We start from the raw sequence: 70,174 nt of genomic DNA, 5'->3' as shown, positions 1-70,174 counted from the left end.
ATCCGAATCCTGGTGAAAATAACGAAAAATTCGCGAAACGGCGCCCATTTTTTTACGCCGGCGTCCGTTTTTTCGAAAAATAAATTGACACCGGCGAATTTTTGCCGCGAATTTTCGCAAATTTATTCGCTGGTGGCGAATTGCGTAAATTCGCCGCGAATTCGCGCCTGGTCGAATAAATTCGCCCATCACTAGGAAATAGCTCAGTTGGGACACAGCAATTGGGCTGCTGCAAGTCTTCCATGCAATTCCATAAAGATGCCATCAAATATAAACCTGTTTTACCTTCAATATGCTCTGTCATTTTGGGATGTTTGCACTGCTTTTCATTTGATAATCCGATAAAAAAGAATAAGGAACAGCGGAATTCCTCTGTATTGGTTACCCAAAAATAGAGAACCATGTCCAAGCTCATATGCCAGATTTGCATGACTTCCAAGCCAGTCTGATTAATACCTGTCTGAATCCCCTAGAGCAGGGATCCCCAACCTTTCAAACCCATGAGCAACATTCAGAAGTAAAATGAGTTGGGGAGCAACACTAGCATGAAGAATGTTCTTGAGGTGCCAAATAAGTGCTGTGATTGGCCATTTAGTAGCCCCTATGTGGATTGTCAACCTACATTGAGGCTCTGTTTGGCATTACACCTAGTTTTTATACCACCAAAACTTGCCTCCAAGCCTGGAATTCAAAAATAAACTCCTGCTTTGAGTCCACTGCGAGCAACATCCAAGGGGTTGGAGAGCAACATGTTGCTCACGAGCTACTGGTTGGGGATCACTGCCCTAGAGCTTCCCCGAAAGCTGTCTCCATAGGCAGGTGCCTATACAGGAAACATGGCCATGGTAGTGACGTACAGTAACTGCTGGAGTGCAATCGCACCGGGCCCCCCACCCCCTTGGGGCCCACCAGAGATGTATGTTTTCCCTGGTCTTTAAATTTGATGATGTTACCCTAGGGCTTCATAACCTTACAGAACTCGGTGACTTTGTCATAAATAGGGGGTATATTATTCTTTATATAATACAGAAGGGTCATGAATATCCTGTAAAATATATCCTTATAATGCACAAAAGCCATGAATATCTTGTAAATTATATCCTTATAAACGGTGAGTTCTGATGTCATCAGTTATAAACGGTGAGTTCTGATGTCATTTCTGTCACATGGCTCACTGAAATTTGTGTATTATAATAAATAAAGTACCCCCAGTTGCAAAAATATGAGGCTATTAGAAGTTACCTCGGAGTTCCAGGACCTGTATAGCTTATATGGTCATGAAACTCCTCGGTAACTTATAATATCCTTATAATTTACAAGAGGAGGTACTTTATTCACTATATAAATGGTGCTTGTTGATGTCATTGGTTCTACTCGGTACTTAGTGATGTAATCTGTGTCATGTGACTGAAATTTGTGTATTATCATTATTATAAAAATAATTTATGCCCTGTTGTAATATATAAATATAAGTAAAAAGTCACTTAAAAGTTTATTAACCAGTACAAAAATACTCAGCCTTCAACCTTGTGCTGTTATATGGTCATGGAACTCCTCTGCGACTTTTTGTATCCTTACAGGACTGATAAAGAAACATATTTCTCCATCGATATGAATATAAAAAAAAAATAGCAGTTTTTTTAGTGTTAAGAAAATCTGGTTTGTAATTTTAGTTCAGTTAGCCAATGTAAAGTTTAAGCTGGGCCTTATAGAAACCCCATGCAATAGACTTGTCCTGTATAATTTCTCCAGTGCTGCAGTCTGTATTTGCTTTGTATATACTGACCCCTTGTGAGCACAGCTGCTCAGTACACTTTACAACAGGTTTCTTTAGGCACCGTCAGGACCAGTTTGTACTGTAAAATAACTAGCGACCGAGCTTTGACATAGGACTTTGCAAGTCTAATTCAGCTACAGTCACCAATAATTTATGAATCAAATGGAGATGTAAACATTAAAAAAAAGTAATGTTAGGTGCACATGTTAGCAATTAGAATCAATGTTGGGACACCCCCTCCCATACAGAACGCATATTAGGAAAACCATCTCCTGTATGCGATCTCCTATGCTAGAGGAATGCAACGTCACCTGCTTTTCCACTCACCCCCTCCTCAAAGCAGAAGTAACACCTCGCTCCTCCCTTCTCAGCTGTCAGGTCCTGCTCCTCACTCCTCCCTCCTCAGCCATCTGACCTGGGTCCTCGCTCCTCACTACTCAGCCATCCGTGTGGCATTCCTCTTGCTTAGGACAGCGCATGCAGGACAACAATTTCCCTGACAATGTCCTAAAATGCATTCCGTACTCCCACAGTGAATTTGGCTTTTGTTGCAATTAGAGTCAGCAGAATAAAACACAGGTTTTCTAGCCCAGAACAACAGCTTTATATATTGTTAATGTTTAGTAACAGCATAAAGGATGTCAGATTTGCATAGCCCCAGTATCTCAATATGATCATTCAATCCAGGTAAATGGGTAATGAAACCAATCAGAGCAGGAGTACTGCTTTTATTGACAACACGACATGTTTCGAGCTTAAAAGCTCTTTATCAAGTGAGAAAAATGTATTTGTGGTACAAAAATAAATACAAGTACAAACCCCACCCCTTAAGTCACATTGGATAACAAGCCACTGCTGGGAGGGATTTGCAGCCTAGCCAGCCAATAAAATTCAAGTCCAAGTTTTCCACAACAATTCAAAGTCCTTGTAATAGTGTATTAGAATCCATCCAGTTAAAGGAACAGTAACACCAAAAAATGCAAGTGTTTTAAAGTAATGAAAATATCATCTACTGTTGCCATGCACTGGTAAAACTGATCTGTTTGCTTCAGAAACACTATTATAGTTCATATAAACAAGCTGCTGTGGAGCAATGGCGGAAATTGAAAAACGGCTATATGTCACAGGTTAACAAATGGATAACAGATAACACCATTAGACAGAAAGAGTTTATCTGCTATCTGCTGTGTAACCTGAGCCTTTTCTCCTTTGAATGGCTGCCGCCATTGCTACACAGCAGCTTATTTATATAAACAATAGTAGTGTTTCTTAAGCAAACACAGTGTTTTACCAGTGCAGGGCAACACTGCATTATATTTTTATTACTTTAAAACACTTTTATTTTTTGACGTTACTGTTCCTTTAAACTCCATTGTGCGCTGTGAAAGTCCTTTCCCTTTAAAACCAAGTGGTTAAAATGTTACAAAAAAATAGACAAACTACACATGAACCTCAGCACTAACAAAAAGGTCTGCTCAAGAGATAGTTACTCGAAACATTGTTTCTACTCTCTTTCCCTAGAGAGATACATTAATTCTAGCTTAATTGCGACATATAATTCAGGCTACCTATTTAGTAAATTGTAACATTATATATTGCTATCAAAGCTTCTTACCATACTGTAAGTTTCAAATTCATATTCAGGTAGCGCTATCTGTCAAAGAAAGAAAATAATTTCATACATCGTTCTACAGGAAACAGGCTATACTCCATTTGTCATTGAGACCTAATGGATCCAGCGCACACAATTTCTTTATCCACAATGCCTCCCTTTGCAAAAGTAGTTTCTTGGTATTTCCCCCCCCCCCTCCGTGGTCTCTGGATTACCTCCAACACCAGCCACTTCAATTGTGACATATTATGTCTATTCTGGTTAAAGTGTCGAGACACTGGGGTATCTGTGTATGTGTTTGCTTTAAAGTTTGTAATATTCCCTCTATGTTCTTTTATCCTTTCTTTAATTGGTCTATATGTTTGCCCAACGTAGACTTTTCCACATGGGCATTTCAACATGTACACTATGCTTTCTGTGTTACACGTCGCAAAGTGTTTTAGATTGATATTGAAACCTTTAGTTGGATGTTGTACTACTCCCCCTTTAATAATCGAATGGCAGCACATGCAATTTAAACAAGGGAAAGTCCCTCTATTTGGGGTGCTCTTAAAAATCCTATCCTTTCTTTTTACCTCCTTTGATTCTGCGGGGCACAAAATATCTTTTAGAGTAGACCCTCTTTTATAGCTGAATCTATCAACTAGGGTCACTGCTGCATTCCAATACCCTTCCTCGCTTGATGCTATCCTCTTTGTTCTTTGGTTCATATGTAGTTTGTCTATTTTTTGTAACATTTTAACCACTTGGTTTTAAAGGGAAATGACTTTCACAGTGCACAATGGAGTTTAACTGGATGGATTCTAATACACTATTACAAGGACTTTGAATTGTCGTGGAAAACTTGGACTTGAATTTTATTGGCTGGCTAGGCTGGAAATCCCTCCCAGCAGTGGCTTGTTATCCAATGTGACTTAAGGGGTGGGGTTTGTACTTGTATTTATTTTTGTACCACAAATACATTTTTCACACTTGATAAAGAGCTTTTAAGCTCGAAACATGTCGTGTTGTCAATAAAAGCAGCTTGCAGCAGTACTCCTGCGCTGATTGGTTTCATTACCCATTTATCTGGATTGAATGATTAATGGATGGAAACCATGGTTTTGGAGTTTAGAATAATACAAGAAGGGTAAATATACCAGTTTATTTGACTTTGGTATCTCAATATGATCGATACAATCATAACAATGCGTCTTTGCAGGGACTGCATGTGTACATACTTTGGAAAGATAATTTTGATAAAAAGTTAAAGACGTCTGCTTGAATAGAATTTCAAGCTATTTTTTGTGTGCTTCGACTAGGGAATAGTTCAAATTCGATTAAAATTTGAATAAAATTCAAAAATTCGAATATCGAAATTTATCATGTACTGTCTCTTTAAAAATTCGACCTAGACCATTCACTATCTAAAAACTGCCAAATTGCTGTTTTAGCCTATGGGGGACTTCCTAGAACCTATTATTTGGAGTCAATTGGTGGAAAGTTTTTTTTTATTCCTTCGATTCGTATAATTCGAATTTGGCCGAATACAGACCTATTCGATCGAAAACGGACCTATTCGACCAAAATTTAGGTTGGGTATGGAGGTCCCCTTTAGGCTAAAACAGCAATTTGGCAGGTTTTAGCTGGCAAATGGTCGACGTAGACATTTTTAAAGAGACAGTACATGATAAATTTCGATATTCTAATTTTTTTTTAATTTTCGAATTTGGACTATTCCCTAGTCGAAGTACATTCAAAAAATCACCTCAACCTTTGATAAATCTTTGGGTCGGAACCATTAGATCGAATATTAGCCATTCCAATTAAAAAAAATTCACATTAATTCGAAATTCGACCTTTGATAAATGGGCCTCCCCAAGTAGTGTATAAAGTGTATAGTGTCCCACAGCAATTTATTTTTTGAGCACCATGGGGTTGGTAACCTGCATTTTAAAGATATAATGAAATTGTGCATCACAGTTGGGATTATTTTTATTGCCCGGGGCACAAATGCTATAGTAGTAAGGGATACAGGAATGCACTTAAGAAGCACTTGTGCCTTGGGGAGTGCCACTCTCCTCAAACTGTATTCTAGGGGTGAGTGGCAGGTTCCTTTAAAGTGTTTTAAAGGTAAGACAATATAATATACTGCTGCTCTGCACTTGCAAAACTGGTGTGTTTACTTCAGAAACACAACTATCGTTTACATAAACAAGCTGTTGTGTAGCCATGGGGGCAGCCATGATAACAGATACGTTCTGAAGAATCCCATTGTATACTACAGAGCTTATCTGTTATGTATCCTGTGCATTTTCTCCCTTTTCAGCTTTGAATGGCTGCCCCCATGGCGACACAACAGCCAATGCGTAAAAATGAACACAATTGTGCTTGCACTTTGTCACAGATCAGGCACAATTGTGTAAAATATTTTCAAAGTCAGTTTGCTTTCTAATATTACACTGTAATAAAATATATTTAAGGGGTAAGTTAACTTTTAGTATGATGTAGAGAGTGATATTCTGAGACAATTTGCAAGTGTTTTTAATTTTTTTTACTATTTGTGGGATTTGAGTATTTAGCTTTTTATTCAGCAGCTCTCCAATTTGCAATGTCAGCAATCTGGTTGCTAAGGTCCAAATTACCCTAGCAACCATTCATTGATTTGAGCAAGAGACTGGTATATAAATAGGAGATGGTCTGAGTAGAAAGATGAGTAATAGTGATGGGCGAATTTGCGGCGAATTTGCGCGATTCGCCGCCAGCGAATAAATTCGCGAAACGCCCGTGAAAATTCGCGGAAAAAATTCGGCGGCGTCAATTTTTTTTTTCGAAAAACGGACGCCGGCGTCAAAAACGGGCACCGGCGTCAAAAACGGGACGCCGGCGCCGTTTCACGAATTTTTCGGCGAAGCGAAACAGCGCAAATTCGCCCATCACTAATGAGTAATACAAAATACCAATAACTATACATTTGTAGTCTTACAGAGAACGTGTTTGTAGACGGGAGTTAGTGACCCTCATTTGAAAGCTGAAAAGAGTCAGAAGAGGAAGGCACATAATTAAAAAATTAATTAATTTTATTGTTTAATGTTCCTGTCTCGTGTCTCAGTCTGTTTGCTACATTTATTAGATAATTAGTTGATACATTTCTCAGCATCTATCTGTGGAATATTAGCAACTATTGTATCAATTCTAACGGCTGCCTTTAATGAAACTCAGGGATTCAGCAGAAAAAAGCTTTTTTTTACAAAAGCAAAATGAAATACAGGTATAAGATCTATAATCCGGAAACACATTATCTAGAAAGCTCTCAAATACAGTAATACCAATTCCTATGGAAGCCAGCTTAGGCAAACAATTCACTTTTTTGTCACTGATTTTACTTATACTCTGTAATAATAAAACAGTAGCTTGTACTTGATGGTACCTAAGCTGTATGAATCCATATTGGTGGCAAAACATTCCTATTGGGTTTTTTATTCCCATTTTAAATTAAATTAGGGGTAGATCCTTTATCCAGAAAAATAAGAGATGACTTTCTAAAATCAGATCCAGAAAAACTTATCTCATGGTTTTTCTCATGAAAACCCAATTGAAGGCTATGGAGAAATCTGGAACTGAATTAGTCGAAAAGTTCTTCTCCTCAAATAGATCCAAGCTAGTGATGAGCAAATTTTTCACCAGGCATGGATAGCGGCAAAATTCCGCATGTGGCCATCTGGGAATTTTTTCACGTAACTGCGAAAAAATTTTGCAGTGACAAAAATATTGGCAAGACAAAAAAAGTCACCATAATTAAAAACAAAAATCTGACTTTAATGCATATGGAGTGAGAAAAAAAGTCCTGCATGTAAAATATTGTTGTGTGTCCAAAAAAAAAATTGTCACATATTGACTTCAATGCGCTTCACGCATTTTTTTTTTTTTAGCAGTTTTAGGCAAGTTTTCGGCAAAACAAAACAGGACAGATTTTCTCATCACTAATCCTATCCAACAGTATGTATATTATCTAACAGAGGAAATTAACTTGCGCAAAAGCCCTTTAATACTTTGCTAAGGGCAGAGACACACTCTCAGATTCAGGAACATTAGTTGCCCAGCGGCAATTCTCCTCTTCTACGGGGTGACTAATCTCTGCCTCACGAGGAAACTTCAGACGACTTTAGAAAACTAAGCGCTCCAAGTGCCATCTCGCCGGTGATTTAGATTCAAGCCAGCGGGAGGCTGTTCGGGGAGATTAGTCACCCCAAAGAAAAGGCGATTTATCGCTTGGTGACTAAATCTCCCTGAAATGTTAGGAGCACATTTACTATTGGTCGAATATCGAGGGTTAATTAACCCTCGATATTCGGCCGTCGAAGTAAAATCCTTCGACTTCGAATATCGAAGTTGAAGGATTTACCACAATTCGTTCATTCGAACGATTCGAAGGATTTTAATCCATCGATCGAATGATTTTCCTTCAATCCCAAATTGCCTAGAAAGCCTATGGGGACCTTCCCCGTAGGCTAACATTGCTGCTCGGAAGGTTTTAGGTGGCGAAGTAGGTGGTCGAAGTTTCTTTTAAAGAGACAGTACTTCAACTATCGAATGGTCGAATAGTCGAATGATTTTTAGTTCGAATTGTTCGATTCGAAGTCGAAGTCGTAGTCGAAGGTCGAAGTAGCCAATTTGATGGTTGAAGTAGCCAAAAAAAACTTCGAAATTCAAAGTATTTATTATTGTAATCCTTCACTCGAACTTAGTAAATGTGCCCCTTAGTGTGTGCCATTACCCTAAAAGATTAAAGGTAGCCATAGACGTGCAGATTAACCTTCATATCGGACGAACGATTGTTCGGCGCAATCTCCCGACCTACCACTAACCATTCAGATCAAATAAAGTAGTAAACAAACAGATCAGCCGATGTTCTGCCCCTGACAGCAATCGTATGATAGTTATGTCCGACAAAAGCTGGTGACAGTCTCACACTAATATCGTCAATAACTGCAGAGATATTATCGGTAGCCGACACAAATTTTCTAACCTGTCCGATCAACTGAACGACCGATCGCCATCTCACAAACAATTTCGGGGCACGCTACACAAGGCCCGAAAATCGTACGAAACGGAGATTCGTACGATCAAATCTTTGCGTCTATAGCCAGCTTAATTCACTGAACAGGACAGATTGGTCTTTAAGTATATTTCACTTCTGTGTGACTTTTGTCCTTTATTTGGCAAGACCCCCAAAGATAATTGCTGGTCAGATTTTTAAATGTAGGACTTGTGAGCATATAAACCATAGAACGTTAAACAAAGAATTCTCCAAACTGAAGATAGATGATTTTTTTTAAATTTGTATTTGTGCAGTAACAATCGAAACAAATGGAGTGACATGGTGGGACATGGTGGGCTGTCTGAGCTAATAGTAATGAATGAAACCTTCACCTGGAAATCTCCTTAAGGGTTACCAATGTGAGCAAATGTAATGTTTATACAATTTCTGATGAAATGTATGATGTTTATTACAAACGTGTAATTGTGGAGTTTACCCTGTAATTGTGGACAGTAATGCTTGGAAGTAAGTTCAGTGGTAAACACTTCCCTGTTATTAAAGGAAATGCTGACAAGTCTCATTATAAAGGAATAAACAACCAGCAACACTGCATTTGGCTTACTGGGGGATGGGGGTTACTCCACCAGTAACAGGTGGATTTCAGAAAGAAATGTAATTATAAACTGGCAAAGCAATCTGGTTAATTTAAAGTGAGAATTTAAAACGTTTAAATGATAGCAAATTGTCATTTTCTTTCCTACATAACAAAAAAAAGTCAGTATGTAAAGTTATTCCTCTTGCAAGACTTTCATAGGCTTGTTTAAAGGTATTAATATCTCTGCTCGCAGAATCGGCCTTACGGTAAAGAGGCATTGTTTTGTATTTTATTTTTATAAACTTACTTCACCTCTCCCAAAGCCCTTGTTTAATTACAGCCTAGTGCTTAGGAGACATTGGGGGAGTTTACTATGAATCTGGGCTGTAAACAAGGAAAACAGTGTGCAAAATAAAATAAAATAGCGGATAGTGCCAGCGTCTTTCTAATCGTAAATGATGCCTATTGTCTAACAACAACCACACCCTCCATGAGTACTAAAAACACTATAACGCAAAGGCAAATATATATATATATATATATATATATATATATATATATATATATATATATATATATATATATTTGGTTATAACCATATCTAGCAGTGGCATAAATAAATGTTACTGGGCCCCCAGCAAATTCAATTTAGGGTCCCAAGACATAAGTAAGTTGACCTTTTCTACCCAAATATATTTAAACTGAACATTATTATTAAGAGCGTTACTGACCTCCCTCCTGGGTTCCCTGGGTCTGCTCCTCTGTAGTTATGTCCCTAATATCAAGCGTATGTTTTCCTCAACTGTCTTGTTGTGGGTCTTTAGGTATAAACTGTCATTCAGTTATGGAACCTGTTATCCAGAATGCTTGGGATCTGGGTATTTCCAGGTAAAGGATCTTTCCACAAATTGAAACTCAAAACTTAAAGTCTACTTAAAGAATAATTTATAATTGTTTTGCCTCCAATAAGGATTAATTACAGTATATTTTAGTTGGGATCAAATAGAAGGAACCGTTTTATTATTACAGAGAAAAAGGTAATGCTTAGTTAGTTTATATTTTGTTTTCTGTAATAATATATATATATGGCATATACAACGAATTGAAACTACATTATTTTGAGGGAAGTTTTTGAATTATGGAGGTGTAGCAATTGATACAGTTACAAAACAAGGTTCTTTTCTTTCTTTCTTTCTTTTCCTTACAATTAACTTATACCTTGTGTGGCTGTAGAGTCTGAGTATTTATTTATTTATTGTAAGAGTTAACTTTTCCTTCTAATAAAATTTTTGAGCATTTCTTCATGTCACTAATGCAGAACGTGTTTTTTTTTTTTCATAGAAATCCTATAGTTTATTGTTCATAAGAATAATAGGTCAGTTTGTAATGCTTGTAATATGTTTGTGCCAGTTCTCATGCTGTGATATCTCCTCTCTCCTCCAGTAGGCCAGGATCCTGTTTTTGCTGCTAACAGGCTGCTGATCTCACATTGCATAGTAGCTTCTACCCCTCCCTCCGCATTGTAGGAATGGCAGTCCCACACAATCAGTGTCACTCCCAGCTGCAGCTTGCAGGGAGTGCTGTCACTTGCTGAGCATTGCTGTGTCACCGGGTGTATCACTGGGCAGCTGAAGGGAAAGAAATGATTATAACAGGCACCATTAGGAAAGCCAGGCTTATAAAGGTAAGGGCTCTAACAAATTGGCACGTCCAACCCCAAATGACCCGAATGGAAAGCAGTTGTGTTTACATCAGCCACCTGCTACTGTGGTGCTACTGCTCTGGTGTTTTCTGTCACTGGAGATTCTGAACAGATTTAATAGAATTTGTTTCTGCCTAATCATGTTCTGTGTTGCATGGGGGGAAAAAACAATTGTGTCGTTGGAGTCAGGTGTCAGAAAGGGCTTGTGTTGCACCGGGGAGGCATGAACAAAAGGAACACACTTGTTTTGTTACATGCATAAAGCCGTCACCATTTCCCAATTGGAATCGTTTAATATTCTAGGATATTAACCTAATCCAAATGATATATATTCATCTGTAAAGGAATAGCCATAGAATTTGGTGCTGCGTAGTCTGCAAATATTCTAAAATCTGAAGGCATCGGCTTGTGCTGGAGTTCTGCTTTCTCACTACTCACAATGCAGAAACTTTGCTTTGCAACCAGTTAGCGTGTATTTAAATGGGTGTTCTATTTCCTCTCCTCCTAAAACGATTAGAGGAAGGCAACTGATTAACAGGCCTGGAGGAGGACTGGCCTCAGCTACATTGTTTCAAGAGTATAAACACAAAGGGGCAGATTTACTGAAGAGCAAGTGGCTAACGCTAGCGAGAATTCACTAGCGTTGCCACCCGCAGGGATATCATCATTTCACTAGTGAACCAGACAGTCGCTAGCGCAGTTTCTGACTAGTTTCTTATTTTCGCTCTGGCGAACAGGCGTTACTCCGCAAATTGCGGATTTTACTGAACGTTACCTCTTTCAACAGAGTTGACTTTGCCACCTCAGACCAGGCAAAGTACTATAAAGCAGTTAGATCTTCCTCAATCATCACTTACATCATATCCTGTGTGCCGAAAATGCACTAAAGTTCCAAAAAAGCTGGCGACTTTTCCTGCAAAAGTTCTAACATATGGAACATTCATTTTACAGTGGGCTCATGTGTGGGGCATTATATTAATTCTCTTGTCTTTATTAAGGTTCCCTGGACATGTGTAATAAAAAGTGGTAACTTCAAGCATTTGGACCAACATTTATATTACAGACCTCCATACAACTTTAAATTACCCGTCGTATGCAAATTGACCTAAGCGCAAGTAAATTTTCGCTTGGCACAAACGAATGCTAGCTCATCTTCACTATGAAATGCTCACACTGCCAAAGTAACACTAGCGAAAAGTCGCCAGCATTCAGTGCCCAGGGCGCAACTTTGCATATTAGTGAATTAGCGTATTGGTATTGAATTTGCGCCTGGTGAAGTGGTGCAATGTGTGCGAAGCGGTCGCTGGCGACAATTCGCCCTTTCGTAAATCTGATAAACAAATACAACTTTCAATTGTAACTGCATATTCAGATATCTTTAAACCTATTGGCATGTTTCATAAAAATATATTGGAAAGTTGCTTAGAATTATATTTCTGTCATTATGCAAACCCTCCCTCCTTCCCAAAACAGTTTTTCTTGGGGGGGGGATGGCTCCTGTAATGTCTTGTTGTCCCTGCTTCCCTGTCTAGTGTCTTCTTCTGGCACCATCTGCTTTGAGTGAAATCGTGCGGTTTTGCAGAAGTGTTCCTTTTCTGTAGGGCTGCACTAAGTGGGGGAAGTAAGTAAAAGAGAGAAAATGTTAATTAGTGTCCTTAATGTTGCAGCAGGTTACTGTACATGATAATGCATACAGCAGCAATAGGCACGCTCCAAAAAAAAAAGTTGGCAGCTTTTAGTCCACATCTAAAACTTGATGCAAAGACTAATAGATATACAGTGACCTTGTGGTGGCAGATTGCTTATTTATTTATAAGGGAGTGGATATTTTTAGAACTAACTTATAACTGACAACGTGCCAGGCAGTGGCTGCAGAGCAGGTACAAATACAAATACCAGATGCTTGTTTTCATTTTATGTACTGACAGCAGAGCCCTACATATTATAGGGGTTTTAAACCCAAATATAACATTTCGCACTATGAAAGCAAATGTAATTCTCAGCATTTCTGCAGTTGCTATCATTTCAGTTATTTTTTTTTTTTGCTAATCTCTGCGCTGCCGGTTCAGACTACATGTGCCGTTGAAACTGTGCATTCCCACAATGCCTTGTGAGTTCTGTGATTAACTGGCCTATAATGAAGTATCATAGTGTGCAAGTTATTGTGGGGATTAGAGCCTTGTCTGGAGGAACTACTGCTACATTTTTCCTAACAGTTCCCAACTGGAAAATCAGGATATTTCAGGTGATAGCTTTGATCCTCCTGACCTTTGATCCTCCAGTTATGTAAACTCTGTCCATTATCTCCAAACCCAATCTGTTCAGCACGGGCTACACCAGTGTTGCTTTGAAGAGGATGAGTGTATTGTTTAAATAGGGACACTTCAGGGTATGTGGTATGAGTTACATAACTAGGTACAAGTTTGGGACCTGTTATTCAGAATGCTTGGGACCTGGGGTTTTCTGGATAATGGATCTTTCTGTAATCTGGATCTTTATACCTCAAGTCTACTAAGAAAATCATGTCCCAATAGCTTGGTTTGCTTCCAATATGAATTAATTCTTAGTTTTAAAAAATTCGATTATTTGATTATAATGGTTTATTTGATTATTATTGGATTATAATGGAGTCTTTGGGAGACTGCTTTTCTGTAATTTGGTACTTTCTGGATAACAGGTTTCCCGATTTCATTTCTTTTGAACAGGAAGTCCCTGTCCTCCAGCATTTAACTTTAATGACTACACTGTACCAACCAATCATTTGGAGCCTATTTGGACTGACATAATCCATGTCCCTTTTCTTACCCCTTGTCTTTATCAAAACAAGACTAATAGATTGGCTCGCACTAGGAAACATATTTTTCGGCTTGTTCCTAATGTATAGACTTCTGTCTTCACCCAAAAAGAGAGAAGAAACAGAAAACACTGTTTTTCACACAAGACCGGCACTTGGAAGGACAAAACCCTGTCTTGCTCCATGGGCACAATATATCATTTATCTACTGTTTTTCCTTATCTTATTGAGAGCAATGATGTTTCAGCTGCACAGTAGGAAGACAGTGGTACAAGTTACTCATAGATACAATGAATATTCATCTTATATGTGGAAACCAAGCATTGTGTGTTTTTTAATATTTATCCTATTAATTGCGGTCTCCTTCAAATCAACTACCTTATTTATAATCAACTGTTAAGCACTGCCAAGCACTTTAAACTTAATGAATTAACTTTTAAGCTGTAATGAATTCATGTTAACTGCCAGCCACAATTAATTATTAAGCACTTAAGCACCTTAAAAATATTGCAATTAATTCTTCAATCTGATTGATTGTGGGTATATTTGTAAATCATATGATAATACCCCTTATTGTAAAGGATACAAACCTGTGTTAAGTAGAATTGATTTTAGTAAGGATCATATCTATATATACTTTTAAGCTTTACTATAATTAACAGAATGAACTATATTGCACCTGCACTTTTAGTGTAATTTAATTAAGGTTTAATTTAATTGGAAGTTTTAACTGTTTAAATTATAGCACTGCACTTTATACCTTTAATTTTTCTGTGATTACTATAAGGTAATCAGAAATATTGCAACATAGATATCATCTAATAGGTAGTTGTAATAATTGAGAGACTGCTGAGCCAGTGTGAAGCAAGCGGGGTACTTTTTCTCCTTTAATATTCAATTAAGGAGAATTTGCAATTAAATTTGCTAATACTAAAAAGGAACAAGTGAAATAAAACACTAGTCTTGTTTGTCCTCATGTTTCCTACCCTAGAGATTTATTTCAGATACTGAACTTCTAAACACGACTATAAATCCAAATAAGAGGCACTGGCAAAATGGTATTTCTTCTTCATTTACTGTTGGGAGAAAAGGTGTCCCCACAGTGGAGTAACTAGATGTTACTGGGCACCAAAGCAAATAAATTTTAGGGCCTCCAACATATCCAGAGATTGTCCTGTTTTACCAATATGTGTTTAAACTGCTCATTATTTGGGCCTCATTTGGCCCCCTATACCTCTTGGGCCCCTGCAGCCGCAGGGTTTGCTTCCTCTGTAGTTCCCCAATTGATTTAATATTAGAATAAAATGCCAAGCATTTCTGACTTATGATATAGTTTGTTCTCATATCCGATTGCAAATCAAGTCACTAAGGGGCAGATTTATCAAGGGTTGAATTGAAAATTTGAATTTTTAAATTCGAATTTCGAGTTTAATTTAGGGTAATTAGACTAGGGAATAGTCCAAATTCGAGTTTAAAAAAAAACCGAAATTCGAATTTTGAAATTTATCATTTACTGTCCCTGTCGAATTCAAATATTCGCTATCTAAAACTTGCTGAATTAGTGTTTTAGCCTATGTGGGACCTCCTACAATTAGTGCCGACGAATTTGCCCGTTTCGCCGCCCGTGAATAAATTCGTGAATTTGCCGTGAAAATTGTCGCAGGCATCAAAATCACTGCTTCGAGAATTCGAGGGGACAAATTCGCCCATCACTACCTACAATCCATTTAGAGTCATTTGGTGGACTTTTGAAAGAATTTTGGTGGAAAAACTCGAATGGAATTCAATTCAAGTTTGCAGCTCGATCTTATTCACCCGTTTTTTAAAAAAAATCATTTTTTTAATAAATTTGGATTGGTTGTTTTTATTCCCAAAATTTCGAGTTTATGGAAGTTTTTATAAACTCCCATAAACTCTAAATTCGACCCTTGATAAATCTGCCCCTAAATGTACTCACTATACAGTACAGTCAATGTGATTTCATGTGGGCCATGGGCACATTATTAGGATATACAGAAACTGAAACTGTACCTATCCCCCTGGGTCAGAAAGTGTAAGTTATAAATCACTTATTTTTATAATATAGTCCTAAAGTGGAAAATGTTCTTATAACATTTTTCTTTTAAAATGCAAGTATGTTTAGTATTTAGTTTAGTTAAATGGGAAGGGGGTATGATAAAGTTTTGTTTATCTATGGAACTGTAGTTTAGCTGGAATTTCTTGTAGAACAACATGGCTTAGTTTATTATAGGGACACACTGTTGTAGTAAAGAATGTGAACAGGCAACCACCTGATTTTGGGTAAACAGCAGCGCAAGGTTTACTCTGACCCTTCTCTTACTACCTAATGTCATTTTCGCTGGTGTATCTGCTCCTTACTCTGAAGGGCCGTCATCATTTCACCATGGACTGGGTTCCTTCCTTTGTTCTGCAACCTTTGCACAGACTTGCACACACTAGTGGTAGTGGGGCTACCGATGCATTGAAGCTTCTTACACTGTGAAGTTTACAAAACCAAGATAGTATCAGATATTGCTTAAGGTCTAGTAACCCATAGTTACCAACCAAATATTTGCTTTTAAAGTGAAAACTATTATATAATATATACTGGAATGTTTTATATAATTTCAGAAGAAGAAATTCTATCATACTATAGATTTTCTATGCTCCTTTTTAACTGTTTGTGCTTATCAAGATATTTTATTGACCAGTATAGATGAATAAAAATTAAAGTTATAAATAAATGGTAACAAAGTGTCTTTGTTCTGCTCGGGCACATTCATTAGCATAAACTTTAAAAACAAACAGAGTATCAGACTCATCCCATGTAACCAAACAATTGTCCCTTGTATGTAGTTGTTGTGGGATGCTGACTCAAAGTCACAAGCTCCTTCATTTGTGGATGAGAAGGCAGAATTGCAGGCTGCATAAAAGCTCAGCAGAAACTGGAAGATCTCAATATATCCAATTGTTTAACACAGCAAATTCCCCTCCTACAGCACCGACTATCAGCCGCATCAAGATAACATTCTTGCACGCAGTTAAAGGCAAAGTAATACACAGGGCTGTTTAAATAAATGCATTTTCCACCAGCAAACATTTCATCTGGTATAACTTTTGATAGAAGCTTCATGATGAGATGCAAACCCCTTATTTTAATGAAATGGATTTTTTATCGCTTCTTATTTTCTAATGTATCTGCTCCCAGGGCTGTTGGTTCAGTAGTACAGCTGGAGATCATGTTTACTTCAAAAAGCACAGGCCATTTTTTCCACTGCGTAATACCAATACTTAACATTTATTTGAATGAGCATGAAGTTATGTGCATCATTTTCATTTGAAAATTCTTTCTAGTCCTAGTTTCAACTGCAATGTGTTCATACAACAGGTGAGGTGTGACCAGCCATCTATTATCTGCCATGTAAACAAACTAAAACCGTTTTGTTCAATAGAACGTAAAAAATATGCTTTCTGGAAATGAAAGTTCAAACTAAGTAAATGTTAAATATAAATGAAGTTCATTAGGATATTTCAATTTCCTGGTGTTACCACAAGACTTATTTATACTAATGGAAATATCATAAAGGGTAGACCTTGCACAACAGAGTGTTAATTGCAGAGTTTCTTAAAGGAATACTGTCATGGTCAAAATGCTGTTATTTTCAAAATGCATCAGTTAATAGTGCTGCTCCAGCAGAATTCTGCACTGAAATCCATTTTTTCAAAAGCGCAAACAGATTTTGTTATATTAAATTTTGAAATCTGACATGGTACTAAACATATTACCAATTTCCCAGCTGCCTCCAGTCATGTGACTTGTGCTCTGATAAACTTCAATCACTTTTTACTGCTGTACTGCAAGTTGTAGTGATATCACCCCCTCCCTTCCCCCCCCCAGCAGCCTAATAACAGAACAATGGGAAGGTAACGAGACAGCAGCTCCCTAACACAAGATAACAGCTCTGTGGAAGATCCAAGAACAACACATAATAGTAAAAGCCAAGTCCCACTGAGACTGATTCAGTTACATTAAGTAGGAGAAATAAAAGCCTGCCAGAAAGTAATTACATCCTAAAGTGCAGGCACAAGTCACATGACTGGGGCAGCTAGGAAACTGACATTATGTCTAGCCCCATGTCAGATTTCAAAATTGAATATAAAAAATTTGTTTGCTCTTTTGAGAAATGGATTTCAGTGCAGAATTCTGCTGGAGCAGCACTATTAACTGATGTGTTTTGGAAAACATGTTTTTCCATGACAGTATCCCTTTAAATACAATTAACAGTAGTTTGGGCAATACTTCATCTGTTCTATCCTATTAAGATTGCTTTCTTAACGACACTTATACAGTGATATACTTATTTAGGTAGAAACTAGGGATGCACCGAATCCAGGATTCAGTTCGGCATTCAGCCATTTTCAGCAGGATTCGGCCAAATCCTTAAAATCATGTGACTTTTCGTCACAAAACAAGGAAGCAAAAAATGTTTTCCCATCCCCTTTCTGATTTGTATATATGCAAATTAGGGTTCGGATTCAGTTCAGTATTCAGCTGAATCTTTCACAAAGAATTCGGGGGTTTGGCCGAATCCAAAATAGTGGATTTGGTGCATCCCTAGTAGAAACCCCTTCAAACGACCTCCAAATGGTTAAAGTATAGATGATAAATATATACAGTAGATATATGAATAGGTGGCCTCTTGCTCATTGTTCTTTTAATATGCAGGGCCATATTTACCTTATAGGCTTAATATAGGGGTAGAGATAGAAGCACATGCCTAGGGTGCAATGGTGGGGGTATAAGGCCTACCCTTAGTCTGGTCTTCTGCCTCCGACCCCAGTGCACTCATTAAATGTCATGTACTCATTAGGGTGCACACAATGGAGGGGGCATTGTGGCTGTTCAGTTTGTTTAAGACACCTGGACAGCTTGGGCCAATTTTAAGCAGCACAACTAAATACAGCCGGTTACTACTGCTTCTAAGTGAAATAAGTTCCCCCCACTATTCATCTTTAATGTCATCTAATGTAATTGTAAAGAAAACACGCTGGCACAGAACATGATCTGTTTGAAGTCCGTCTTGGCCTTTTATTAAGATTGATAACAAGTCGAGGCAGGCCTGAAACATAGCTTTGTGTGTGTTACAAATTTGATAAAACGAATGGTGCACCGTTCAAACTACTGTACATGAAATTATCCAATGAATAACGACCACTGAGAAACACACACCCACAAATCAGTCCCAGTGATGCACTGAAAATTAGTTACCTGGTTAGCATCATTAGCACTATGTGAGTATACATTTCCGAGTTTAATGGTTGGTACCAGTTATAACAAGTGGTGTGCCATTCTGAATGTACAGACAGATCAAGGTCTATAATTTAATCATCATCATAGAATTGAAGTTATGCGGCACAGTTACACTTCTATTTATCTGCTTTTCTTCTTTCATATATTTACAGGCCTTTTGGTAAAGAAGCTTCAGGAACACAAGATGCACATTTTTATACAACCCCTGTACCATCTAATGTAAAGCCCAACATCTTTAGGCTGCAAGAAAAATTATCTTCAAGTAACTTCTACATTGATGTCGCACATAAAGGAAGTCATGTTCGTAAAACAGAGTCTAACATGACAATGGATAGCAGGGCATTTGGTAAAAATTCAGGTCTTCATAATGGACGTAAAGAGAATTTACATCCTTCAGTGGGCAACTTACCAGCCGGGTAAGTCATAACAGCATCAAGGATTCCCTTTGCTTTTAGAGTTGTTTAGAGCTGTACAGTACAAAGAACATTGGTGGAACCATTATGCTGACCAATATTGCATGTTGAAACCATAACCACCTCCTTTTGAGTTCTTACTTCTGGGATCAGTTTTTCGGCTTCTGAAAGGAAATTATACCCACAGACAAATTGTATTGAACAGCATAAACTAAGCAATACTGTATTAAACTTATAAAAACACAATAAAAATAGATCTATGTGTGGTGCAATAACTCCCTTCATATTTTAATTAATTACCGTAAGTTATGCTTAGGAAGTTCGGCTTAGGAAGAATACGATCACAATGCAGGAATATACACATACAGCAATTGTTATCAAGAAATTGCAAGTAGTTTGATATTACTTGAAAACATGGTGCAAAATAAAATACTACAATAGCACCAAATGCATATTAGAAAACTTACAAGCACACATAATAAATAAATGAGGGAGGCTGGCTGGTACTTATAGCAATACATTTTCAACCATAAACTTGTCAATTATGTCAAGAGATTAAAGTGAAAGTAAACCATAAATACAGTAAGCAGTGGCTTTCCATTAAAGTTTTTGCACTGACCAAAAATACCACTGAAAACCTATGATGGAAACACACTCGCCTAAAGGCATGTGTTCTCTATTGCATATTGTGTGTATTCATTTTGTAACATATAAAACAGATGTTAAACGGTAACAAACTCTTCCCAAAAGGGTCCCCCTCAGCAAGGTACATTTAGTGACACAAGTAGTACAGTGATCCAGTGGTTTGTATTGTTTCCTTTCAGTTCTGGGGTCCTAGGTAAGATTCCACTAAATGTTTGAAGCAGTTTGTAGGGGTAATTTACTACAGCCGACACGTGTCCATTCATTTGATAAGGGATAATTACACAATTTAAAGAATTTTCGTCTAACATACATATATTTTCCAACAACCTATACTCTTGATGCTCATTCATTTATAGGACACAAATACTTTCAATATCTTCACAGGTCTTCAACTGAGAATGGAAATTCCACCACAACTACTAATCTAACTTCCACCCAGGATTGCTCTTACATCCATGTGCGAGAAGATCCAGAACATACGTATGAAACATTCCCATTCTATGCCAGGACTGATTGTTCTGATGAAATCTATGAGGACCCAGATTCTTTGAGAGATGAAGAAACCCCACCACCAGAATATGTATACCCAATGCAAGTAATCCAAAAATATCATACCATTTGGATATGATAAATAGTGAATAATGTACCCCTACTGTAAAATATAAGGATATTATAAGCCACCAAGGTGTATTTATGACCAAATAAAAGCACAAGAAAGAAGACAAGTGTTTTTATACAGGTCAAGGGCTCCCTTTATTATATACACAAGTGAAGTCACTGCTGATAACTGATGACACCACCAAGCATGGATGGATATAATTTGCAGGATATTCTTGATTTTTATGTATTATAACAGAATAATACTACTATTGGGCCATTATTAACTAGCTTGTGTACATTTCTCAGAGTTCATGTTTTGCAAAAATTAAACATGTCCTGTCCTGTTATAGCAACAAAGGACCAGCTTCACGTTAATACTCACACATTTGTTCACCTATGTCTCAAATGTTCTATGTATAAATGGACAGTCTTTATTTGTGCATCCAAAATGAGCCTTGGTTTAATGGAAGATAGTCAGGTTTGCGGATAGATGGGGATAGATGGTCAGCATAGCAAGGCCTAACTGAAGTATATTGGTAGGACAGGGGTGTGACTGAACATTATGGGGGAGCTTTACTAGTTTGAATCTAAAAATATTTGAATTTCGAAGTAATTTTTTGGATACTTCGACCATCGAATTGGTCAAATTCGATCGAATTCAATCGAATCGAATGATTCGAACGATTCAAAGTAAAAATCGTTCGACCATTCGATAATCGCAGTACTGTCTCTTTAAAAAATCCTTCGACTCAATACTACGCCAAATAAAAGCTACCGAATTGAATGTTAGCCTATGGGGACATTCTAGATAGGTTTTGGGCACTTTTTATGATCGAATAAAAATCATTTGATCGATCGCTTAAAAACGTTATTCGAATTCGAAGGATTTTTTTAACCCTTGAAATTCGACCCTTGATAAATCTGCCCCCAAGCGTAATAACAGGAAAAGATAAGAAGCAAATGTAAAGGACACTGTGTAGTTATTTTAACAAAAAGTTATGAAAATATCCAAAAAAGTTTGCTTTTAAAACGAAAGAAAAGATTTGCACAGCATTCATCTCGAAGGGTTATGACAAGCACATGGTTTTGATCTTTGCGATTTGATGCAGAGCATTTCACTTTGATATGTCACCTAGACTTGTGGTGACTCCTGAGTATGGGAAGCAAATCCCTTCAATGATCAAAATGCAATGTGTGGCACAGCTGATATGCATTTATTATACTGATATACAGCTTGCTTTTCAACCAATCAGCAATATTTAGTACAATTACAAGTAATTGTCTTACTCCTGATTATTATTCCCTGTTATTTTGCCAATAGAGCATTCCCCAAAGGAAACAATACCATAAATTTACCACTCGTTACATCTGAGGATTCCAATATCATTTATGATGATGCTGAGGGCCGAGGCACAACCATGCTGCCTGAACTGGATGAACTTTTAAAGTCTGAGGAACATTACGTTGAACAGTTAAACTATTTAACCTCTACCATTCGGCCAAAGCTTGAGAAGGTGAGTTAATTAAATAGATGATCAGATACAAGCAGGCTAAACTGTATTCTGGTAATTCAGTCACTAACTGTATTCCCAGTATTGTTGGAAGGGCATGCTAAATATTAATTGTATGAATTAATAGCTCCACTGATAAGTGCCTTTGACATGCACTCCTTCTGGTTCACTAAGTGTGCCAACCAAATATTTTAGGTACCTCTGCAATGGGTGATTTACTTTTAACAGCCATGTCTTCTCCATTTGCTGCCAAACTCAGCTATAATACGAAATTCTTATAGCATCTGTATATAGTATATCCTGCAATGTCATTTCTCTGCTGGAGCAGAGCATAGAGATACTGCCAATTATCTCACTAAAGAAGCAGAACGAGATAGTAATCGGCAATATATTTTTTGTTTGCTGCTTCACCTTCAGAAATGTCCCTTGAGATCTTAATGACGTTTCAGCAGTGGCTTAATCAAAGACATTACAATGCCCTCCAGTCTAGTAAACTGTGACTATTGTGCTGCGTTGTATTCTAGATAAATGGAGTGGACGTGAGGACCCTGTTTTGCAATGTCGACGACATTCTTCAGGTGGCTAAATTGTTCCTGGAAGCGTTAAAGAAGACTGAGTGCCACGGGCAGTACCAACTGAAGCAAATTGGTATGTATTGCAGGGTAATGCTGTTTATTTTGACTTTAAATTCTGATAATATTTTTAAATGTCCAGGTTAGATATTATCCTTAGTCCTGCTTTTACTATGTTGTGCTGTAATTGCTATCAGGTCTGCTTTACTCGGCCATCTTGGAAACTTAGGTACCCCATATTAACTAATATTCATGAACTTCTCCTAAAATCCCTGTTATAAAGAAGTGTGAACTAATCAATGATAACGGTCACTTTCTTTTTATTGCTAAAAGTGGTGCTACCTCAGATATCTCTCCGCTGATCTTCACTAAAATTCTATGTAAGCACTATCGCATAATCTCACAAGTCACTTTGAAGCCTATTTTGATGGCATTTTTTGAAACTACAGGTATGGTATCCGTTATGTGGAAAGTTCCAGAATACAGAAAGGCTGTCTCCCACAGACTCCACAGAGCCTTACTAAAGGCATATGGCATATAGTGGTGTAACTAAATATTACTGGGCCCCATAGCAAATTATTTTTACCCCCACAATGTCTAGAGGTTGACCTGTTTTAGCAGTATTTATTGCAATTGTATATGAATTAGGGTCTCATGGGACCCCTATATCTCCTGGGCCCCCCTGTCTGCTTCCTCTATAGTTACGCCCCTGATGGCATACAAGGTCAATTTTATTTTCCTGATCCATGCCTGATTGCCACCTTCTTTAAAGTGGCAGTAACTAGTACAACTGGTGCTTTATTAGCTGTTAGAAGTTATTGGAGTAGCTTAAGGGCAGTGAACATGGAATGAAATACTGACATACAAAGACAATGTGCTTATGTGGTTTTAGGAGAACTGTTCCTGAATTTCAGTACAGGCATGCAGAATGTATACAGCACATACTGCTGGGAATATCAACGATCCCTCTCACTTCTGGAGCAATACAAGGAGAGTGATACACACCTGCATATTCAATTGCATTCTCAATTGTAAGTTACAGGCAATATTTATTGTATAATCTTATTTAGATATATCAAATCTGAATCCAAATAAGCAATGCAGTGGTTTGCAAAGGTCTGGGTAACTATTTAAGCTAAAACTCTTTCCATAACCAGTAGGTCATTAAATATTTTCCTACTAGTAGCCATTGGGTAATATAAGCAATATGACTTAAGACACGTTTTTTTCTCTATTTTTCTTTATGTTGTTTAGATTTATTTATTTATTTTAAACCCAATCCATGCCTTGAATATAATTAAACAAATATTAATAATTAACAATGAATATTTCTTAAATAATTCTGCCATCAGAGAAAACTCTAAGGGCAGGGGCACATGGGCAGATTCTGGGAGATTTAGTCGCCTTCGACTAATCGCTTCTTCTGCGGGGCAACAATCTCCCCAAACTGCCTTCCCCCTGCCTTCTGCCTGCTATAATGAGAAAACGCCAGCGCAATGGCACTCGCGGTGCTTTGATTTCTGAAGTCACCTGAAGTTGCATCACGAGGAAACTTCGGGCGACTTTGGAAAACGAAGCGCCGCGTATGCATTCCCCCAGGCAATTTTCATTTCAGCTGGCGGAGGGCAGGTGGAAGGCAGTTCGGGGGATTGTCGCCCCAAAGAAGAGGAGATTTGTCACTGGGGCGACTAATCTCCCTGAATCTGCTTGTGTGACTTGACCCTTATACCATTTTGGGTATAGCTTAATAACATCTTATAACTGAAGAAGGCCGCGAGTGCATTGGCAAAATCTCTTTATATATGTAGTAAAATCCTTAATCCTTGTGTATTAACATGTATATACCCAGGTCTGAGTCCAAATGTAGTGATATCAGCTTCATCCTGGTTATGCCTGTGCAGCGCATCACAAAGTACCCCCTGTTACTGCTGAGTATCCTGAAGAGCTGTCCCCCGGATGACGATGCACATGTCACCATACAGAATGCATATTCTGCAATGCAGGAGGTGAATCAGAACATCAATGAATACAAGAGATGCAAGGAAGCTGGTGAGATCCGGGGGGAGCCTTTTAAAGGAGAAGGAAAGTCTTCTTCCACTTGGGGTGCCAAATGTTAGGCCCCCCCAAGTGATTGTATTTAATTACCTGAAACCCTGGGCCGATGCTCCTATCAGCAGAAAACTGCACCGGCTCCGGGTTCTTTCAGCGAGCACCATGGAGCGATCCTCTTCCGTCTTCTTCTTTCTTCAAATTTCCTGGGGCAGACGCATGCGCAGTGGAACGAAATCGCCGACTTTAGTTAAAGTTTGGCTTTTCGCTCAACTGTGCACACGCAGTCGTGAGAAGAAAGAAGAAGCCGGAAGAGGATCGATCCGTGGTGCTCACTAGAATAACCCCGGGCCACCGGCGCACCGGCCCGGGGGTTTCAGTTAAGTAAATACATCCGCTTCGGGTGCCTAACATTTGGCACCCCCAAGTGGAAGAAGACTTTCCTTCTCTGTTAAGAAGGAATACTAGTATTATGCTAAGCTTTGCAGTATTTCGGTTATGCTTACTACTTGTCTCCTTTTAAACTGAAGGCGGTTCTAAATTTCAGAAATGTGGACCAACTGAAATACAGGGGAAATGTATTAATGCACAATAGACTCTCCTATGCACTTCTAGGGGCATTAATACTATCTAATTCTTATATTATCAAAGGAGGGGGATAAGTGGGTTTATATGTGACTAATAATTGCATGCTTTAAAAGCAAGTGTCTCTTTAACAATTAGGCCATTGCGACATGTATGCCCAGGTAACACATAGTAGTATGGATCATAGATATACCTAGTAAAAATCTATAGCATTTTGCAAGGAAAAGAAACTGGGGGAAGAACATTTTTTTAAATGACCTGGCCTTGGATGCTTTCCTGCAATGTTGCCATGTTTTTCCCTCCTCTTGGGTGTCACTCACACCGCCTTGGGTAGAGCACAAGTTAATTTTAGTATTTTTTGGAAGTACACTATACTGTGCATACATCTAGCTTATAGTAAAGGGAAAACATGGAGGCACAGTGCTGTGCAGGCAAGTAGTGGTGCAAGTAGGATGCACTATGTATTTTTTCGAGTCTTCAAAGATTCTAGCCTAAGAGACTATCCTGCTGACGTATCAAGTTGAGTGCACCCCAGATAGTTCCTATACAGCAGATCACCTTCATAACTGTGTATGTACTTAAACACTGTCAGTAGATGGCACCCTCAGGCTTTCAATTTATCACAGTTTTACACACTGGCTGGGATTTGGAGGAATGCATGAAAAACCTTTGCAGGGAAATTCAAGAATAAGACTATCTATCTATCTATCTATCTATCTATCTATCTATCTATCTATCTATCTATCTATCTATCTATCTATCTATCTATCATCTATCTATCTGTTAATCAAATTTGTATTGGAAAGTAATGGCATTGCAAAGTTTACTCTGTACTTATTTGTGTAGGCAGCAAGTATCATCGCTTGAAGCAACAAAGCCTGATGGAAAAAGTCTCATCCCTGAGCACCGGTACCATCTCTAAAAAATATAAACGCCTTAGCCACAAAATCATGTATGAGGCAGGCATCATTCCAAAGGTAAGCACCACAAACACAGGCAATAACAGAACTCTGTCCTTAGCCCTCTTCAGTAGGAAAACACGATGGATGTGTTTAAAGGGGAACTCCACTTAAAAACAGCTTCTGTATAACGAAAGAATATGCTGTTCTAAGCAACCTTCCAATACACTTTCATTAAAGCAGACCTGTCAGCCACATATTAAAAAGCTGTATAATTAAAGTCCTATGGATTAAATATGAAACCTAAATTATTTTTCTCATCCATACCTGTTATAAAGGTGTTTAAATATCTGAGCTTTAAATCCGACAAACCGTGGTGGGGAAATGGCGGAGTTCACCCTGAGGAAGTGCCGAGTATATAGGGAATAAACGCGTTAGTTTTCACCCACTGCTGTTCTTTTAACATTAATAAAGCCAATTTGATATGAGCACGACAACTCTGTGTTGATCAGCGCTCAGAAGCGAGCGATACAATGTGTTGCTAAAGCCAAATATCTGAGCTGTCAATCATATAATGCCATTGCAATTGCTGTACTTTTAATTTACATTCAGCACTTATCACTGCACTCCTCACATTCCCCCTCCCTCCTCAGACTCTATAATTGTGTAGGGCATTGTGCATGGGCATTAGGTCCCCCATTCTGGTGAATACACAAGATTTTACAAGACTGGAGAAAACAAATTTTAAATAATATATATAGTGTAAGTAAAGTTTATTTTGCTCAACTAACATGATAGAAAATGATTTGGAATTCTTTCTCAGGGTGACAGGTTCCCTTTAAACATTGTAAAGGTTTTAAAGTTGCATGGTACTAATTCTGTTACCCATGCCTGAAGCAGTTAATGCAAAACAGTTGGTAAAACTAAGATTTTCTGTTTTCCTGCACACATTAGTTTTTGATGAGTTAATAGATAAAGGGGGGTAGGCTATTTAAGACAATGAAATGCAAATTGATGACTTTGTAAACTGAAAAATGGACCAGTGTTAACATAGGCTCAGTTGTATGTTTTTTTTATCACATTGGCCTAAATATTCTGTTTTAAGGCCACATTGTAGCGTATGTTTTTTTGTTTAGATTAGGATAGAGAGGGGATGAGTGCAGTGATTCAGAACCTCTTAGCACCATTGCTTTAAATGCTATAAAAAATGCCCTGTGTTACCTTTGTCATTGTGTTTACAGAGAGAAGACAAAGAATTTGATGGTTTGGTAGAGCATTTTCATATTCTTGAATCGGCTGTTAAATTACTGAAGCAGGACTTTGCCAGCTATATGAAAAACCTTGAGGTAAGATTGACAAATGAGTTAGGCTGAATTGAGGCTAATTTGATTATGCAATGGAATGCACAATCCACAGAATATATGTCATAAACTTGTGTAGCATTTTTATTCCTAAACTGCATGTTTTCCATTCCTCTATACTGTATGTAAAATTGTGATATATAATGGAGATTCTGATAGAGGTCAGGAGGAACTACAGGACATACTCTGTACTCTGCATAATCATTTGTTTTAGGAGGGTTTATCATGTCTGACATATTTCCCTTAGTGTTTGCATACTGTATGACCAGACTAGGAGCAAAGCTTCTAGAAACTGGCCAATGTAGTCCTGAAACAGGCTTAAATTAAGAGGCTGATTTGCACGGTGCCCTTATCACTTCTATCTTGCAGTGCCGAGTCTGAGTTCAATTCTGCCTTGAGCATTCTTCAAGAAGTTTGTACATTTACCCTGTGTTAACAAGAGTTTGCTCCGTGTACTCCCAAATTCCTAATTAATCTGACTTTAGTGTGTGTGAATGTGATAAGGGCCTATGGGGCAAATTCACTAACCTCCGAAAATTCGCCAGCGATGGCTTCGCTCACAAAGTGCAATACTTCATCAGGAGTAGATTTGCCAGGACAACGCTAATTCACTATAATCCGAAGTTGCGTCCAGGCGCTGAAAGCTGGCAAAGTTTCACTAGCGTTGCCTAATTTGCATACGGCGGGAAGTTAAAGTTCAATGGACGTATATGATGTTGCAGCAAATACATTACACAACACAAGCACGGGAACCTTAATAAAATAAAATACAGTTGTTATATTGCCCTATACATGAGCCCAGTGTATAGTTCTTATGCCATATGTAAGGAAATGTAGAGGGGAAGCCGGTTACCCCAAAAAAAAATTACGCTCTTTTCCTAGCCTATCACCCTGAAAAAAGGAAGACGCTAGCGTTTTTTGGGACTTAGAAAATTTTCAACTATTTTTTTGGGAACTCCTATCTACTCTATTGCACTTCACCTGGTCTGAGGTGGCCTGGCGCAAGAGGTAACAGTCAGTAAAATCCGCATCTTGGTAAATTTGCTTAGTTACGTCCATTCGCCAGAGAGCAAATTCGCCTGGCGTTAGGGAGCGAAGTACCGCTAGAGTCTATCTCCTTCGCTAGCGAAGTTACGCCAGCGACCGTTAGTAAATCGCGAAGTACGGAAATTATGTCACGCTGGGCAGCGTTAGTCACTTCGCCCTTTAGTAAATTTGCCCCTTAGACTTTAAGCTCCATTGGGGCAGGGACTCATATAAATGATGTATAATCTCTATAAAGCACAGTGGAATTGTGTCAGTGCTATAGACTGTAAATACCATGAACTAAATAAAGATAATACAAATGTCTCAATATACAGTTTGTAAATGATTTTACCGGCAAATGAAACATTGTTTTAGACTTGATCATATTGCCCTGTATGTAACATTTTGTTATTTCGGTTGTTCTCAGGAATTCAGTGCCATTCAGCTTGATTTTTATTCTTTGGAGGTCCCAGACTTTTCAGTCTTTGAGCTTCAGAATTTTTACCAGAATTTGCACCCAGAATATGTAAGTGATTGGCTATTTTGTATATCATTTATACATACAGTGTTTGGTTTTAAAGGGCATCACTGTAATGACAAAGTGCTGTCTACATCTCACAGAAAAGAAGACTGGACCTGCTCGTCTGGCAGCCTCTGATCAAGTTGTATCAATGCCTTAAAGGTCCCAAAAACCTTATTCGGAAGCGTATGGAAAACCTACTTGACTATCAGAATTTGGAAACCAAATTACTTGAGACAGGAGGAAAAATGACATACGAGGAGGAAGACATCAAGAATTCTTACTTAGGATTCCATTCGAGGCTGATGTCTGAACTGCCTCAGTGCATTGCATTCTCCTACCAGTTGCTTTATCAGCTCTTACGAACTTTCATTGGTCTTCAGAAAGAACAGGCGCAAGTAGGATGGCGAGCAGCAGAATCTTTAGCTTCTCAGGTGAATGTGTCAAGACTAGCTGTTTGGTGTATTGGAAATGATAAATAAATACCCTGCCCCCCATTTCATTCACTTTGTGTTACATTGGAGCAGTGGTCCCCAACCAGTGGCTTCTGAGCAACAGTTGCTCTTGGATGTTGCTCCCAGTAGCCTCAAAGCAGGTACTGGTATGGGACCGTTATTCAAAATAATCAGGACCGGGGGTTTTAGAGATAACAGATCTTTCTGTAATTTGGATCTTCATACCTTACTTCTGCTCAAAAAGTATGCAAACATTAAATAAATCCAACAGGCTGGTTTTGCTTCCAATAAGGATTAATTATATCTTAGATTGGATCATACATGTATGAGACCTGTTATCCAGAATGGATCGTTCTGTAATTTGGATCTTCATACCTTAAGTCTTCTAGAAAATGATGTAAACATTAAATAAACCCAATAGGCTGATTTTGCTTCCATTAAGGATTAAGTATCAAATACAATGTCCTGTTTTATTACTACAGAGAAAAAGGTTAATCTATTTAAAAAATTTGGATTATTAAATTATAATGGAGTCTATGGGAGACCGACTTTCCGTAATTCAGAGCTTTCTGGATAATGGGTTTCTGGATAATGGATCCCATACCTGTAGTGTTTTATTATTACAGAGAAAAAGGAAATCACTTAAATTTTTTTGGTGTATTTGATTATAATGGAGTCTATGGGAGACAGCCTTTCCATAATTCTGAGCTTTCTTGATAATGGGTTTCCAGATAATGGATCCCATACTTATTTTTGAATTCTTGACTTGGAGGCAAACTTTGGTTGCATAAAATCCAGTTGTACTGCCAAGCAGAGTCTCCTGTATACCACCATTACATATTGAGACATAATTATGCCTCTTTATAGGTCCCTGGTGAGGCCTCATCTGGAGTATGCAGTGCAGTTTTGGACTCCAGTCCTTAAGAGGAATATAAATGAGCTGGAGAGAGTGCAGAGACTAAGTGCAACTAAATTGGTTAGAGGGATTCTGGAAGACTTAAATTATGAGGGTAGACTGTCAAGGTTGGGGTTGTTTTCTCTGGAAAAAAGGCGCTTGCGAGGGGACATGATTACACTTTACAAGTACATTAGAGGATATTATAGACAAATAGCAGGGGACCTTTTTACCCATAAAGTGGATCACCGTACCAGAGGCCACCCCTTTAGACTAGAAGAAAAGAACTTTCATTTGAAGCAACGTAGGGGGTTCTTCACAGTCAGGACAGTGAGGTTGTGGAATGCACTGCCGGGTGATGTTGTGATGGCTGATTCAGTTAATGTCTTTAAGAATGACTTGGATGATTTTCTGGACAGACATAATATCAAAGGCTATTGTGATACTAAGCTCTATAGTTAGTATAGGTATGGGTATATAGAATTTAATTAAAAGTAGGGAGGGGTATGTGTTTGGATGCTGGGTTTTCATTTGGAGGGGTTGAACTTGATGGACTTTGTCTTTTTTCAACCCAATTTAACTATGTAACTATGTAATTATGAGACGACCAAACAGCCAATCGCAGCCCTTATTTTGCATACCACGGAACTATTTTCATGCTTTTGTTGCTTGAAATTGTCTCATGGGTAAAAAAAGGTTGGGGATCCCGGCTCTGGAGGAAAACGAATGGCAGTAATTATTACTGAAAGCCTGGATGTCCATGTAATGTCCATGTAATTTTCCCATGAATAGAGATATATAAACTCTGTTTAAACAAACCGTCCTTCCCTAAGATCCACAGAAATAAAGAGGAGCTTGTAATTTGATTTACTAGCTACTTCTCCTCTAGCAGTGCTTCAGAAAACCAGGGAGTGAGAACATTTCTTATTTACTGCAAGAAATGACATTAATGAAAACAATTTATGGAATACAACACACCAAGCTATAATGTTTTGGAAATAGAATAGAATTGTGACTTCCTTTATTACAGACCCCAAACTGCAAGCTTCTAGAGGTGGACTTCAGGAAACAGGCAGAGGACATGATCAGTAAGTCCCTTTCCCGGCTAACTGAACTCACCAAGAAATTTGAGCAGCAGATGCCATCTCCAACAGTACAGGTGAGTTTATTATTTAAGACGTTCTTGCCCAACTCAGTATTATGCATCTGAACTATGTGTTTGTTTGTAGTTATCATGTAATGATCAACATGACCTATAGGTGACTTTAAAATGTTCATTAATATTGTGAAGAGTAGTTTTTTAGTGTCAGTATGAGATAAGTCACCTGTATCTACTGTCTTGTTAGTGGGCGACATCATTTCTTCTCTTTGTAGGATCATGATCCTGCCATTGTTCTGCAAGTGCAGAAGTTGATAAAATGTCACGGGCACCAGAAGGAAATCTACCAAGTGATGAGCGATATTAATGGCAGTCGGGATATGGATCTTACGCTGCATCGATTCGAAGTTGTAGCCGTGCTACAGAAATCAGATACTAAAGGGAACACACAAAGATGGCTGGTGGACACAACGGGAGGTAAAGTACATTCACCCCAAGAGGGAATTAGAGTATTAAAGTCATGTAACTAAAAGTTGCTTTTTTTCTATCACATACAAAAGCTAATTTTGCATTGATTATACTGTATAATCTGTTTACAAATATTTAGTTCTATAGAGGGTCATCAGCACTATGCCAAATATTTGCAAGCTCCAGTGCTATGGGGCATGTTTTGCCCTTTCCTCCTTATTGAAGAATTAGAAGATTAGATTATACATTTATTGGCTGCCAGTAAGTTATCTTATTTACAATAAACTGTTTAAATTAATCTAATTAGACTGAGTTTAGCGCAGAAATCAGCTTCAGGAGTGCCCGTAGTTTTATAATGCAAGGTCTACTTTTAGTGATGTTATCCCATTGTGATCTACATCCATAAAATATCCATCCATAGAGAAGATTAGATCGCCACATGTACTGTACAGTATATTCCATTTGCATCTTTCTGGCAGGCACAAGAGGATTTGTACCCTGTAACAAACTTCAGCCCTACCAATCAGTGCACATTACAAACCCATCCCAGAACTTTCTTGTCCCAAGTGAAACAGAGGAAAAGAGGCGTCATTCGCTTACTCCAGTAGAGCTCCCACAATCCATCCACACGCAATCCCAGAATACAACTCCAATTTTACAGGTAGGTGGACTCGTGGTCAGTAAATGGTTCAAAGGGGAAAAAGAACTTTAATTCTTCTTCTATGCTGTCTCCTCAGTCTGATTGCTTGAGTTCAGTGACCCAAGTAAAGTGTTTTTTTAATATAAACATGATATCTTCATTTTTAAAAACATTTTTTTAGTTTATGGAATTTACATTGGGCATTGTAGTAATATGTACTAAAGTTTATAATAGTCAGGTGGCCTAATTCCTAGTGTATAAAAACTTGAATTATTCACTAGTGAGGACACCTCATGTGTTTGGTCCCTGGCAGCCTACCCACCACCATTAATCTATATTTGTGTAGCAGCCTTGGGAATAAACACTGTTCTGCACACTTCCCAGCAGCTGAACAATGCAGATTCCTGATTTGTGAACCAAAAATAACTGGACTATTTACTGCTTCACACTCTCTGAGAGTCAAAGAGAACAAGAGACTTGAGTGATGCTGTGGATTGTAATTGACTAGAATCTGGCTATGATAGGGACCTTAGACTGTAACTTCCATAAAGGCAAATAATTTTGTATAAACACTGCCCTGAAGAATATGCTTGTGTCATAAGACTAGACTATGATAGTAATATATAAAAGTAGTTGCATGTCCTGAATTTTTGGCTCACTCTTTATATATAGTATAGAGGAATATAAAGGAAGCAGACCCTGTGGGGGGTCCAGGAGGTTTAGGGGGTTTATGAAGCCCAAATAATGATCCATTTCTATTGGTAGAACAGGACAACCTCTGAATTAATTTGCTGTGGGCCCAGTAACATCTAGTTACACCACTGATATTTACGCACATTTTGCAGTGGGGTTAATACTGAGCCACACTGACTGTGATCTGTTAGTTCACTTTGTGAATATAAAGACTAATTTCACCCCATTCAACCCATTTTTAGTTGCTTTAATGCTATAAAGCTGTTAGTTGCTATTACCTTTATACCCCGGGATTTTGGATTTCTGGTTTCTATTACATTGTTTACATATGATATAATTTTCACATTACATGTACATTACGTTACATTTTAGTTCATTTTTACAGTTCCTTCAATAGAGGGTGTCGGGTCTGTCTATTGGAGTGCTTTCTCTCCTGTTAGTATAAGGATATTGGAATAGGAATTTGTGGAGGCTCAGGATGTTACATTGCTCTCTTCTATACCTTTCTGAACTAATAGAATTTGGTTGTTGTAGATCATCGCAGGCTATGGATTCACTGCCCGCAGCGATTATGAGGCCAATCTAATAGCAGGAGAACCTGTAACTGTGCTGGAACCTCATGACAAGAAGGGGAGCCCAGAGTGGAGCCTTGTGGAGGTTCGGGGGCAGCGGGGCTATGTGCCATCTAACTACCTGCTGAGGATGCCTGTGCAGAATACCTATGGCTTCGCTTTGCCAACATTAAGATAAGCTCTTATCATTTATAACATAATGCAAGACTTCACGAGATTATTGGGAACTGTTATACTAGTTTTCCTGGACTCCACACAAGTTTTATATTATTCTCTGTACAGCAAAATCCTCTGCCAGTGGCATTCCTGCCAAGTACACACAGGGTGGCAGCTCGATATAACAACTGTATTTTGTACTGTGACCCAAACTGTAAAATACCGCTGACTGCAAGCAAAGCAACTCCTCAATGCCATAAATCATCCTATGTCGAAATGTAATCACTGAATGTTCTGTTTAACCAATGTTAATTATCCATACGCCCCAAGTTTTGGAGGGATAGTCCTGATTCATACGCCAGATAAGGTTTACTGGAACATGGGTGTGATGCGGGGGTGGATTTAGTGCATTTCCAGCTGTTCAGAGGCATGATCTGGTTAGACTTGGGCTTTACTTTAGAATATATATATATATACAGCATCACCAAGGAGGTCATGGTTTGTCCCTTTTTTTATATTATATTAATATGGATGAAGCCTGATTGTATCTGTTTACCTGAAGCTGTCATGGTTGTGCAGAGACAGCAAGGAATATTTATGTAGCTCAGGGGTGCCCAAAAGGTAGATTGGGATCAGTAGACCTTTAGCTGGTGATCAGTAGATCTCAAGACTCAACAAACAACTTGTCTATATCACTGCCCTTTTTCATGTTTTTCATTCAGATATTTATTATGTTAAGGTTACATAAGGAATAGTTATTTGTTAAATATAGCAATATACATTTTCTCATGAATCAGTAGTTTCCATGGAACAGATTACTAACAATGCTTTTATGGATGTAGATCACAATGGGACAACATCACCTCACATTATAAAAGTATGGGCACTCCTGAAGCTGATTACTGCGCTAAACTCAGGCTTATTCTATTAATTTAAACAGTTTATTGTAAATAAGCTAACTCACTGGCAGCCAATAAACGTATAATTTTGAATTTTTCTGTTGCCGTTAAAATGTCTTTTGATGTGGTTGAAGAATGCAATTATAAACTGTGAAGTTCTTATTCTAATGCAAATTAACATTTAGCATAGCTTTCAGCAAGCAGCTGAAGGGGAAACATTATGAAAGTACCAGGTGTTTGAACCAAACTGCCTCTGGTCATATATACTATAGGTATTTAGTGGAGAATCCACATTACACTGGATTTTTGGTTTTGGTGCCAAAAGTGCTTTATTGGCTTATAGTGGCACAACATTTAGGGTAGTGCCGGGCCAAGTCCCCACTCATGTGAGAATAAGAAGGTGTGTGCAGCTCACTGCCGATGGGATGGGGAGTTATCTGATTTGTGGGCAGTGTAGGGACAAGGATCCATACTAGAAGTAGTCCACATTTGAGGTATGTACCTAGCACCCCCAAGTTTTGTGCCCTAGGCACGTGCCTCTTCTGCCTACCCCTATTTTGGTGCTTCACTGCAATCACATCTACCATAAATAAATAATAAAGATAATAAATAATAAAAAATAAAGATTTTCAAACGTTATCCTGCTGCCTCTTTGCAATCTAGTAGAGTAATCTCTGGGCCATTACAGCAGACGTAGTTATTTTAGGACCTGTTGCTTTGCGGCACAGTCATTATTTCTTTGGATGTCCGATATTTGTGATATACCTTATCCTTCATAAACAAAGGAATGAATTCACACTGAAGAACTGTCATATCCTTGGACTAGAGAGTAAACATATTTTGTGATGTCAACACATTTCATTGTAACATGCAAGACAAAAAACATAGAATCTACAATGCTGACTCGAAAAGGACCATCATGCACTGTGGATTCTATGTTTCCATGTTTCCTATTGATCTCAGCTATGCTCCTGTTTATTAGCAGGATCAAAAGAGTACCGTTTGCAAAGGGTTAAAGTGTTTAAATGGTGGGGGAAACACATAATAGAACTAATATCTGACAATTGTTCTAAAATTAAATGTGCGAACCATTAAGTAAAATGAATAATCTGTATTTGCTTTCAGATATACAGATGCCTGCTGCTGCTGTTTTAATGACAATAAACACTCCTCATGACTCACACCTACTACCACTGACTGTATTGCATTGGCTTTACATGACGGGAACATGACTGATGTGAATGATGTTTAATCTCTGTGAAATGCTGTGGACTATGTTGGCGCTATATAAATATAGGAATCATAGTTTGCATATAAGCAGAGAGAAAGTAGCCAGGAGTAAAAAGCAGGGGACGTGTAGCTATCAGGATATATTTCTGCACCAAGCGTTGTACCCCAATATCATTTGACCAATTTATTCTAAATTTAAGGGCTTATTTGGAAATGAGTGGACACTTAGGGGCAAATTCATCAAGGGTCGAATTTCGAGGGGTTAAATCCCTCGAAATTTGACTGGGGAATAGAATCCAATAGAATCGAATAGGTAATTTGGGCGAATTTACGCGCTGGCGAATAGTCGAATTGGTGAATATTTGCCAGGTGAATAGGCGCTCGATTGAATATTCGCTCGAAGGATTTTCATTCGATCGAATGCCTTTTTATTCGCTCAAAAACTTGGAAAACAAGCCTATGGGACTTTCCCATAGGCTTTTAAAGCAGTTCGGTAGGTTTTAGGTGGCGAAGTAGGCAGTCGAAGTATTTTTAAAAGAGACAGTACTTCGACTATCGAATGGGCGAATAGTCGCAGCATTTTTGCGCTCGATCCAGTACTTCGACTATCGAATGGCGAATAGTCGCAGCGTTTTTGCGCTCGATCTATTCGAATCATTCTACTCAGGCGAATTTACGCCAATTCGATAGTCGAGGAGCACAAAAATTCGAAGTTTTTTTACTTCCTTCACTCGAAGTTAGTGAATCGGCCCCTTATATTTATCCAATAATCCAAGTGGCAGAATATTAGGCAATAATTAGCATTTTTCAAAAACGTAGAATAGGTGGCCACTTAATGATTTTATATTTATATTAGTCTTACTGACGAATGAACAGTTTTCCTTTTTTATTGCCTTGGCACCCTGATGACATGGGGGTTATTTGACATAACTGATATATACCAGACAGAAAATGGTAAACAAACAAACAAGGGGGTAAAAGGAGGAAAGAGAATAAACACAAGAATAATATAATGACAAAGTAGAAGAATCGTCAATGAGCCTTTCACAATATCCAGTTAAAACTTTGATTGATGAATATTAGGGAATGGAACAAATCACACACAGGCAGATGTTCATATGGATGATGGATGAATGAATTATAAAAATGACACAAATGATACAAAAGTATCTCCAGACACTGCACTAGTGCTAAAGGGTTGCAGCCACCAAATAGAAGGACAAGGTCCAGGTCAAACATTACATTAAAAATGAAGGGGTGCAAACTCATAGTCATACTATCAATTTTTTTTATACAAGCATGGTACTGTATGTATATTGTGAATACGAAAGAATACTTATCTGCACAAAATCGCCCATCAGTAATGACACCTTCAGTTGGTATAAGGTGGTTTTTTTGCCATTAACCAGTGGTGAGATCTGACATCTCTGTGCTGGCGGATTTTAAGCACAGTGTTTTTGTTTAGTCACTTTGGTTTTAGTAAGGGATAATGCAAGTAAACGGCTGATGTGGAAATGTTTTTGTTTAATATGATGTTAATTTCCAATACTCACCACAAGCATACAACCCATATAGCATGAATACTGTACATACATACACATTTATTCACTTGATTTTTTCTTGTTTATTATAATTCCCATTGCCTCTTGAATGCCTCTTAGTGTCTTAAGTGTTACAGGTATAGGATCTGTTATCCGGAAACCCATTATCCAGAAATCTCCAAATTACGGAAAGGCTTTCTCCCATAGACTCCATTTTATCCAAATAATCCAACTTTTTAAAATTGATTTCCTTTTTCTCTGTACGGGTAAGGGATCCGTTGTCCGGAAACCTGTTATCCAGAAAGCTCAGAATTAAGGAACAACCGTCTCCCAGAGACTCCATTATCATCAAATAAACCAAATTGTTTTTTAATTATTTATTTTTTCTCTATAATTATAAAACAGTAGCTTGTACTTGATCCAAACTAAGATATAATTAATCCTTATTGGAGGCAAAACCAGCCTATTGGGTTTATTTAATGTTTAAATTATTTTCTAGTAGAGTTAAAGTCTGAAGATTCAAATTATGAAAAGATCTGTTATCCGGAAAACCCCAAGTCCCGAGCATTCTGGATAACAGGTCCCATACCTGAAATAATAAGACAGTACCTTGTACTTGATCCAAACTCAGATATAATTAATCCTTATTGGAAGCAAAACTAGCCTATTGGGTTTATTTAATGTTTAAATGATTTTATAGTAGACCTAAGGTATGAAGATCCAAATTATGGAAAGATCCATTATCCGGAAAACCCCAGGTCCTGAACTCTGGATAACAGGTCCCATACTTATATATGTTTAAGCTTGCTAACATTATCCAGTAGGTGGCACCACGGCAATGCACGAGTAGCAATTTGGGAATTGATCCAGTTTACAAAAGTGGAGAAGAGCAATCACCCCCTGCAGATAACAGATTAAGCAATACACAGCATCCTGCAGTAAGTGTTTTGAAAGGTAACTGAGCTTATGATGTGCATGTTTTTGTGGAGCAGGGCAAGCCTTTTGAAAAACAAAGGGGTTTGTGAAGATCCACCCAATAGGTTGAAGAGAAATCGATGTGAGCTCATTTATTCTCCAGGATGAGAGCCACCGTTTATGGAGCTCTGTTGCACTTGAGTATTGATCAGGACAAAAGCAATCTGCAGAGGCTCTTGAGCAGGGATCGCTTGTTATTCTCAGGGCCAGAGCTGAACAGACAACAAAAACCATGGACAGTATGACAGAAGCAAAATCATCACATTATCTTTGGAGCACTCATATTTCTGAAGGTTTCAATAAGTAAACAATAATGGACTCTCTGGAACATTGTATTTCTTGGTCCTGTGACCCTCCATCTGGTTTTCATTTACTGCCCCCAGCACACATGAACTCCAGTTCAAACTGGGAATTGAAGTCCAATAACAGCTGACTGAACAGCTCCATACATAAGAGAATCGTAAAGCACCTGACTGGTGCTCAGGGGAACCTTCCGTTGGCAGTTTTAACAGGTGCCAGTACATTGCAACTAGATGTAAGTCGGTCTGTGTAGACACAGAATGCAACTTTCCTTGACAGTGTGCACTCGCTCAATCTACATGTTTATACATTATCCTCTTATTTCCCATACTGAATATTCAGTGTCCCCAATTTGAATTCTTCTGCCACTTCATTATACCACAAGAGTAAATCACTGCTCCTTTTCTCTGCTCCATATACACATTTCCTCTTTACAAATAAATTCCATTTAATGGATTTAACCAGCTCACCTTCAGCCATTGTTGATGGTATTTCATTGGTGCATGCACATTAAAGGAAAACTTTATAATAGGTCTCTTTACAATGTAGGTCTCTATAAAAAGATATTGCATAAAACAGCTCATATGTAAAACCCTGCTTTGTGAAAAGATACCATTTTCATCACAATATACTTTATTGGTAGTATGTGCCATTGGGTAATCATAAATTGAAAATTGCCATTTTAAAAAATGAGGGCCGCCCTGGGATCCTATGATACATGGGACACACAACAAAGCAAATAAGGTTCTGTCTTTTGCTTCCGCGCCTCTTCCTGTTACAGTTAGCGCTGCACAGAGAATATGAAATGGAAGGGAAAAGATGTAAAAGGGCAATATTTACTCAAATCTATATATACCAGTTTGGTAAAATCCTTTAATATGCCACATAATATGATATAAACTATCCGTTGCTTAAGTATTCATTTTGGGGGCAGTGGTGGAACTACCGGTGGCAGCAGGGGGTGCGAGCGGGCAAGCCCGTGCGCCACTGAAAATGCGTACGGAGGGGGACGGGGCCCGGCTGCACGTCACGCACCAGGGCCCGCCTCCCTCTAGTTATGCTACTGTTTGGGGGTAAAGTTTCCCTTTAAAGAAAAAAGAAACTGGGCATGCAACACGCTGGTAACACAGATGTTCTGCAAGGGGCACCCACTCAGCTTTGTCTTTGCTTCAGATTTTGCTGTACTTGGCACCACCCCTTGAGTATCCTTATGGAACTACTCTGACATTCACTTATAAGAGAGCGATCAAAAATCGATGTTGTGTGTAGTATATATATATTCCCAGGAGTGATGGATGCTAGTTTGCCGTTCCCCCGATCCATAACCACGACAGCCTTGAACAACCTCTTCACCGGCACATCCGGCTACCGATCGCTTGTCTCTTAGAAGACGGACCTGGCAACCAGCGATAAGGTATAACGTTTCCCAGTAACTTGACTGCCGTTATACTTGATGGACAGTTTTAGACTTTGTGCAACTACCAGCACACCTTTCTTGGGTCGACACTTCCCCCTACAACTTCTAGCCTGGCGGCCAATGTGTTAACGGACTTCCATGATACTTTGTTTCTTCTCTCCAAGCGATGATTTATGTTTTGCTACATTTACCAACATAGTCAAGGGACATCCATCTCTACGAGCAGCTTATCTATGCTGCATATCTCTTACATATTGAAATGCCGACATTGTCTAACTTTATACTTGAACTTCTTTTTGACTTAGCAATAGCGCTTTATTGATATGTTCTAATTTAAACCCAAATGTGTACTTATTGTGTTACTATTGATTCCTTAGTATATACATATATTTTCACCGTTTTCTAATGGATTTATTCCCTACACGTCCCCTTTTTTGCATATTGTTTACCTACACCTGACGTCACTTTCCCTCGTTTCCCGCCACTGGGGGGTTTAAAAGGTTGGTTTTCCATTTTGTTTGTACTTTGAGAAAGGCTAGAGTGCTAGCCGAAACGTTAGTTTTTTTGTTCAATAAACACTTTTTGTTTTTCTGCTAAGACCTGTGTGTGCTCGCCTCTCTTCCGATATCCACTATTGGCTTGCTGTTAGCACCCAGGCAACAAACACCTTTATACGAGTTGTGCTGGCTTTTTCTTCCTTTATATATATATATATATATATATATATATGTTTCACAAATAGATGGCTACGTAGAAGGATCACCAGCACACAGGAGTTCAGTTAGCAGGGCAAGCCCTTAGATGGCAGCAGAGAATTTTAGTGTAAAGGGTGTAATTACAAGTCGCCAACAGAGGGAGCTAGAGAGCAGGGGGTTCCTCTGGAAAGATTTGTGGGAGGGCCAAGAAAGGTATAAAAGGGAGACAGAAACTATGGCTGGTGGGAAGCAATTGCATAGGGGTAGTTTTTGTCATTGCTCATCCTAGGGTTGTGAGTTAGAAAGGAAACAGTTAGTAAGGGCAGCACATGCCCCACCAAGGAGGCAGAAGAGGTTAGCACCTTGGCGGGTACCCTGCACGTTAGGGCCCAAGTATGTAGTTCAGGGTATAGTGAGAACCCTGGTGTGCTTCAAGCTGATGTCTGAGAGTTTGTTCGGAGGGACCCAAGAAGCACCTGGCAATGCTGGTACTATTGGGCCCTGTGATAAGGGGAGTGAGTCCCCTTTGAGGAAATATACTGGAGGTTGAAGGTAAAAAGTTTTGAATGAACAGTGGTGTGAGAACTCACCCAGGTGGTCTCGTAGGGGTCACCCATTGCACCCATGGCCCGCTGCGTCCGTCCTCATGTGTGCCGATGAAGGGCTGACCGCGCTGCTTGTTTCTGGGTTTGAGCGAGTGGCGCAAGTGACGTCATTGCACCTGGTGCAAAATTTGAATACCTAAAGGCGCAGACGCATTTCATGCATTGCCCAACGAAGGTCTATTTTGGTTGTTCCTGGGTGCTAATTCTAGTTTGTTATTCCGTTTTTGACCCTGTTCTTGATTGCTGCCTGTCCTGACTTGCCTGTATTTTGACTATTCTCCCAGATCCTGATTTAAACCCACCACTTTTGTATGACAACTTGGCCTGTAACCTTGACTACGCTCCAGCCTCTCTTATTTGGTATTCTGACTCAGCCTGTGACCTTGACTACGCTTCTGTCTCTTGATTGTGTACTGCACTGCCCAGCTTGGTATTGAATCGGCCTGTCCTTTGACTACACTACTATTCTCCGTTCCAGTTATACATACGGTTCCCTTGTTTGCCCAGAGTTCTCTCCTTGGTCCTCTCACATTAAGACCTGGCAGTATCTGAGTAGCGGAGGGCTCCACCCGAAGTTAAAGGCAGTTGTTATAAGCAGAACAGTGAGCCAGGACCTTGGGGTTTGCTCTGGGTATGAAAGACCAAACATCACAAGTGGGAAGGGAAAAGTGTGTGATTACTTGGGACTAACAGTGTTGGAGATGCATTACCCTGTGTGGTGGGATTTAATATCTGCTGCCTGTGTGTGAAGACTATGATCTGCACTGCGTATCTTGACAGCGCTATATAAATAAATGATGATGATCTACTTGACGTGAATGCCTGTACAAAGTTTTGGAACAAAAGTGTGGGTAACAGTAATTAGGAGGGAATTAATGTCTACACACTCACAGATGTCACAACACTATCTCAAACTCAACATCTCCTAAACATACAGTAAATCAAACATTTCTCCCATCAACTTCCAAATCTGCCCATTATATCTACATATTTGTATATTACATCTTCCTAGTCCTAGTGTGTTTTTCACAAACGACTTGGCAGCACCTCCTCAAACCTGTATATCAAGCATGACCCCAACCCTTAGATAAAAAAAAGGTGGACAGGGCCCTCTGACCTCATGTCTTGATTTATACTTGCCCGGCTATATATTTTGTTTCTGTGTGGCTCGCTGTTGTGTTTCCCCAATACATTGTACAACAGCTTCATAATGTGTTTTTCTTCATAAATAACCTTCTCCCCAGTTAAAGGGTTCGCCTGGTCAGTTTCATTTGCTCAAGTCAACAGCACATGTTAATAGCCATAAAGTTAGCAGGCAGCTCATGTGATCCTGCAGGAAAGTGATGATTGGCACTAACAGAACATACCAGAGGCAGGGCAAGGTTAATATCTGACCTCATTGAAGGTCAGTGCCCTCTATGTGAATTACTCATCTCCCTCCCTTGCCTCTAAGCACCTGCTACTACTCACAGAAACTCATCCCAGCGGCAGCTCAGAAGTGGCCCAGAAAATCTATACAAAATATTTTGGTGAAATAGAGATACTGCATGACACTGGTACAATTCCCCCAGGGGTATTCAGTCTGTAGGAGCCTGGAATCACATAATTAAAGTTACATCAAGTAACTGTATGATTTATAGCCAGAATAACAATTTTAATCCCCAAGACCTCATACATTACTTTAATGACTCCAGCAATCCCCAGATGGATGAAGTGTATACTGCCCTCAATGGGTGAGTAATTATTTATTCCATAGCATTCTACTGTGTGCATTGATTATTGCCCTGGGAGTTAGTTCTTCACTCTCATGGAATAAACAATGTCAAAACAGAAGGTGCAGCCAGCTCTTGTTGGTGTTGCAGACACAGGCCTCAAAATGCACCCCTCTTTATTCCATGTGAATGTCTCAGATGCAGCACTGCTTATTAAGAGTCTTAGAAAGATAACTGCATTGCAGAAAGGTCACAAATCCCAAGATGCATTGCATATCTCCCAACTGTCCCCTTTTCAGCGGGACATTCCCGATTTTGACAGCTCAACCTGCAGTCTTGGATTGTTACTGAAATGTCCCGACTTTCTTTTTGATCTCCTTCTTTGAACAGCCGGAAAAATATACAAAGTTTCTAACTTAATTGGTTTTTGGCAGAGAGCCCAGAACAGCCACCAGGTGCACTTGGATTCTTTTGTAACAATTTCAGATAAGCAAATATGCAATTGTAACAATTTAAGATAAGCAAATAAGCAATTGTAACAATTTAAGATAAGCAGATCTCTTGGGGAAACTGACTTGCAGTTTAAAGGGCAATTCACCTTTATTAGCAAACCTGTAATAACACATAAAAACCACAGAAATGTGTTCAAACTTGCACAACCTGCCAAATTTAGTTAAATGAGCATGTTAATTAGGGGGTGTGGCCAAAAATGGATGTGGTCAAGAAATTTCTGTGCTACACGCATCAAATCATTTTGTCCCTCTTTATATTTAAAAAATGTTGGTAGGTATGGATTGTGAACATTTTACTCCTTAGGGTAGAAGTGGTAACAGTTTTGAAGGATTACGGTCACATTACGTTGTGTATATACACTATATGCGTATTAAAATCTCTGATGACATAGGTAGTAAATGACATATAGTTACACTAACCAAGAGGCTAATTATTGAGTAAAAGACACTGCTGTTAGCAAATCACAAATTAGAAAGGATTTAAGAATAACTGCAGGGTATAAGCTTAGTTGCAGCATCACTGTTGCAGAAGCCAATAAAAGATTGCCAGGGCCTATTTTAATTCTCAGTCCAGACTTAAGGCTCATCTGAATTTGTAGTACAGTAATAAGGGATGCACCAAATCCACTATATTAGAATTCGACTGAATCCCGAATCCTTTGTGAAAGATCTGGCCGAATACCAAACCAAATCCGCATATGTAAATTAGTGAAACAAGAGGCAAAGAGAACCACGCTTGTGTATTGTTAAAAATTTTTTACTTCCTTTTATGTTTCATGTGTTTTTTTGAATTCTGATTCAGCTCGGCCTGATACTTGGATACTGCCAAAGAAGGCAGAATCTTGCCCAAATCCAGAATGAAACCCTGCAAATGGTGCATCCCTAACAGCAATGCTTGTTTGCGAGTGAGCTGCGTGTTTTAATGCAACATGTAAAGGAGCATTCAAAGTAACAGCTTCCCAAGGAAGGCTTTAATTTCAGGTTCCCATGTTCTATGTGCCCCTGCATCTTGCACTGAGAAAAGTGGAAGCATTTGGCTCAAGTATAGAGGCCCATGTACTAATGCAAGTACCTTTGTAAACAGCATTTATTTGCATACAGTCTTGTTTATATTTTTGTGCTTTGCACTTGAATTCATAAATGAGTCCTCTTGTGTATGAGGTGCTATTCTCAGATTTTCAGAAGTACAGATATCAGATGCCTAAAACACAAGCACTGATTAGTAAAAAAAGCAAACAAGCAATGAAGACAACAGGAGCAGACTACTAGAACATATGAAAGCCCTAAAACAGTCAGGATCAAAGAACAGGAGTTCACAAAAGGTGATAATTAGCACAGGCTAAGGGTAAGGTCACACTGAGCGTTTCGGGGACGTTTAGTCGCCTGGCGACTAATCGCCTCGTCTTTGTGGCGACCAATCCCCACGAACGCCTTCCCTCACTCTGCGCTGGCTAAAATGAAAAATTGCGGCGCTAATCACATTCGGCGATTTGTTTTCCAAAGTCGCCAGGTGACTAAATCTCCCCGAAACGCTCAGTGTGACCTAACCCTAAAGGCATCTCCTTATTACAAATAAAACTGGCAGCATGTTAATAAAAGTACTTGCACCTGATGGTTGTGCTATGGGATCTGTACCTTACACTGGATTGAATATGACACTCACTCTATAGACTGATGTGGACACCCATGTGCCGCCAATCCTTGAAGCCTTTCTAGGTGCAAATTCTGGAGGGGTATTCAAAATATATATGAGCACTTTTATTTAATTTAGATAAAAATGTTTCATTCCTGTAATAGTGTCATTTCTGCTATTCATGTGGAAAATCGGAGCTGGATTTTTGAGCGTCTGTCCCAAACTTTGCAAACAGGTACATTATAGCAGGTGTGGATATACTGAAAACGGGCCTTCAGTGTCTGAAAAACAGTTGTTTTACTGCTTTCTCCCTCTATAGTCATCATGTGTGGTGGCACTGAGGGTCTAAAACAAAAACAGCAAAGTAAATAAATACCGTATATTATAATAATGTCACCAGTCATGTCCTGTTCCTTATGCAATTCTAAGAAATAAAGTTATCATGAACCTCATCTGAAATTTGATTGGGTAAGTGCTATTTACTTTCACTTCCATTCAGATATTCTCTTCCTTAAAATTTCCCAAGTTGCAATCAGACTTTTCAAGTGAGAAGTTCTGTTTAGCCATACCACTGAGTTTGAGAAGTGTTGGCTTGTAAATGCACCAGCCAGCAAATATGCATGATCATAGTGAATGAAATGCTTCCTTCTAATAGGTTACATTTCCCTTTATAGCAGTGGTTGTTGAAGCTCTTTGGTTCAAGTCCTTTTTTGTTGTCCAACCTTTGGTAAGGGACTCCCTTAGCCAGGGTCGGACTGGACATGGGGGAGCCCACTGGGTTACTAACCTCCAGACCCCCTGCGCCCATGCATGGACACTCGAACGTCGGCGTGCATGTGCGGACCCAACGGGTTTTTTCCCAGTCTGACACTGTTTTTAGCTCATAACTCATAATGATTAAAGATATAGCAAAACAGTATTTCTGCAAGTCAGTCATAGTTCCAACTATGAGGCAGATTTACTAAAGGGCGAAGTGGCTAACACTAGCGACAATTCGCTATCATTACCACCAATTTACTAATGGGCACAGGCGCCAATTCGCTAGAAAAAAGAGACTGGCGATAGCGGTCATTTGCACTCTATTGGCAGGCGACTTTTTTGCTCTGATGAACGGTCGTTACCACGCAAATTCACTAAAGTGCGGATTTTACTGAACATTACCTCTTTCGCCAGAGTTGCCTTCGCCACCTCAGACCAAGCAAAGTGCATTAAAGTAGCTACATCTTCCTCAATCTTCTGTCACTTAAAACGCTGGCGACTTTTCCTTTTTTCAGCCTGATTGCCTGCAAAAGACCTAACTTAAACTTTTTTTGGGTAACTGGTTTTCCCCATACATTTGCAAACATACGGAACATAAACTATATAGTGGGCTCATCCGTAGGGCATTAGAATAACTCTATTGTCTTTATTAAAGGGATACTGTCATGGGAAAAAACATTTTTTTCAAAATGAATCAGTTAATAGTGCTGCTTCAGCAGAATTCTGCACTGAAATCCATTTCTCAAAAGAGCAAACAGATTTTTTTATATTCAATTTTGAAATCTAACATGGGGCTAGACATTTTGTCAATTTCCCAGCTGCCCCTGGTCATGTGACTTGTGTCTGCACTTTAGGAGAGAAATGCTTTCTGGCATGCTTCTGTTTTTCCTTCTCAATGTAACTGAATGTGTCTCAGTGGGACATGGGTTTTTACTATTGAGTGTTGTTCTTAGATCTACCAGGCAGCTGTTATCTTGTGTTAGGGAGTTGTTATCTGGTTACCTTCCCATTGTTCTTTTGTTTGGCTGCTGGGGGGGAAAAGGGAGGGGGTGATATCACTCTAACTTGCAGTACAGCAGTAAAGAGTGATTGAAGTTTATCAGAGCACAAGTCACATGACTTGGGGCAGCTGGGAAATTGACAATATGTCTAGCCCCATGTCTTCACTATCAAATGCTTGCATTGCCGATGAAACGCTAGCAAAAAGTCGCCAATATTCAGTGAATTTTAGTGAATTGGCGTAGTCTGAGTGCATTTGCGTCTGGCGAAGTGTTGCGATGGGTGCAAAGCGTTCGCTGGCGACAATCCACCATTTAGTAAATCTGCCCCATATATTTATAACAGTAAATTTGTTTTAACACAAATGTCACTTTAACTGATATTCAAGCTGGGCTTTCAGGTGTATCAAGGAGAGCAGATGGCCATTCCCCCAAATTTCTCACCCAAACTGACCTAATTAGTCATCCCCTGCCTTAATTCACAAAAAATAGTGAAAAGCCGTTGAGCTAAATGCTACATAGGTGTCAGTATTGTGATGACCTCTGAAACTGCAGTGTTAAGCATGAATCATTTTAAAGCTGTTGAATCCTTTCCAGCTTCATGTCATCAGCAGGCATCACTTTCTCTTGACTTGGGACACAGACCTGCAGATAAAAGTAGCAAACTTTTATCCGCTAGAATTTTGACATTGTGCCTGCCAAATGTAACTTTTGTGCCAGAATTAAATTTATTAATACCACTTACTTTCCCTGGAGAAGGTTTCTGTATGGAATGGACACCGGGAAAAAAAACCCAGTGGGGCCCTGCCCTTTGTGAGCCCCACCAACCGAGGCCTGATCACTGCCAACGACTAAGGCATGCCACCCTCTCCCAATAAGAATGCAACGCAAGTAAAATAGTGCAACGAGGCTTCTAACATGGCATGCAGTGAGATATGTCAATTTCCCAGCTGCCCCATGTCATTTGACTTGTGCTCTGATAAACTTCAATCACTCTTTACTGCTGTACTGCAAGTTGGAGTGATATCACCCCCTCCCTTCCCCCCCCCCCAGCAGCCAAACAAAAGAACAATGGGAACATAACCAGATAACAGCTCCCTAACACAAGATAACAGCTGCCTGGTAGATCCATGAACAACACTCAATAGTCCCACTCAAAGAGTCCCACTGAGACTCCTTCAGTTACATTGAGAAGGAAACACAGGAGCCTGCCAGAAAGCATTTCTCTCCTAAATTGCAGGCACAAGTCACATGACATAGGGCAGCTGGGAAATTGACAATACGTCTAGCCCCATGTCAGATTTCAAAATGGAATATAAAAAAATCTGTTTGCTCTTTTGAGAAATGGATTTCAGTGCAGAATTCTGCTGGAGCAGCACTATTAACTGATGAAAAAAAAACATGTTTTCCGATGACAGGATCCCTTTAATGACCTATACCAAAATCACATGACCTCTGGAGAAATCTGCAACGTTTATGGTTTTATCACATGCTAACTTTCCATTTGAGGTTTTACCCACGCATGAGACCACTTTGTCTACATAAACTGATGATGTACAATTTAAAATGACTCTCTGTAAAAGAAAATCTCATCTGCAATATCAAATAGATTCAGTCAAAGTACATGAATTTATACTCGCCGAGGAATGCAGCCGCTCTACATTTCATACTGTGCCATCGCTTTGCTTTTTTGGCTTATCCAGCTGTTTAGGTTTATGCTGCATTAGTGGCTTTTCAAGCATTAACAAAGGTTATAAAACATATTTCAGACTTGATCTCTTTTTCAGTGATCTCAGGATATTGCAGAAAGAATAACTGACATATTCATTTGTTTTGTTGCTCGTGTTCTAATCAGGGGGATTTTTTCAGCCTAGCTACTTATTTACAATGCCAATTGTTAAATAACAAAACCTTCTTCTCCAACGAGCTGGTTTAATTGTCCCACATCCAGTGAAATTTTATTTCTTCACATCAGTTGTGTCTTAATTAAAGGCTTGGCGATTTATAAAGCCTTTGGCTATTGGCAGGTGCGTTAGAATAAATGGCTCTAAGTGGTGTGGCTTTAAGGTCACAATTGAGGCCAAGATGATTATATAGCCATTCATTAACAGAATTAATGTTTTAGAGACATTCTGGTTCATTGTGGTTTTGTATTTTATGTGCATCGGATATACTATTTGTACTGCCAGAAGTATAGCAACGATTGGAAACCTAGGTTAGTAAAGGGGCTAAGATTTTACCTGTATATGTGAACATGGACTGAATGAATTTAATCATTTAAAAATGTTTTCATACTACTACTCTAAAATTCTGCACTGTGGCATCAAGCGCTGACAACACAGATAAGAATCAAACACTCAATCATCCTTGGAGTCTCTGTTGTCCATGTAACAGGCAAGATCACGTAACCCCAACCTTCCATCTGAGTATATAAGAAGACTTCTCTGGGTGGGCACTAGATATAGTGCAGTAGACTTTATGCCATTACTATATGTGATGCTGCAGAGATATGGGCATGTCATGCATAGTTGTTGCTGGAGAGTGTTGCAAGCATACAAAAGTTAGTTATTTTGTGCTGTATTTGAACTCTTTTGCCTCCAACTGATGACACGCTGTGCAAGAACTGGACTAAAGTTCATCTATGTGCCCTAATTGATTTTACTGGCAGGCTGCCCTGACACGTCTGTGAGCCCTATACACACATCTAACCTGATAGGTCTCTGGGCTGGGAGTAATCGCTAACTGCATTTCTATTGCTCAGTCACTGCAATACGTCCTACAGTACTATCTACCACGGGACTAAAGTCTAGTAGCAAAGGCAAGAATTGGATTACACAAATAAATGGCAGTCAGGCGTTGGCTCGGTTTTTTTTTTTTTACAAATGCCAACACATCTGAGGTTGGGTTAAAGAGACTGATTCATACATTTTAAAGTGGATTATCCAACATATTTGTCATTATAACATTATTCCAGAACTGTAACAGGCAACAGTTGATTTATTATGAGGAATAAGCCAAACTGGTTCATCAGCAGATGAAGAGGAGCAACATTTCCTCCTGCTTTTCTGTTCGTTCAGTTGATATGTACAAATGATCAGAACAATAGGAATAGAAACAGTTTGGCCCTGTGGGCTGTACTGTCAGATAACATACAGTGTTAGTCGGTGTATGACTGCTTCATTCATGATTTTATGGTTCAGTTTTTAGATCTGACACTCTGTTCATTGAAAGTAATTCATTCTACCATTTAAAAAATGTGTTGTCTTGAACCAATAAATGTATTTTTCTTTAGTTGCAATGTGTGTAGGCAGCTATCTTAGGTAATTGTGCCTGGTGCTTTCAGAAAGAGCCAGCACTTCACAATGGAACTGCTTCAGCTATTGTTTCACCTACTCACTATAACTGAAAGAGTCACACTTGGATTTTTACTAATAAGTGATGTTCTCATATCTACCACTGGGTGGGGCATGGAAGCATTTTTAGCAATAAGGTGTCAGGGAACTGTTATATGATTACCTTCTCATTGTTCTGTTGATAGGCTGTTCACGGGGAAAGGGAGGGGGGTGATATCAAACCAACTTGCAGTACAGTTGTAAAGAGTGGTGAATTTTATCGGAGCACAGGTTAAATGGCTAAGGGCACCAGTGAAACTGACAACATGTCTAGCCCCATTTGAAATTTCATTTTACATATAAAAAAAGATCTGTTTGCTTTTTTGAAAAATGGGTTACAATGCAGGATTCTGCTGGAGGAGCGCTATTAACTGATTTTTGAAAAAAACGTGTTTGATTTGTGCCAAAATATCTTTAAACTTTACATTGGGATGTAAAGGGACGCAAACATTGTCTGCATCTAGTAATTCTGTAAGGCGCTAGGACCCTGCAGCCTCAGACGACCTGGGTCTCGGCATCAGGTACACATCGGAGTTGCTATATGTGTGTGCTTTTGTGTTGCTCGTGTGAGCGTCACAGTGTTCGCAGCATGTATGTGTCAAACTGTGCATGCACAATGCATTTAAATAAACACGAGGCCTGCACTACTGTGATTTCCCTGAATCTGCTGAAGAACCCTCCTGATTTCTCAACTCCTCTGCCTGCTGAATCCGTTGTTGACTTCTGCCTGATTACAATCCTGATCCTGTGCTGCCTGCCCCTGACCCTCGGCCTATTCCTGACTTCAATTCTACCCTGACGATTTCGTATTTCATCTTTTGAACCATTATCCACCAGTTTTGCCACTACTGATGATGGGTGAATGTATTCGCCAGGTATGGATTTGCAGTGAATTTCTGCATTTTGCCACCTGCAAATTTTTTTGGCGAAACTGTTGCAAAAATTTGCCACCAAGAGAATACTCTGCGACAAAAAAGTTGCGCATGTAAAAATTGTCGCACGTCAAAATTATTTTCACACCCATAGAATTACATTTTTGCAGGAGAGGCTATTCCTCATCATAAAGCTCCAGTAAACCGTGCAAACTGACAGATACATAACAGCAAGTCAGACGTCTGTTTACTGATCATTAAATACCACCTGTTAATTGGTTGTTATGGGTTACTAGATCAGTAGACAACTTTACAGCATTGCTTATGATATTCCTAGAGTGCATTAAAAATTATTCAATTAGTTATACAAACAACACTGTTAGTAAAAGGAAATGGAGCAAGCAAATTAAGCACGTTGTACAAGAAAATATATGGCTAATTTGCTAGACTCCCAGTCAACCACACTGGCCAATACATGGTCTGATCCAGCCATTTAGCAGTTGCCTGAATTACCAGATGGGTGGTAAAAACTATTCAGTTGATAAATGGAATTGCTCTGATTGGATCATCAGCTCGAATGGAGCTACCAGCATGCCTGAATGCAATCTGTTTACTAGCATCTCCTTGAACCCAAATATTTGGCCACATTCTGTATATAGTAAGATGGATCCTGCTAGGAACAGATTGGCTACTATGGTGGATGCAGATAGTGATGGGCGATTTTATTCGGCAGGCACAAATTCACGGCAAATTTGCGCGATTCGCAGCCCTAGAATACATTCGTGAAACGGCCACGAGAATTCACTGGCATCAAAAAAAAAGAAAAATGTCGCAGTCGCCGTCAAAAACTAGACGCGGGCGCCGTTTTGTGAATTTTTCAGCGCAAATTGGACCATCACTAGATGCAGCTGAAGATAAAAGCACCTGAATTTTTATTCAAGCACTGGTTGTACAAGATTAAGCCATCTGCATAGAAATACAATTGGCATCCAGTAAAACTTTATATTTTTTTAATCATTATCTTTTTAATGTAATTATTAGAGGATTGCCAATCTGCCTTTGCACTATTGGCAATACTTTTATGTACAATTGATGTATCATAAAAGATTATGTTTGAATGGCGTTGCCTCAGTTAACCTACTAAGTCAGGCTCAGTGATTTATTACTTAAGTCTGATAATCTTCTTAGAAATGACCATGTCTGCTCCTTGTAACCCTAAGTAAAACAGTGTCTTAATCTCTCTCTGAGGGCAATGGTTTTGTCGCCCTGGCAGTTTTCAGCTCTGTGAGAGGGGTAAAAATGTTAGAAATCATTCCCCATTATCTGTACTTCCCAGTGCAATTTCACAGGGAATGGGGGGGTCATATTGAGGTGATATGGATGTACCTTATACATGTGCATTCCACCTGTACTCAGTCTGTACTCGTTCAGGCACATTCAAACACCGAATGCAGGTGGAATGTATCAAGTTGCACCCATGCTTGCATGTGCCTGAATGAGCCCAAATAAATTCGGAAGTATGAGCAGCAATTCTTACTGCGTTTCCCTGTGGTAGAACACAGAAGAAATCCACCATAGGGAAACAAGGGAAATGAAATGTGTAAGGACCCTACCTCTGAATAAATATGATAATATTCATTGATTATATCAATATGATACTATCATTGAGTTATTCTGTTTGCAGGTTGTTTAATATAAAAACAAGTATTACTGCTAGGGAATTGATCCAGGAAAATACAGGTTTCTGGCTGCTCTACTTAAAGGAACAGTAAAGTAAAGTAAAGGAATTTGTTTTTTAAACAAATTAAAATATAATGCAGTGTTGCCCTGCAATGGTAAAACGGGTGTGTTTGCTTCTGAAACACTACTATAGTTTATATAAACAAGCTGCTGTGTAGCCATGGGGGCAGCCATTCAAAGCTGAAAAATGAGAAAAGGCACAGGATGCACAGTAGATAACAGATAAGCTCTGTAGTATACAATGCGATTCATCAGAACTTATCTGTTATCTATGGTATGCCTTGTGCTTGAATGGCTGCTCCCATGGCTACACGGCAACTTGTTTATATAAAATGTAGTTGTCTTTCTGAGGGCAAACACCCCAGTGCAGGGTAACACTACATTATATTGCCATTCCCTTAAAACCATTTCATTTCTTGGTGTTACTGTTTAGGCCTGAAGATTATTATCTTCATTTATTATCCTCATTTATTCTCAGGTTTTCGCATTACCCTCCCATCACAACCGAGTAGCATTATTAGTCAGCCAATCGGAGTTGACCGAGGCCTATTTGAACCCTTCCTTAACCTCACACCCTTGTATGAGCATTGGCCTAAAAGCTTGAACACTGTGCTTTGTCTCTAGTACTTTCTTGCCTTGCTCTTGCTCCTGTTCTAGCTCCAGTCCTGTTCCTGAGTTTAAGCTGGCTAATCTTGTTCCTTTGCCCTCTCCACCCCTCCCTTGCATGTTCCTGTCTCTTTTGCCACTCCACCTTGCTCCTACTTGTCCTGTTCCTGACTGGTCCCAATAGCTAGTCCTTGCCTTACGGATTCACCAGCCATCTAAAGGTAGCCAAACATGGGCCAATAAAAGCAACTAAGAGATGGAGTCAGCAGCTTCTTGGCCCATGTTAAGGGCCCTCCAATGGCTTCGCTGACTGATATCTGGCTAAAAATTGGCCAGATATTTATCAGACAGGTTTGATCCTGGCCTGTTAGTGCAAGGATCACATTCTTTCATTTATGAGACCCTCACTCCAGCTGCAGGATCTCCTTTGTTGTGCTAGGATTGTTGATCATTTCAGCCTAATATCGCCCACCTCAAGATGACATATTGGAGAAAGATTCTCTTGTTTGGCAACCTTGCATAGCAAGCAGATCTTCGAGTGTATGGCCAGCTTGTTCCCTTACATTTCAACAAAACATAGAGAAATAATAAGATATTTGAAGCTGTGCCAAATGGCCAAACAGCTTCTGATATTTCTTTTACACATGGGCATACGCGATTATATTTACATACTATGTAGCTTGGTCCTAGTTCTAGAAGAAATATTGTTTGTTGGAATTTTCATTTCACCCCATTGCCTTGTGTGCAAAAAGGTACAGTTACAGTACATTGCTATTTCTAGAACTTGTGCTTGACGAGGCCCATTCTCTGGCAAAGCCCTCAGGACATCCAGTCTGCAAGGAGGAGCTGGGACTTTTCCATAGCAGTAACATTGTGCTTTCAGCTTGAAGGTCAAACTGGCACTTCCATAAACTAAAGGTATGCTCAATAGAACTGCACACAGTTTAGTGTAGATACTAAGCCTTGATGTACACAGGGGCGCTCCACCAATAAGGAGAGTTGAGTAACTCGCCTCAGGCAGCAGTGCCCCCACTAGGTACCAGGGGCGGCAAAAATTATGCTCCTGGTATTTTAAGACCTGAATTTCCGTTTTTCAAATTGGAAATTCGGCTCTTCTAACTCAGAGAGCCCAATTATGCTCTCTGCGTTAGTGTCCTGGCCCTTTCTCTGGTCCCTCGTGGACCAAAAAGGTGAGTGCACCAGGGGAGCGGCAGCAACCCCAAGCTGTCTCAGGCGGCGGAGGGGCCAGGATCGCCCCTGGATGAACATATGGAATAACTGCAAGAGAAAACAGCAAGTAATTTAAAGATTTAGGCCTCAATAAGCTTAAGTCAACTTAACCTGAAATTGCACTTTGCACAGTGAACTTGCCCTTGTAATTGAGCCTTTTCATCCGAATACATTTGTAAATCACTATGGGGGCATATTCATGAAGTACTGAACTGGCTTTTTTTTAAATTTAATCAATATTGATCTATTCTGATTGAATATTAGCTTTCATAGCTGATCCATCAGAATTAGATCAATTCAAAACCATTCTTTCAATTATATTATTTTTCAAACATCCACACTTGTTAAAGATCAATAATACATGATATTTCTGCCGACATTCCAATATATATTGTTTTAAAATAAACATTGCAAAACCCCTACCCCCACCCCACATAGACCCCCCTCCTCCCCCAGTGTAACTGCCCCCCCTCCCCCAGGGAAATGCTACTAACTTTTTACTTACCCCTCAGTGCAAATTCAGGCATTGGAGTTCCATCTAACTGGTCTTTGTGTTTTCTTCCGGTGCTTCCGTCCATTGCTCCAACTGTGCATGCGCCGCTTCTCTAGTCTCCGTCTCAGCTTACTGAAGACCCAGAAGATGGCTGCATGGAACTCCGATGCCTGAATCTGCATTGAGGGGTAAGTAAAAAGTTAGGGGCAGTAAGGCTGGGGGGAGGGAGGGTCGTCTACGTGGGGGGGGGGGGTAGGGTTTTTTTCTAAAGGGTTAAATTCTCCTTTAAAGGAGAAGGAAAGGCTAAAATTAAGTAAGCTTTATCAGAAAGGTCTATATAAATACACCAGTAAACCCTGAGTCCTCTGTAAAAATGAACACCTAATTTCTTTCCTTCTATTGTGTACACATGGGCTTTTGTACCAGACTTCCTGTTTTCAGCATAAACCTTCAGGGCACGGGCTTGAGCATGCTCAGTCTGCTCCTCTCTCCCCCTCCCTGCTGTAATCTGAGCCCAGAGCTATATGGAGCAGGGAGAGATTCAGGCAGGAAGTGATGTCACACCAAGCAAATATGGCAGATGCTATCCTAAACAAACAGAGAGCTTCTAGAGCTTTTTCCTTGGGTATGGTAAAGCATTCTGCAGAATAAATATAGTGTTCAAGCTTGTACTATTGTGGCTAATCTATTGGCAGTAAACTCCCTTGGTAGCTTTCCTTCTCCTTTAATGAATTTGAATACTTTCTGATTTCCAGCTATTGCATGGTGGTAGGGCTGGGATGCATTATCTGCACTTTGTGTTGCTAATATGTTTCTTACCTACATTGCTTGCAGCTTGTTACTGATTTTAATTTGACACTCCATCGTCAAAATCACTGATAAAATTAGGCTCCCACTATTTGTTTTGAGTGTTATCAGTAGTCAGTGTGATGTGTCACAGTATGAGTGTCATGTATAAAAGCCCTTTATAACTCCAGCACTGGATCCCAGGCAAGACTGGAAGGTTGTGAAGGGAATGCCATAGTGAGTGACAGCAGCAGGTCCCTGGCTTCAGTGTATGGCCGCTTGATCTCCTGCCAGGCTTGCTGGAATGCAGGTCACAGGCCATGTAAGCACAAGTTGTCCTTGTAGCTCCTGTCTCCTGGACATGATGTTCAGCTGGCCTTGGTTTGTGAGAGGGATTGCCTACACGTGGCAGATATACAAAAGAAGGCAATAAACCTTGTGTTATTCTCCGGCATCTATACCTAGATCTATATAAAGGGGAATTTTCAGGAACATATGCTACGATTGGCCTCTTTCACATGGTAAGATAAACATATGCGGTGCCTTGAACTGCAATCCTGCTTTTTGTCCAGACCCACTTTCATATAACAGTTACCCCTACAGGATTCTCCAGGTGCACCACATGTTCTCCTACACAGGAGCAGCTTATGATAAAAAAAGCTATTTCCAAAAGGGAAAAAAAAAAATAGAGGAATCCCAACAGATTGCTGTGGGGTAAAATATAATGATTTGCTTTAGCATTTGTGTGCTATACATAAAGAACTTTGCATTGATATAAATGTATACCTCCCAACTGTCCTGTTTTTCATGGGACAGTCCCAATTAGGACAGCTCAACCCGCAGACCCGGATTGTTACTGAAATGTCCAGACTTTCTCTTTGATCTCCTGCTCTGAACAGCTAGAAAAAAATAAAAATTTTCTAAAAAACCTAATTGGCTTTTGGCAGAGAGCCCAGAATATGTGGCAGGTGCACTTAGATACATTTGTAACAATTAAAGATAAGCAAAGAAGCAATTGTAACAATTTAAGATAAGCAGGTCTCCTGGGGAAACTGTGACTTGCAGCTTAAAGGGCAATTCACATTCATTGGCAAAACTGTAATAACACATAAAAAGCACAGAAATGTGTTTGAACTTTCCCAATCTGGCAAAGTTTGTAACATGAACATGGTAATTTGGGGGTGTGTCCTATAAAATGGGTGTGGCCAAAAACATTTTCACTTTGTCCCTCTTTCTATTTGCAAAATGTTGGGCGGTATGTGAATTTCTTGTGTTTGTCACCAGAAATAAAATAACTGTTTTCATCCTAATGCTTTAAAGTAGTACATGTGGACGTGACTCCCTTTGTGGTGGACAATCCATTACTCACAGGTGCAGACTGGTAGGCCCAGGGCCCACCGGGGCTACCGGCCTGGGGCCCCCCTCAGACCTCCACCCTGCTCCGAGTGCGCGCGCGATAGTGCCGGCGCGTAATGTCTTTCCAGCACTACCAAGCCTTCATATCGCAGATGTGGGATCTGGGTCGGCGGGGCCACAAAACCAGGGTCCCACTGGGTTTTTTTCCTGGTGTCCCACTGACCCAGTCAGACCCTGATTACTCTCATTGATCCCTTTAGACTTCCAGGCCATGCAACCTCAGTACTAAGCAGTATAGTGTAAGGAATAGTGTACAGAGGTGGTTCAAAATATTGCTTTGAATTAGCCATTTTATAACATAATAACTTTTATTATGTTTTAAAATGGCTAATTCATAACAATATTTTTTTCTGACTTGTTCTACCTTTCAAAAGGGGGTCATTGACCCCATCGAAAAAACAAATGCTCTGTAAGGCTACAGGTGTATTGTTATTGCTACTTTTTATTATTCACCTTTCTACAGACCCTCTACTATTCATTCATAGCAATAGATGGTTGCTTGGGTGTTTTGGATCATATCAACCAGATAGCTGAAATTGCAACCTGGAGAGCTGCTGAATAAAAAGCCAAATAACTCAATAACCACAAAAACTCAAACCAATTGCGAATTGTCTCAGAATATCTCTCTCTATATCATACTAAAATGTTATTTAAAGTTGAGGAACCCCTTTAATCACCACAAAAATATCTGTGCATCCACCAATGTGTATCTGTGTGTTCTGTGAGCCCTATAAGTAAGTAGTAAGTTATGCCGATAGTAATTAAAAAACAGACTTTTCCCTTTTTTTCACATTGAGCTTACCAGCATGCCTAGTGGAACCACTATCCTTCCGAATTCACAATGAATTTTACGTGTTTTGCAGCCAGCGAATAAATTTGCGAAACTGCCATGAAAAACAGTGACAATTCACGCATGCCCATTGACTTTAATGCAATTGGTCAAAAGAGGCGCTGGTGTCAAAATTGTCACGGTGCTAATTTTAACGCACACAAATTGACTCCGGCATCAAAATTCGTGTTTCACTAATTTTCTGCCGTTCCACGAATTTCGCTGGTAATTCACAAATTTTTGGTGAAGCGAAACGAGACAAATTCACCCATTACTACTCATGTACTTAAGGAAGAGCTTAGCATATTAGATCTATGCTAGACAATGGGCAGCTTTCCCCTATAAAATGAAAAAGAGAACTAGAGGTAAATGCTAATGAGATCCCACCTACTCCAGTACCTCCCATAGCAGTTATTAGAATCCAGTTAGTTATGACTTATTAGGTATTCCATGAAAACTTTGAGACTAGTGATTGGCGAATTTATTCGCCAGATGCGAATTCGTGCAAAATAAATTTGCAAAACGGGCACGAAAATTCGCTGGTGAAAATTCGCCAGCATCCAAAAAACGGACGCCGACGACAAAAACGAAACGGTGCAAATTCGCCCATCACTATTTGAGACAGAACACAGCTTAATTAGCAGAATATCTGCTGTTTTGCTTACAAATGAAGAACTGTTTTAGTCTGTTCTTTCAAAACATATTGTATTATGTATTTGGATGTAATCACATCCCAGTTTGAGCAGGAGTAAAGAAAACAATGCCAGACAGAAATGGCTTGGGTGCTCATAATGTTAATTCCAGCTTGGAGGGGATTAATAGGATCTCCTCTTAGCGTATTATGATCTGCAGCCTTGCCCCTGGTTAATTCCAGGCATAGAGAATGGGAGCTTCCAGCAAAGGTAAATTTATGCTGCTTTTTAGAAGAAGGAGATTTGTTTCCTGATTGAATTACCTTGAGAAAGATGTGCAGTATTGGGCCACTCTTCTGGAAGCAATAGTAAGCACTGTGATAGATACGTGTAGGCCGGGTTAATGGAACTAATGTCCATAGACAAATATCCCTACAGGAAGCATCAAAGGTCCCATCCTGTTTTGCAGTGGGATTTATCCGCTGGTCTTACAGTATAACACGTGCTCGGAAACACTGATGTTTATTTGGCTTTTTATTGCTCTCAGTGTCTGCTGATAATATCCAGGGAACAGAAAGATTCCAGCCCAGGACTTGCTCAGGCAAATATTGCATTCAGTTACATAATTTACTTCTGACTGTTAACGTCACAGGTACATGAAGTCTGTCCTCCCACATACAGAGAGATTTGTCGTTTTCGCCGAGCAAACGTAGTAGCTCTGTAATGCGCAGCCCAATGAGCCATGAGGGGATGTTCTTTGTGAAAACGAATCACAGAGATTCAGATAACCCTATAGATTTACAGAATCAACATAAAAGGAAATAGTGGGCCCTAAATATCAAAAATGAGAGAGGGAGAGAGTTTAATGGACATTTAAATATAAACTGCTATTTCCCTTTATTAGTATAAATTGTATGTTTGATTCTAAAGTTGTAACATTGTTTTGTTAGCTACTATTTGCCTATGAAATCTCATTCAACTTGCAATAGGATGTTGAGGACCCACCGTTCAAACCAGAACTTTACATTCTGCACCAGAACCTGTATTACAACATCTACTGGGATAAGGGCCCAGGCCCAGACTAGATAAGGGATCAGGTCTCTAAAAAACAGTCTATCACTGACATTTTGGAAAGGAACTTGTACAAGGTGAAGCTCTGGTGTAAATTGCAGTTAACAAGAAATTCTTTTCTAATTCAAGTAAGAGATATAACACAGGTTTTTACAGATTTCTCAAACATTTTAGTTGTTTGTGTGTAGAGCTATAATCTCTAGCCAGAAGTTGCTGCTTCTTCTTCATCTTCCCCATAACACAATATACAATAAGAATTACATTTACGTACATGATGTGCATTCATGTACATCATCATTAACATTCTGTCCCATTTTATTCTCCGAGTCAGCATTACCTGGGGACAATAATTGTTCTTCTGTTTTTAATCTGTAGCATGGGCACTTTGGTTTTCTCTGACATTCTTACAAAGTCACATATAGTAAATATCTGTTAAAGAAATGTTGCTGCTATACTGTATAATAGTTCTAATGCTATTCAGGCCCATCTAGTCCCAGCACGTGTTACATAGGGCTCTCTCTCTCAGGGTCCTTACTGTATACAATCACCGTGGGCAGTGTCGGACTGGGACACCAGGGGCCCACCCAAAAAACTCTGAGTACTATTATTCTTCCTCTCCTCACTCAACCTCTATTCTCCTAGTCTCTTTTCTTTACACATTATAATCTATTATTCCATCTATTTAGCGGTTTCGTTATCATAGAAATAGGTAATGTCCATAAAATAGGCTAAATGTTTAGCAGCATGAGGGTCCACTGACACCTGGGCCCACCGGGAGTTTTCTTGGTATCCCGGTGGGCCAGTCCGACACCGACTGTGGGTGCCTAACTTTTAGCACCTCCATGATTGTGACTTTCCTGCTCCTTTAACTCCTTTATTGCTGAAACTTAAAGTGCAAAAAAACAGACAGCTTCATCCATGTTTATTTATGTTATTGTACGGTGTATGACGGTATCCCTTTAAAGGTAATTTACTATGTCCCAAGGCCTTCTGCCTTGGGACATAGTAAATTACCTTTAAAGGGATACCGTCATGGGAAAACAGGTTTTTTTCATAATGCATCAGTTAATAGTGCTGCTCCAGCAGAATTCTGCACTGAAATCCATTTCTCAAAAGAGCAAACAGATTTTTTTTATATTCAATTTTGAAATCTGACATGGGGCTAGACATATTGTCAATTTCCCAGCTGCCCCCAGTCATGTGCCTTGTGCTCTGAATCAGGGCAGCCATCAGGGGGGGGACAGGGGGGAGAGTTGTAGGGGGCCCCGAGGGTAAGCGGGCCCGGCCATGCCGCACTTTCTTGATTAGCCGTGCCCCCCTGCTTTCTGAGAGCTGCTGACTTTGGGAAGGCAGGGCGGGAGCACAAGGAGAGGTATCTTCTGTCCATTACTTCCCCTTATTGGTCACTGAGTTTAAGTCCTGGTTGAGCTGCTCAGGGATTGGATAGCTGAAGTTTGAACTTCTCATCCAGCTCATCCAATCACCATGCAGCTTTACCAGGACTTGGAATTCTGTGACCAATAAGGGAAGAAAATGCTGTCACTGGAAGAGGATGCAGCCACCTGTGCTCCCCTCCTCTCTTCTGTAGTTGGCAGCTCACTGACAGCAGCTGGGCCACATTAATGAAGTAAGTGTAACATGGTAGGGCCCCCCTAAAGGTAACCCTTTGCGGTCCCTGTTGTGTGGTGGGGCCCTTTGCACTAAATTTTTTTTAAACTTCAGAGGGGGGGAAAGTTTTTTTACATGGACGTTTAAGGGGGGCCCTGGCCACCAATTTTCTTATAATGTGGTTGGGGGTATAACCAATCTTTTTCCCTATGTGGGGTCCTAGCTACCAATATTTTTTAATGGGGGACCCTGACCACAAATGTTTTTTCAATGGGGGGGACACTGACCACCAATTTTTTTTATCAACATGTGGGAACCATAGCCACCAATGTTTGTTTTTTTAAAGTGTGTGGTGGGGGGTGGACCTGTGGGGTGGGGAGGGCGGACCTGTAGGTGGGGCTTGTGGTGGGTGCAGCCCAGGGGGCCCAGGAAATTTTTTCATATGGGGCCCTGCGATTTCTGATGGCGGCCCTGGCTCTGATAAACTTCAGGCACTCTTTACTGCTGTACTGCAAGTTGGAGTGATATCACCCCCCCCCAGCAGCCAAACAAAAGAACAATAGGAAGGTAACAAGATAACAGCTCCCTAACACAAAATAACAGCTCCCTGAGAGGCTCCCACTGAGACTGTTTCGGTTACATTAAGTAGGAGAAATAACAGCCTGCTAGAAAGTAGTTCCATCCTAAAGTGCAGGCACAAGTCACATGACTGGGGCAGCTTGGAAACTGACAATATGTGTAGCCCCATGTCAGATTTCAAAATTGAATATAAAAAAATCTGTTTGCTCTTTTGAGAATTGGAAGTCTGCTGGAGTAGCACTATTAACTGATGCATTTTGGGGGGAAAATGTGTTTGGGATATAAAGACAGTTATACAAGGTGTTGTCTTAGTAGCCCGTTATTTAAGAATAGCAGATTGAAAGGCAATAGGTATAACTGAAACCTATTAATTTTATTTCTTACTAGGTCACTTACAAGTGAACATTCAAGCTTGGTAACATTAAATATTAAGCTATATATTTTTTCTTTCACTTCATTTCATTTATAGCTAGTTAACTTACGAGTGAGAGTGCAAGTCAGGCATTGCTCCCTCTATATAGAAACTACTGATACTGAAAGGTTGAAAGTGCACAGCTTATATTTTAAGGCAGCATCATACTGGGCTGGAAAATGGTTGGAAAAACCCCATGGGCACTGGCCTCTGTGGGCCCCGCTGACCCAGACCTGCTCCTCACGCTGGGTGCTGCACTCTTACCACCCCGGCTCAATCATGGCCACAACAAGATAAAATAAGGTATATGTGGGTGGTGGGGGGTATGTAAAATGAGTACATACAGCCATTGGGGACAGGAAGGATAATAATATAATTTGAGTGGATAGATTCAATATTTTTTAATCCCCTCTTCCTCAAAACCATCTGTATTCAGCAGGCAAATATGCTGAGCAACATGGATGGATTAATATTCAATTCATCCACTTCAGTCAGATTATTAACCTACTAAGTGCCAAAGGCCCATGCATGTTTTTTTGGGACCCAGAAGTTTAAACAGTTTTTTTTAATGATTAAGCAAAGTAAAGATACAAATATCCCTTTCACCATGTGCTCCAGCCCTTGTTCAATCCAAAGTGCATTTCATAGTATACCATGCATGAAAGCTTATAGAAAAGTTCCCTGAATTATAACATGCAGGGGGTGATGTATGAACTGAGGCAAAATGTAGTCAAGGTCCAGTAATCCACAGAAATTAATAGTGGACCAGTAAACATAGTATGCTATGGGTCACTAGAACAGGAGCACTCTTTTCACTTTTCATTAACCTAAACTGTGGTGCTGCTATTCAAAAAGAATCCTGTTCTCAGTTTTCTCAGTTCAACATTATAGGCCGGTTAGTTTAATGTCTGTGGTAGGAGAATGGTACGAACTGGGCTATCGAGTGATAAGATACTTGACTTAATTGAAAATCATAATACTGTGAGTTTGTGCCAGCGTGTTTTTATGTGCAACAGATCTTGCCAGACCAAATGAATTGCCTTTTATGTGGAGGTGAGCAGGAACCTCGACTCTGCAATGGCAGTGGATGTGATCTACTTTTGATATAGTACCACATAGAAGGTTGCTGGTTAAATTAAGGAATATAGGCCTGGAATATAGTGGGGCTCAGTTATAAACTTCGTGCAGGGAATATATTCGCACAGTGGATATATTTTCCCTGCTCATGATTGTATTTATATGGATAAGAGTGTTCAAACAGAACTGGGATTTTTTTTGTACTGTGAATGTCCATTATGTGCACACTCTGCATTTGAATCATGCCCTGACTTTGGTGGCGGGGAAAATATTCACAAAACAGTTTTGCAAATTGCAAATTTATGTTAAGGTTAAGTAAATGCTTCTTTCACACACAAAAACTTAGCACAGTGGGGACGCACTCATGCAAACATCCGTCTCATTCACAAAAAATGACAAGAATGAAAAGACATCTGTATAATAGTAAACAATATATATAAAAACAAAAAACTAACTGCTGTCCCCTAAATCTTATTCCGCCTATAAATAGCTGTATTTCTGTAGAAAACTATACAGAGGCCAACTAAATGGTAGACATGATAAAAAAGGAAATATATCTAGTATAAGTAATTCTGGACTTGCTGGAGTAATCATTGAAGACGTCTCACTACTGATCTGAGCAGCTTCTACTCAGCAAGTCCAGTTGTTTTAGAATTACTTATATTAGATATAAATTTCCTTTCATTCTTTGCTTTTTGAATTCTTTATCTGCAGCTACTGTGCTACACGAGGCACTCACATACTTGATCCATTTCCCTGCATTTCCCTGTCTGGAAGTTCAATGTTTAATGCACATAATAAGAGTGTGTAGAGTGAACGACCAGAAGGGCATTTCATTTATGATGATTTAACCAAACAGTACAACAGTTACAGCATTACAGTATTGTACTGACTCACTCCCATTGCAGATTATCTGTTTCAAGGCTATTTAAATTCTCAGTGCTGTAACAGCGCAATAAATATGATGGATATTACATTACAACACCTCACATTTATTGTAACTCATCTCATGCACGACCTTTGGTTTATTTTAATGTGAGAACAAATTACTCTAAATAAACCTACAAGAAAATAAGAAATCTAGATAGCAAAAAACTTGCATGAGGCACATTATAGGAGTTATTTTCTATGCTCACAGGTCAGAGTGAGAAAGGAGCCAAAAGGGTGAGGGGGTAGGTCTGTGATGAGGCAGGTCTGTGACATCAGGGGCAGGGTTGTGATGCAAATATAGCAGAGGCATGACATCATGGGCCACATCCAAGGGAGCAGAGTGAGTAGGGTGAGCTGGGAGAGGAGATTGGAGAGGGGACAAGTTATTACAACTTAACAACCCTACCCACAATGCAGTGTTTTTTTCCAGAATTCCAGCATCATTGCAATCTCTAGTGGTAGTTGCTCCTGACACAATTGTGCCCAATCACACTTTGACATGAATTGGATGAAATTGTGTTGATAGACATCATTGATTGCCGTTAGAGTGCTGTGTGTAATCTAATCCTTTTGGCGCATCGGTGCTGTGCTTATTGAGCCAAGCCACTGTGGGAACGTTGGAACTATCTCCTGGATCACAGGTGGAAGGGGACTACATTTCATCTGTATCAAGAGTTTAGTCTATGGGGAAAACAGTCAGATTATGCAAATGCCATATGCCTGGGCTGAGAATCAAAATAGATCCTGGTATTTCAAGTACTCAAAGGCCTAAACTGCCCCACACAGGCACAATATGAAGCTTTGGCCTGGAATTCCTAGAAGATTGACTGGAATATGAGCTGAATATTTGGATCTTAAAGGAGGCTTAGGGAAGTTTAATTGTTCTCATTTGCTGACAGCAGATAATGCCCCACACAAGCTGAAAGAAGACACTGGTCCAGGATGATCTATGATCTCAAACAATTCAAGCAAATTTAGAATGTGATGCTGAGCGATCACATCATTGTTATTAATACTGGCGCTGACAGATTTGACCCAATATAACTCTCTATATGTGACCAACTTCAGAACTTTCTTCGAAATTATATTGTGCCTTTTTATATGATAAAACAATACAAAATAAATTAAATTCAGTCTTTTTGAGCATAATAAACACTATCAAACTTTCAGCAACACTGACTGGAGTCTGTTTTATGTGCAAGTCTTGCTTGACCTCTCATTCTTATTGTATGTGTAAGACTCTGCCAGGGACCCAAAGCCTCAGCTGAGCATCAATAAGGAGGCAGGTGCAAATGTAGAGTTTTTGTACAGATATTCTTTTTTTTATAAGAAGCATCTGCTTGCTCTCCAGTGTTGCTGTGAACTTGACGAGTGTCATTGTGCCTACGGGAACAGGCCGCTTGTTTTTTTAGCCAGTGATAAAGTTAAACCCAGACTTTGCCAAGAGATTTGCTTCACAATCAACATGTTTTACCAGTGTAACAATGCACTTAGTGCTGCATAATTGAGCATATTTGGTTGGCACTCATTTGTTTTGGGAAGGCAGGAATCCAGAGACAGAAGTTGTTTTGTTATTCTCTGCTAGCTGCAAATTGTCCCAGCACATTACAAAGGGCCTGTCATTTTTAGGCTACAAGAGGTGGAGCAAGAGGGCATTTTCCTTGGCCATAACTTTCAAAAGGGACACTTTGACCAGATTCTACATGAAGGTTGCATATTGTTCTATTGTCTACTAGCTACTTATTACACTTACCTCTAAGGTTTCCAACAACCGGCCACTCGGCTTCAGTTGTAGCTGTAGCATATTAGGTGATGTTTGTATAGGCATGTAAAGTCTCCCTTTTGGTAATCCGCCCAATTGTTCGGTAAACTCGCTGAAGCCTCTGAGGAAGTCAGAACTCCAAAGAAATGCGTCAGGTAAAACGATGTGACGTCATCCCTAGGCGCCAGGAAGGTAACACGTGGTGGTGGAGGAGGACAACTATACACTATATATAAGCACTATAATAATACCAGGTCTACTAAACATACTAAATACTCAGCTCTTTACAGTCCCTAGAAAATAGTTGTACACATTTTACAAAAAACTAAAACAATACCTGGCTTTATTTTCAGCACTTTCTTGACTGACATAAAGTGCTATAGCAAAGCCTTTACATTGTTGATTCTTCTTAATCAGGGATCCCCAGCCTTTTTTACTAATGAGCCTCACCTGAATGTGAGAGCCGTTTCAATGCCACACAAGCAAAAAAACATTCCTTGGGGTGCCAAATAAGGACTGTGATGGGCTAATGAGGACGTCTAGCCTGAAGGAGGCTCTGTTGGAATAAACTTGTGTCTGTGAGAGGTGGGGGGGAACTATTTAAATTACATTTTTGCGCAAGTGTCTGCATAATTATCAAACTAAGGGTACAGTTACGTTTAGGACAGGAAGATTTGTGTTTTAGGCAGAGCAAGACCTGGTGGCAGCTGAAATTTATTTAAGAGCTTGTCATTAAAAGAAGAGTGGTGAGAATTCTAGCAAATGGGTTTCCCTGTATAAATACATTGATGTACAGCATAGTCTTGAAATCATGAAAGGAGGTGATAAAAGAAGCAATGCATGTAAAGTGCATTTACGAAATGTTTTTTTTAGGCCTATGACAATGCTTTGCATTGTGTCCTGAGCTATGAGGTTACTCTGTGTAGAGAGTAGCTGAGGGGTTAGCACACAATGAATGGTTAGGAAGGTGTATGTGGTCTGGTGTCAGGTTTTGCAATGGAGTAGAAGAGTGTGTTTTGGACTTCATGCCCGTGCCATGTGTTGGGACCTGCAAGTTGGGATTCACCCTCACAGTTGGTGGAACTCTGTACTGGAGTGAGTACAAGTAGTAAAACTGTGAGATGAGAATGTCTGAATACATTTTATTTATCCTCTGTTTATATCCAAGACTTAGGGTAGTCAGAGGATTCTCCCATATATCACTATGGGAAGTGGAAGTACCAGAGCATGGCAGTGGTCAAAACATTCCATGTGCCATTAGTCTAAGAATTCATATCATACTGTGAGCTATAATGATATGACTGCAACATAAACTAGGATGTGATTCAGATGGTTTCATGGTTGTAACATGAAGAGGTTAGTTTTACATATGCAATGTTAAGCCTGTCCTAGGGTCAATAGATTCTAAATTAGATGAGAGACAATTATTGACTCTATTTTTTTGCATTTGTTACCCCAGGAGCCCTTAATGAATATTCTTTTCCACATACTGTATATGTTACATTTGCTTTAAAGTCAATTACGTTTTACTATAATGTAGACCATGATATTCTATTCTATTCTGATTTCTGTAAAGCCTTGCATGTGCAATTACCGTGTTTTTTTTTACCACAATACAGTGTCCCTGAATTCTGGCATTATTGCAAATGCACAAATTGCACTGCGCCTACTGCAATTGCATCTACCGTATATACTCGAGTATAAGCCGTCCCGAGTATAAGCCGAGGTACCTAATTTTACCTCCAAAAACTGGGAAAGTTTATTGACTCCAGTATAAGCCTAGGGTGAGAAATGCAGCAGCTTCTGGTAAGTTTCAATCAAAAAATTGAGGGTTTCTGCTCCCATTGGAGGTGCCAGTGTCTCGTTTTTGGATGCCGGCGACCGTTCTTGGAGACTATTCTTGGGCGCCGGCGACTATTCTTGGACATCGGCGTCTATTCTTGGACGCCGGTGACAATTCTTGGACGCCTGCGACTATTCTTGGGCGCCGGCGACTATTCTTGGATGCCGGCGACCGTTTTTGCTCTTGACCCGAGTATAAGCCGAGGTAGAGTTTTTCAGCATATTTTGGGGGCTGAAAAACTCGGCTTATACTCGAGTATATACAGTAATTTGCCAAAATGGATAAAACTGCACATACATGGGCCTGTGTCATTTCTGGTGTTTTTCATGTGAGTGACATCTGTGCCTAATTCTGTAGGTGGAAGTGTGATGTGCCTGTTGATACAGGATGAGAAGGGAGGTCAGGAGGTATCAGTAGCTCCAGGCTTCCCCTGTGTTAGTAGGTGAGGCAGTGCCCAATTCAGAATGGAAGGCAGTAAAGACTGAGTGAAACTATGCTTCAAAATGCGTTCCTCTCACTTCCGTTAGGACTTTTAATGAAAGTGGTTTTAGGTGCAACTCACTGCAGGGAAAAGCACAAGTTGCCCACTGCACTTGCAGAAGTAAATGAGGAATGAAAAGCATTGGCTGGAGGAGAGATGACCACTGCAACATTGACTTCTAGTGATGAGCGAATTCAATCTCTAGCCTTGAATTCGCAGCAAAATTCCAAATTTTGCCATGTGCAAATTTTCTCGTGAAACTGCGCCAAAAATTTGCAGAGAAAAAGCCTCCATAAGAAAAAACGCACATTGACATGCATTTGGACAAAAAAGCCTCCATAAGAAAAAATGCCATTGACTTTAATTGTCGCACGCGTAAAACAAAGTTGGGCGTAAAAACACCCATTGACCTCAATACATTTTGCAAATTTTTAACCATTTTGCAAATTTTTCGCTGTTTTTTTGGCGAAGCGAAACGGGAAGATTCGCTCGTCACAATTGACTACATGTAGTGATAGTCACAACTAACAGTGAAAGGAATTGTAAGGACAGACAGATAATATTTTCAATATCAATTACATTTCTCAACAAATAAGGGCGGTCATTTATCAACACTGGGCAAATTTGCCCATGGGCAGTAACCCATGGCAACCAATCAAATTGCTGCATTCATTATTCTACTTGCAGCTGGCTTTAAAAAGCTAATCACCAATTGGTTGCTATAGGTAACTGCCCATGGGCAAATTTGCCCACTGTTGATAAATGAGCCCCCTAAGGAGTCCTGGGGGCAAATTTACTAAAGGGCTAAGTGACTAACGCGGATGAAAATTCGCCAACGTGACGTCATTTCGGTACTTTGCCGATTTACTAACGGCCGTTGGCGTAACTTCGGTAGCGAAGGAGATAGACTGTAGCGGTACTTTGCTCCCGAACGCCTGGTGAATTTGTGCTCTGGCGAATGGACGTAACTACAGAAATTGACTCAGATGCGGATTTTACTGAACGTTACCTCTTGCGCCAGACTTGCCTTCGCCACCTCAGACCAGGCGAAGTGCAATAGAGTAGATAGGACTTCCTAAAAAAGTATGCAAATTAGCCAACGCTAGCACAACTTTGCTTTGCTTGGCTCAGTAACGCTATCGCAACTTCACCAGCGTACGGTGATCTGG

The 70,174-nt window shown here is 39.6% G+C and overlaps 1 protein-coding gene across 3 annotated transcripts; it reads left to right on the top strand.

The window, feature by feature from the left end:
- The first annotated feature begins 10,525 nt into the window (after positions 1–10,525).
- On the top strand, positions 10,526–34,674 carry arhgef37.S (Rho guanine nucleotide exchange factor 37 S homeolog). 3 transcript variants are annotated; one of them, XM_041588708.1, is made up of 15 exons: positions 10,526–10,688; positions 18,964–19,227; positions 20,254–20,349; positions 21,791–21,983; positions 22,505–22,628; positions 23,445–23,583; positions 24,402–24,601; positions 26,033–26,163; positions 27,327–27,431; positions 28,900–28,998; positions 29,094–29,426; positions 31,373–31,501; positions 31,717–31,918; positions 32,389–32,570; positions 33,777–34,674. In XM_041588708.1, the coding sequence occupies exons 2-15, from the start codon at positions 19,133–19,135 to the stop codon at positions 33,990–33,992; spliced, it is 2,244 nt and encodes a 747-aa protein (XP_041444642.1). In that variant the 5' UTR covers positions 10,526–10,688; positions 18,964–19,132; the 3' UTR covers positions 33,993–34,674. The 3 variants fall into 3 exon arrangements, with proteins under 3 accessions (XP_041444642.1, XP_041444641.1, XP_041444643.1); XM_041588707.1 differs by having other exon boundaries at positions 20,254–20,460; XM_041588709.1 differs by lacking the exons at positions 10,526–10,688; positions 18,964–19,227 and having other exon boundaries at positions 20,288–20,464.
- The last annotated feature ends 35,500 nt before the right edge of the window (positions 34,675–70,174 follow it).

The sequence above is a fragment of the Xenopus laevis genome, chromosome 3S, assembly GCF_017654675.1.
Source record: "Xenopus laevis strain J_2021 chromosome 3S, Xenopus_laevis_v10.1, whole genome shotgun sequence".
Classification (NCBI taxonomy): domain Eukaryota; kingdom Metazoa; phylum Chordata; class Amphibia; order Anura; family Pipidae; genus Xenopus; species Xenopus laevis.
The sequence above is the reverse complement of the archived record's forward strand: the minus strand, read 5'-3'. Positions and strand labels throughout refer to the sequence as shown.

Excerpts from the sequence above, each read along its gene's own strand:
- arhgef37.S (XM_041588707.1), top strand. The coding sequence starts at position 19,133 with ATGACAATGGATAGCAGGGCATTTGGTAAAAATTCAGGTCTTCATAAT. Across the intron at positions 20,461-21,790 it reads CCAGAATATGTATACCCAAT|AGCATTCCCCAAAGGAAACA; the intron begins GCAAGTAATCCA and ends TTTTGCCAATAG. Across the intron at positions 24,602-26,032 it reads CAAGAGATGCAAGGAAGCTG|GCAGCAAGTATCATCGCTTG; the intron begins GTGAGATCCGGG and ends TTATTTGTGTAG.